The sequence below is a fragment of the Drosophila persimilis genome, unplaced genomic scaffold (assembly GCF_003286085.1).
Source record: "Drosophila persimilis strain 14011-0111.01,24,50 unplaced genomic scaffold, DperRS2 tig00000808-arrow-arrow-pilon, whole genome shotgun sequence".
NCBI classification, from domain to species: domain Eukaryota; kingdom Metazoa; phylum Arthropoda; class Insecta; order Diptera; family Drosophilidae; genus Drosophila; species Drosophila persimilis.
In genome coordinates, this window is record NW_020825357.1 from 543145 (window position 1) to 602500 (window position 59356).

The 59356-nt window shown below is 44.4% G+C and overlaps 2 protein-coding genes across 2 annotated transcripts; both read left to right on the forward strand.

Annotated features, from left to right (window-relative positions):
• Nucleotides 1-36246: 36246 nt before the first annotated feature.
• LOC6599037 (histidine-rich glycoprotein) lies at nucleotides 36247-36678 on the forward strand. Its single transcript, XM_002024118.2, has one exon. It carries the CDS (start codon nucleotides 36247-36249, stop codon nucleotides 36676-36678), a length of 432 nt encoding a protein of 143 aa, XP_002024154.2.
• Nucleotides 36679-42436: 5758 nt separating this feature from the next.
• Nucleotides 42437-55695, forward strand: LOC6604009 (somatostatin receptor type 5). Its single transcript, XM_026993217.1, has 2 exons — nucleotides 42437-42452; nucleotides 54056-55695. The coding sequence occupies exon 2, from the start codon at nucleotides 54143-54145 to the stop codon at nucleotides 55628-55630; it is 1488 nt and encodes a 495-aa protein (XP_026849018.1). The 5' UTR covers nucleotides 42437-42452; nucleotides 54056-54142; the 3' UTR covers nucleotides 55631-55695.
• The last annotated feature ends 3661 nt before the right edge of the window (nucleotides 55696-59356 follow it).

Genomic DNA, 59356 nt, shown 5'->3' on the forward strand with positions numbered 1-59356 from the left:
TGGCGGTGGCGCTGGCGCTGGCGCTGGAGGGGCGTGGCGGGGCAGACGATCGAATATAAATAAATATCCGGAGAGGCCATAACAATCAAAAGCAATTATCGATAATAAATCAGCCGTCGATTTATGAAAGTGTCAATGCAATTTTTTTTCCCCTGAATTCAAATTCTTGTGACGTCAACGCTTTGAAGTGCTCTCTCCCTCTGCATTATATCCATCTCTCTCCCTCTCCGTCTCCGTCTCCCTCTCCCTGCTACAATATGGGTTTGTTTGAATTCCGTTTTCCAAATAAATAATTAACCAAAAGCCGTTTGGAGGAGGCGTCTTTATTTTTGTCTTGGCCTTTGTTTTCCACATTTCTTGTGGGCAAGGGGATAATTATAAGTGGAATTGTATTATTAAAGGCGTAATACGGAAACAAAGGTGCGACACTCGACGAAGATGGCCAGAAAGAGTGGGAGTTACAGCAATATTATCGCAGGGGAAGATCACCCCATGACCGACTTACTACGGGAGACCTTTTCCAATCAACCTTTGGGCGTTGATGACTGCACATGACTAACATGACTGCAATGACTGCACCATCAAGTGGGCCAGCAGAAGGCTGTTGCGCGCGAATCCTAGGCAAAAACGCAGCATTCCTTCCGCCCAACCGACCGTCGAGCGACACGTTCACCGAACCGAACGCCAACATGCAGGAAGGATAGGTGTTTGACTAGTACTCGAGTAAAATTAGATCTAAGCCCACAGAAGTCACACCAAGAATTTTTTCTAAATTTAATATTAATTTGCTAGGGTAAGATGGCAGTCTCATCCTTGCAACCCACTTAAGGCCCCGCAGAGATAAAAGTGAAAAGCGTTTCTGGACTGATTCTATATGGTAAACCAGGAGATTTGCATTGAGGGCACTATACACAAGAGCCGTATTCTAAAGTCGGAGAAACTCGAGGGATATAGAGAATGTTTGTTATACAGGGTTCGATAATAGACTCAAGCATGCCCATGGCCGTATTTACCATGGTAGAAATGGGTATAGAAAACCTTTACTTGGTGTCTAATATAATTTAATTTAGTCTTAATTTGTTTTGTTGTTCGATGTGGTCGTTGTGTCAGGCGATGCCAGGCGATGCGGCGACTTGGACTGAGGCAAAGAAAAGGGCGATGCGATGCAATTTTAGCAGTAAGAAAGTTACAGATCATTTAATGGCATTCGGATAGAAGATATTAGAAGATATTATAGGCAATATCTTAAGAACTATTGGAGCTCAATATGCGATGTCCTTGAATGCATCCTTCTGCCTGCCAATAGAGCTTTCACTGCATTTGATAAAAAAGTGAATATTGTTGATTAGAAAATTGCGCCACAAAACGCCATTATTGGTTTGTGTATTTTCCCTCAATTCATATGCACAATCACGTATTCCGTTAATCTGCTGCCTCCTCCATGCACCTCATAGACTTCTCCTCCACTAACATATATGTATCTGGCAATCAATCGTATCCAGGCATATCCTCTCCCCACATACATATAGTTTGTGCATGCTGTAATCCCGCTAATGTTATTAATTAACAACTGCGGGCATTTTCTTTTTCATTTGGAGCTTATTGCAGCTTTTCACATTTTATTAATGCTGTTAATTTTTAAAGCCACTTTCGCGTAGGACAGTGCTCATAAATTTCCCATTTACGAGTATGCTCGGTTTAAATTTTTTATCTGCAGAACACGGAAACTGCTGCAGAAAGCGGAAGCTGAAGCTGAAGGCATTAAAAAACAGACGCAGAACAAAGTGGACGGAGAAGCGAAGCGAAGGTGGATCTGCAAGTGGAGTGTTCGGCAAAGGACGACTGGAAATGGAGGAGCCGCTGGAGCTGGAGGTGGAAGACGAGCAATGCTGTTGACTGGCTGGGATTGCATTTATGCTGCAGTCTGCAGTCGGTCTTTTGCTATTAGTTCGGCGAAGTGGAAGTGAATGCTGGACGGTTTAATAACCTCTACACAGGTCCCAGATACCAGAAAATGAAAATAATCAGAAAATCCATTAATATTCTTGTGGAAATCATGGAAATGCAGTCCCTACAGAGCTTACAATTTATGGAATAAAGAACTTTCATGGTAAAAAAAAGCATCCCCAAAATATATCAAATTTTATGTCATTATTGGACTGAATAACGGAGTATCCCATCCCACCATATCTACCTTCATTAATTACCTGTTCAAATTCCGCCCTAGGGTATCACCTATTCGGTACACTTTATCAAAGTTTTTTTGTTCTTTTTATTTGCATTTATTTACAGCGTAATAAACCGTAAACTGTAAATGCTGTGCATGCTGTTTGTCAACGGTATGCGAGGACGGACCTCCACAGGATACCGCACGGAACAGGGATCCCTACACACACCCTTACATGCCGCCCAGCTCGGCCAGACGCAGCCCCTCATTTAACGCCTCTGCGAGGGTAGAGGCGTCTGTCTGGGATGGGATGGGATCGGTTGGGATGGGATGGGAAGGGATGTGTTCGGGCACCTCTTAATAAAAAGCAAATTAGCTCAAGCACATTAAATTGATGTGGCAGAGGCAGAAGCAGAAGCATCCACTCGGTGCAGCTTCTGTTTCTCCTCCATCCTTTTCCGCCTCCGCCTCCGCCTCTGCCTCTGCCTCTGTTCGCTGTTCTCTGTTTTCCATGAGAATATTAATATTTCTCTTCCTTTCCGACCCTCTCCATCTCTGTCTCTGTCTCTCCCTCTTGATAAAATTTGGCGTCAATTTTATGCCAAGCCATAAAATTTGAAAGGCTAAAAATTCGCTAGATCTCCCCAGCGGGATTGTTCATATGAGCATGAAAATGCCGTCATAAATGTTGGCTGGCCTACACTCTGCCCCATCATCAGTTTTTATAGCCATTAGAGCTGGACGGTAAAAAGTTTTAATGTTGGTCAGCCGCCAGCCGAAGGAGAGGGGAGTGATCCCCCCGGCTAATGGTATCCAGAGGATGGAGAATCTGAAAAAGTTAGATGTTTTCTATGGGCTTCGGAAGCAACTATCGCATGCTATCGAAATATGAAATCTTATTTGTTATTTGAATCTTAAATAATTCCATTTTGCATTCAACTGAAGACTTTGGCTCACACTTTCATCGTTGGGTGGCCGTTGCCTTGGTCTCAAGTGCAACTTCCTTCCTGTAATTTATGTGTCAAATATAAACGGCCACCATCCGGGCTGCACCACCTCTCCTCCTCTGCTCCTCTGCTCCTCTGCTCCTCTTTCCTCGCCAATTTTCAGGATTCCGGCCGGATTTTTGTTTGTTTCCTTTGTAAATTTGCTCGGTTCATTAATTCATTTTAAATTACATGCACGCTCTGGATGCAAATTACAGTGTGCGATACGATGCGATGCCATCTCCTCTAGCCCACTCTCTCTGTCTCTCTCTCTCGCTCTCATGTGCTACCCCACTGCTCCTTCGTGTGTATCCTGCCCTTTCCCGCTGTTAAATTTTTGCAAAATCAGCCGATTAAATGTGTTTTAAATTACTTCCGTTGCATTAAAAGAGAGATTTCGGAGACAAAAGGATGGGCTGTCCCCTACATTCTGCACTTTGCAGCATTCTCCGTGCCCCGTATTTTTTGTCGTATTTACTATGCAAATTTTGCAACCCTATTCAATGAATTTAAATTCGTTATTACTTCGCCAGAAAGTCAAACAAAAACTCAGGCAACAGGAACATGTTAATTAACATTTAATTGGTAGAGAAATCCGCATTCGAAAGGGTTAAGCAAATGTTTAATGGCACATATGTAATTGTTTAATAAATCATGTACACACGGAGACGGAAACGGAGAGCAAGTGGAGAGCACTTCCTCATGGGAATTACCTTAAAGGAAACATTTCCCAGTTTATTTGCTTCATTTGTCTCTTGAGTACTGAAAAGGAGGTGTCGAATGCTATTCATACATTCAGAGAGAGATCGTATGGGGTAGAAAAAATAGAAGGTCGGCAGACGACACGTTCTCTACTCAAATAAGGAATTTCCATTACACGAATCTTCTCTTCTGTTAGCAGAAAACGGCAAAATAATTTGCCAACAATTTAGCAAACGAAGGGAAACGTGAGAAAAGAGGAAAATATAGAAACAGCTCCAGAAGGGAGGAGACAAAAATAGATTGAAATGATGCAAGTGGCAGAAAATATATGAAATACCAGCCGTTGATGAAGCAACTCCCTCACCAATCCTTCCTGAAACAAAAATACTCCCCAAGCCACCAACAAGTTCCTGTATAATCCTGAACCGTACTGTACATGCAAGTACTAGTGAGTACCCGCGTGTAACTATCAGTTAGTTAGTTAATCAAGTCATTTACCCCCCAATCCAATCCACAATCCTGATTGTGAATTCAGGCATTTAAAGTATTCGACTCGACGCTCGCCCCCAACCGTTTACATGGCATCCTTCCCTTTGCGTGTTGTCGTGGATTCGAGTGGTTTACAATCGAAATCTGTGAAAGAAATCACGTAATAGATTTGCATATTTATGGTACTTTTGGCTGCTGCCCCAAAAAAAACCGCCCCCCCCAGCTTCCACGTGTGGGGACTGCTCTCTGCGGCGAAGACTGAGACTGCTGTCGGGATGTCGGGATGTCTCGATGGAGCCTGCGTGGGGTACGCGGAGTGTGGAGTACTCTCCCCGGTTTTGCTTGAGTGAATTCATTCGTGGAGTGATATCTGCCACGGATACTGTCTGGTAGGTTAAAATTAAAAGCAGAAAAAGGCAAAGAATTTAAATGCTAGATTTTCAAGTATTCCCAACTAAAGCAACTCAAACAGAAGCCCAAGCCAATCCAAACAGAGCCCTCATCCACTCAAACCAAAACCAATTCCCAGCAGCTCGGCCAATGCATTGACCCACATTCAAGAGACTCCTTCTCGAGAGGAACAGGAGGAGGAGTAGGAGAAGGGGGAGGGGGAGGAAGCTCGTAGTCGATGTACAATTAACACAATTGCAAAGTGTTGTCAACATGCCGCAAGTCAACTCGAGCATCCACTGCGTATACGTAATGCGAGAGTGGTGAGGCATGCCTCCGAGTGTGCCTGTGCGTGTGGGTATGCGAGCGCGTGTGCGAGACATATGCGTGTGTGGCATGTGTGTAATCGAGTGTGTGTGTGTGTCTGCGTCTCTGTGCAACATTTCCTGCTATTGTTCAGCAATTTCCGCTGGCATGGGTTTGGCTTTCTTTACTTTCGTTTTTCCCCTCGCTGCTTATTCGCTTTGCGCTGCTTTTTTCCCGCTGAAAGTTCTAAGGGAACGGGACCAGAAGCAGGAAACACTTCCCTTTGGCTTGAGGTTGGGCGACTTGGCCTGGAAGTTCGTGAGACGGGCTTTGGGCTGGATGTTGGTGGCCCTAGTAATGCTGAAATTGGATTGGAACATGTCACTGCACTGCACTGCACACGGGCAACCCTCTGACGTACACTGCTGTTGAAATTTGTCCGCGGTCCCTCTGGATGATGGCTGCTGGCTGTTGGCGGTTGCCATCACAAAGATTGACACAGCACCTGGCACGGAGCGGCGGGGTCCGCACACGGCACATGCATTATTTCCATATCCTTCCGATATTAAGAGGACATCTATGCACACATCGCTGGGGGGGTTGGGTTCCCATGCACGTGCCCTGCTCTCCACACTTTCGGTCGGTCGAGAGGCCATTGCGGGTCAAGGACATAAAGCAGAGCAAGACCCTCATTCCAGATGGTTTGACGAGTACCAGTACGAGTACGAGTATTATCATGATTCAGTTATCACATGTAGCAAAGTAATTGCTAATTAAGTCCTAATGAGTGCTAAGAGAGCATCTAATGGGTCGCAGGGGAGGGGGACAGTTGAAGGAGTCACTCGAAAGAACCCACCAACTTGTTGATGGGAAGCAATTTAAAAGTTGATGTCTGCTGAAATCTCTTCATGGATGAGTTTTCTTCTTTGCGAGCGTGGAAACTTTATGTATTTTCCGAGTTATTTATATCCTTTAAACGCAGACAGACACACTGTTTACATTTGTCTATCGTTCATTATTCAGTTTATGAGTACTTGAATGGATTGTTCCTTTGCCGCATATATGTACATGTATGTACTCGTTCATATAATCATCGTGTTACCCACTCCCAGTCCCACATACGCGGCGATATTTCACTCTACTCGCCCACCGATTCCTTTGTTGGAAGCTCAATTCCATTGAGCATTGACACATGGCCCGTGACTGCCATAAGTCCTGGGTGCCCCGAATGCAGTCCCTTTTAATGGTCCTAACTGCATTTTCCCCAGATGATGAATGGTCCTGGCGATATCTTAGATGGTTCTCCTGCTGTTTTGGGGCTCTGCCGCCCCACAATGTTATTTATGTGCAGGAAAATGTGTGCCAAGTGCCCAATATAACACTCGCCAGAGAATATATATACATCGGGAATGCAGTGACCTGTTTCCACTTCTCCATGCCATTTCCAAATGTAAAAGAAATAAAAAAAGAGAAACGAACACGAATTTAAATTTGATTCGCGAAACTTTTACATCCATCGCTCTGTCGACCGCCTAATTTCAATCGCTCAACGCTTGAACATCATTTAATTTATATGCTTGGCCAACTCCTTTTGACGCGCCAACGTGGCGTGAATAAAAAAAGAAGAGAAAAAACCCCAAAGGAGGGAATTCTTCCATGCGCCCCACCAAGGGGCAAAAAAAAAGCCACAGAACCGCAGGTTTTTTCGCCCCGCCCCGCCCCGCCCCGCCACGCCACGCCCCAACCATCCTCGCACATGGCGGGCATTTTTGTGCCCGGCCTCGTTCGTATTCCCCCACATTCGTTGCTTTTTTGCATACCCTGTAATCGTGGAATGCAAGGCATTTCGATTCCGAGCGATCTTTCTCTGGCATCGTTCAAAAAGGAGGCGAGCTTTATTCGTTTCCCAAACTTAAAATCGAATTGCGAATGAGTATCGCACAGTTGAAAGATAGATTAGATTTGAGCTCCATGGCTCGTCCTCTCTTTTCGGTGGGTGTGGGTACGGGTTAGGGTACTCGAACTCGTCTTTGTTAAATTGAAAAGCGTTGCTATGCGCTGGCGACCGCTGAAAAGGCACAACGGCATTCCAACCTCTCCTTCCACCATCCACCTACTCGTAAAAAACCCTCAAAGTAATTGATGTTACCCCGCTGAAGGGTCTCGTCCGGCGAGCCAGGAAAAATTTTTTCCGCATTGGTTTTTGTTTGTTTTTGGGGGCAGGGGTAGCCTCTCCATCGCCTCTTAGCGGGATCACTCGTGCTGCTGATATATCGTCAAAAAAGTAAACGGAGCGAAAGTGCCACTCGGCTGTATATGGAGAGGGCTCTGCCTAAATACCCAACGGTCAATGGTCACTGGTGAATGGTCACTGGTGAATGGTGAATGGGGGAATGGTGTATCAAAGGCTTTAGCTTCAATCTCATCTCCACCCTCATCTGTCGCCTTTGCAGTCAATCTTTGGCAATTCGCGCGCAAAACCTCAATTTCAATGCATCTCAATCGGTCCTGTATCTGTATCTATGGGTGTCCTTCTGTGTTCATGTGGCGCTCCATTTCAATGATTACAATTCGTTTGACCGGTTCGAAAATGAATCAGAGGTGGATATTGGCTATTGGCTATCCGTGGAAGAGGCGTACACGGGGCAAAGTTCGAAACCTAAAAGCATTCTATGATACATTTTACGGCCATCATAGTAACAATCTCTGCAATATCTTGCAACAATATTTGATTAACACATTTAAATGGCAACGACTTGGCCGCGATAATGTGTTGAACATTTGTATTTATCCCGAAATTCACATCACGAATTCTGCGCACGTGTAAACAAACAGCTCTATCTGCCTAGCTAGCGCCGTCCCTGTCTGCTCTCTGCTCTCTGCTCTCTTTTCTGTCTGTGTTTCTGGTGTGCTGCATATTCGCCCGTCTGTGTGTGTGTCAGCGAGCTTTGCTGCTTGGATGTGTGGGTGGTGCCTGCGCGTGCCATCATTTTAAGTTCAAGTGCAAAGAGTGCAAGAGCCATGGCTTCGGCAAAAGGCGAACGTGAGCGAACAACAAAAATTGCAATTACCCAAAGGAGCAAACAGCTCTACCCTCCTGCCCTGCCCACCCCTCTGCGTGACCCTTTTCCAGGCTGCCTCTCTGTTTCCCACTGCTGCTACTCCTTTCAAATCGCATCGAATTTTTATGGTCTCACTCAAGTGCAAATAATGCGAAGGTAAAACAAGAACGAATGAATAGCCAATGGGTCCGAAGCTCTATATACCCTGGCACCAAATCGTATTCGTACATCCCGTACCCCGTATCCCCAAAGAGTGCCCAAGTTGTATATTTTTTATCTACACAGAGAGGATTCCTTCTCTGCATTTGCAAACTTTTTCTGAAAATCCCAATGCCATCTTCAAGAGTATAACAAAAGGAACGACAAGGAGAGAGATAGATAGGGAGAGAAGCAAAAGCAGAGGTGGTATATAAAGAAGAGAAAGGGGGAGAGCAAAAGCGAGGATTGGCATCATTTGAGTGCATTTATTGGTCACTTGGCCACTTGGCCACTTGGCCACTTGGCCTTGGCCAGCCAGCAGGAAGTTTACGGACAACAATTGGGATCAATTCTCAGTGCGTTTTCCTCTGATGCATATTCATTTCACTTATTAAATTTCCAGAGCATGCTCAATTTGCATCTGCATTGTTCTTTCCACACAGCACTCAAAATTATTCCCATGGATGAAATAAAACTCAAATATACTGATTGACTTGTGCCACCAAAACAAACACCAGATGTCCCACGGCTGGGAAAACTATCTCCCGCAAAACACTTTCAATGGTTGTGTTCAAATACGAATGCAAACACATGTATAGTATTTTTATTTTTATTTTTATTTTTATTTTAGTGTTTTTTTGTTTTTTATGTTTTGTGTCCTCTCCCACGCCAAAATATGTAGTACATTCATCGAAAGTGAATAACGTTTTGTGGGATTAAAATGTTTGCTTAACGCGTGGCTGGCGGCCTCTATTTTTCTCGCATTCAAAATTCGCGGCACGCACACAATAATTCCATTCGTTATTGTTTTATAAATACAAATATTAATTATTCGATTGCCTGGAAGCTTTCGATTGGGTGAGGCGTGACGAGGATTGGGGCCATCAAATCTTGTAAATTGGCAGGATCTTTCCGAAAAGAATAAGAGTGAACAGAGCCGATCTTCTTAGAGTCCTCTAAAATATAAATTTATATCTTACAATATCGTTTCCAATTTTTTCTCATCCCTAGCTCGTATCATTTCCAAATGCTCCTCTCTAAAAGAAAAAAAAAAAAAACACAAACTTCTTCCAATTATAAATGCATAAAAACAGAATTGAAATGCATTTCGGTGTTTGCGTTTCAATTGCTTTGGCAAATATTTATGGCTAGAGCTTTTTATGAAAAAATCATTTAATTAAATTTTCCATAGAAATCGTTTCCGGGGATGCTTTAGCGAAGGCTTTGAAGCTGAATTAAGCGCTGGATTGCTTTGGATTAAGCAACCAATTTCTGTGAATGGGATACACCAGCTATGGGTATCATTCGAAGTGGAGTTTGCTATCCATCAAGCTGTAGCACTTAGCCGGCCCTAACTGCTTTCGATTATTTTCAGATTTCTCCTCTAACATAATTAATTCGTTCTTCTTTTTGGATGCCATGGAGTCAAGTAATTTGTGTCCTTTGCTAAATGCTTTCATCACGGGATGGTAGGGGTGGCGGATGGGGGGTGGGGGGATGGCCAAAGCCTGGCAACACATGTTGGAGCTTGCGTTATGAATTAGTGTAAGCTTCAGCCGAAATAGATCCCCTCTAGATCCCGACCCATGAATATTCATGTATGCGTGCGAAGGGCCTCTTCCCCCCGCTCTGGTGAGCTCTGGCTGTCATCCATCATCATCATTCGGATGGAGGATGGAAAATGGTGCAGGATGGTGTTGCCTACTTTCGGGACTGCCTGACAGACACTTCTTCGGGTTTCAGTCTCCCTTCACACCTGAGCCACCTGTCACTCAGCCTCTTGTCCGGGCGTGTGTGTGTGATGTACGAGTTCGCCTTCCATCATTCCGTACATCATTCACTGGCCCCGCCCGACCTACGGAAGAGAACCTTTTATCATCATTTTAATTTCACTAATTTCCCAGGAAGCCTAAAATATAAGTTTTTCTGGGCGTGACATGTGGATCTGATCCAGTAAACTTCTTGCTCTCTGCCTGAACGAGGCACAAATTAATCGCTCTCCATTAACTTTGATTTATGGCTTTCTCTCTCTTGCTGGCGAGAGGTTAAAGTGGGCGTGGCAGGCATTTACTTTCTGCTCGCCATATTTTGTACATATTATTTATAGTTTCCCCCATCCCCCATCCCCCTCCTGCACTCCGACCAGAGACTGATGGGTTAACAAATGTTTCTTCGGGTTAATAGACGGTCAAAGTATTTTTGTGTGTCTTTCGTTTTGCCTTTCGTTGGGTGCGGTTTTTATGGAAAATGTATGGATACAAGGGAAGGATGGGGGAGGATGAAAAATAAAGTCTTGATTATGGACTCTTGTAGATGGACATTTGTCTGTGAAAGGTTCGGAATAAAGCGGAGGAGAATCCCGGAGGGCCTATTCAGTTCTCCATTCCATAATTTTTGTATAAATAAATCTTTGATTTCAGCTTGAATTAAAAATAACATATATTAATCCCATAGAGTCCCTCATTTATGTAGATTGCAAATTAGCATTTATGATGTTAACGAATGTACATTGTACATGCATAAAAATGTATCTAGGAAACCCTTTTTTCAGAGATTTAATCAACTCTTTTTCAAAGGCCTTTATCCACAATTTCTTTGGCATGTGTCGCAGCTTGTTAGAATTACAGCAATTTATGGGAATTTATGTAAGCCACGCCACGCCACACCACGCCACGCTTCCCTCTGCAACCCTTTTCCGCCATGGCGTCGGTTTTATCCACATTAATTTGCTAAGCGAACCATTTCTTGTTGGCCAAGTGGATGCGGGCCAAATGCTGCTGTGGCGTCACTTTGCTCGTTAAATTTAATTTCATTTGCTGCTGCACCATCGATGTATGCAAAGAGGAGCAAATGGGGGGAGGCAGAAAAGGGGTATTTTATAAACAATAGTCAGCGCCACACAAGCGTCATAAATTGGTGGCTGATATTTCACACATGCTGGCCACCGATGGGCCAGATCGGTGGGTCCAGAGAGGGTACAAGATTCACAGGGGATACATATGTATGTACATATGTATATGCGAGTGTGCAGATACAAATCCGAGCGACTCACCCACCAAGTGGCGTTAATAAAATGCTTAATTTACCAGATTCCAATCCCAAAGCACAGCAACCTTTTTACCAAATATTCAGCACATGTTTTTGGGTGCTTTTACACACGTTTCTCACGTTTTTCGCCCACCGCCCTTCTCTCTTTTTCTGTGAATTTTTATGATATTTCATTGCTCTCAATTTACCCTGCCGATTCCCTTCCCGAATTACTACCTTCTGCATTCAATATTCAGTTGATTTTGTGGCCAATGAATTCTTTGTTTATTCAACAATTTCTCAAGTGATTGACTTTCATGGGATTTACAGCACAACACGCTCAAAATGAACAAACTTTTACAGCGTAATTTCAGTGGAATTGACTAAGTACACAAACGTATACGTTTACATATTGTGGTTGGTCTTTACGTTCGTTAAACAAATAAACAAATTAACGAAGGTGTTTGCGCCAGATAAAAATATTCTCTTGAATCCTTTTAAAATAAAAGTTTATGTATAAATAAATAAATAGCTTGGATATTCAACACTTTAAACTGTGGCAAAGTACAAGCAAATTTTTCTGAAAGCTGTTCATCGGCAAAACCGGAAGGTTTGGTTTCGTTTTGCATTGAAATTTCCCGGGAAGCAGTTCAACGACTAAACCTGAAGCCTTGGTTCAAACCTGAAACCTGAAGGTGTGGTTCGTTTACCATGCATAAGCAACTGATCAAGCAGTTCGCTGCTGAAACCTGAAGTCTTGGTTCAAACCTGAAACCTGAAGGTGCGGTTCGTTTTCCATGCATAAGCAACTGATCAAGCAGTTCGCTGCTGAAACCTGAAGCCTTGGTTCAAGCAGTGATCCATTGAAACCTGAAGCAGGGCGCTGCTAAAACCTAAAGCTTGCTTCATCTACAAAACAGAAAACTTGAACTCCTTTTTCCTTCACAGACAACGGATTAAATAAATAAAAATGCTAAAGATGGCTACTCGCTTGGTCAGATTTCTCGCAATCCATTAATAAAGAACCCAACCCACCTAAATGATGGCCTAACAAAAGTCTCAACTTTTCACATACTCATTCGAGTAAAATGATTTGACAGAAGTTTCGCAAGCCGTTTCCCTTCGCTTTTCAATCGAAAAATAAACCAAACCAAACATATCAATGGCCAAATTCCTATTGGGTTTCCTGTTTCCTTTCCTTCCTTTTCTTTTTTTTTTTTGCCCAGCTTTTCCTGCATTAAAATGCCATTCAAATTACGCAAATGTGGCCGAAAGAAGAGGGCGAAGCGAAGTCGGGGAACCGAGCCAACTCCGCATATCACTTTGCATTACATTTGCCACAGATGCATGAACCCTGAATGGGGGGCCGGGGCCGGGGCCAGGGCCAGGCTAGCCGAGTCTGAGCTCAGCACAATAATCAAACTTACAATTCAGATACAGATACAAAAAAAAATATACACAGATACAACAATATATACGAGTATTTCTTTGGTCATTGGCTTTTGCATAAATTCCAAAGAAGGCAACGCTGCGGATGGCGAAGGAAAATCAAATAAAATAAACTAAAATAAAAATATATTTATTTTTATATGCAATGAACCTGCCACACATGGACAAACTACACACATGGCACATTTAAGCCGCCATTGAGGCCATTGGGCGGGGAGCATTGTGCGGGGCATTCCTTGTCTATTTCCGGTTCCTGCGCCACCATTATTGTGCCCGCCCACCCGCTGCTTCCATCATTTCCCTCCTCCTTCGCTATCATTGTTGCTCTTGCGGTTATCTAAACGTTTTGTTTTGTTTTCGTTTTCGTTTCGTTTCTTTTTGCATTTCAATTTTGGCAATTTTTCCCGCCCCTTTTTTTCTGCCGGAGCAAGAGAATGGGCACATTCTTTGGCTTCCCTCCTTTTTTCTGCCCCGCTGCCTGCAGTTGTGTTGCTGACTCTCCTCTCCATGGCTTTCCCTCCTCCCCGATCCATGGCCATTTTCCATTTTGTTCGTTATGCCCTCTTTTTTATTATGATTTTGTTGATTTTACTTTTCCGGCAACCGGAAATTACCTTTCGGGCAAGACGAGGACTTGATGCTCTTACAGTTGGAGCTGGAAATATCTTAAGAAGAGGTTGAAATATCATATGGTAGCCGCTCAGTGGCAAAATACTCGTATATTCTTTCAAAGGGTGCGCGTTTTGCTCTCCGTTCCATTTCATATCCAAAGCAGCTCCTTTTTCCCATTGTCGGCCTTTTTATGGCCGATCCCACCGGCAATATGCTCTCGCTTTTTCCTTATTTTCCCATTCCGTAGCCCTCTCCTAGCTGTCATACCCCGCCAACTCGTTAGAGTACACCTCAAATAGAAGCCAGAACGAGTGAATGGTCCTTGAAAGCGTGTTATTTTGGCCGTGGTGCGACTTACAGTCAGTGGACGATGATGACGATGATGATGATGGCCAGAGGTGAGAGCGGTGAAAACATCCAAATGATACGCACCATTTGGCCGTTTACTTTGGGCCCAAAATTTAATTTGAATAGTGGACACAGCCAGAGCCCCTCCCCGCCCATCCTTATCTCCATCTGCATCTGCATGGACTTTTACAATAATCAAATAATTTAGTGCCGAGTGCCTGGGGCAGTGCTCGCTCACAGGTTTGTTGATCTGATTTGCAATTCCATTTCTTATTGACTCAAATCAATAGAAATCAACTTACTCGCAAATCAATTTGTGCACAGGCCCAGGACCCTATTAAAGGAGCCAGCAAATAGCATAATAGAACGAGGATGTTGAGCGTCAAACGCTGCCAGGCCGGGGGCAGGGGCAGGGGCAGCGGCAGCGGCAGCCCTTAGCTTTTATAGAAATTCATGATGGTACAACAGAAAAATTAAAACCATAAAAAAAAGAGCCTGCATTTGAAGTAGGAGGAAGAGCAGGCGGTCGAGTCCTTTGGGTTTCTCTTTGGGCTCTGGAGGATTGTGTTGGCAGCAAGCAGGCAAGCAGGCAAGCATACTTAATGAGAAAGGAATGCGGGTGAATGGTATTCATGACGAGGACGAGGAGGAGGAGGAGGAGGAGGAGGACGAGGAGGAGGAGTCAGGACCCACCAAGGGTTGCTTAATATATATATTGTCTTAGCAACAAGCATAACATTAACTTTTGTTTATATATAGAGTCATGTGGCTTGTACATTGTACATCCTTTCACCCACAACCTTTTTAGAGGATGGAGAAAGGCATCTCAAGGAGCTCTTCTCTCTTTGAGTTTTGTGTGTTCCATTTAGCAGCAGCAAATAAAATCTCGCACGAGTACTCGTACTCGTAGTCGTACTCATACCCACAGGCCCTGACAATAATCTATGAAAATATGGCAATGAAATCAGCTCTGGGCTAAGCCAAACAAGAGATGCTGATACGAGGACACCTTCAATCTCTTCGATCCCCAAACAATGGCGGCATCGAGGAGTGCAGGAGCAACAGCCCGGGGAGTATCGTGGTCGTGGCACCCGACTATTATCCCATGCAAATATTTAGTCCCCGTGCCAGACCGTAAGTCCATGGATATGATATGGTATTGTTTTGTTGCTGTCGGAGGACAGCATTGTGCTGGCATTCTGGCAGTCATGCTGTGACATGCATAACGCGATTTTCCTCTGCTCTGGCTCCGACTGCTCCGGCTGCTGCTGCTTTTTGAGCCCCAGCATCAAATAGTACGAGTATGTAAGCAAATCAGTCAAGGGATGTTGGCAAAAAGTGTACAAACATCGAGCAACTTGATGGAGCATCCCCAGCATAAAACAAAAAAAAATAAAATGAAAATCAGTAAAACAACAAAACAAAATAAAGCAAAACAAAAAAATAGGTCAACACACACACAGTTTTTGTAAGCTGTCTCGAGGCGAAGTTTCCTGCAAAAACAAACAGAAACCCAAACAGGATTTAAATCTAATGGAAATTGTCCTACACAAACAGATTTCCAGTTGGGAGGCAGTATTCTCGGAAAAAGTGTAATTTTCTGTACAACTCTTTTTCAGGGCTCTCCGAATTATTCATTAAAGTTCCATCAGGCATTCGAATCGCAGTGGGAATTATATCTGTTTCTGTTTGTGAAAAGTTCGTCTTTATTAGTAGCAGATGTTTTTTTTTCCTTTTATCCAGACATCGCAGTAAACTAGTTTTTCAAAACGCCAACCACCTATATATCCTTCTTGATCTCGTATCCTTGTCGTGGCATTCGTAGGGCAGCATTTTTCTGCCTGTCCGATGCCTCATTGAGTCCTAGACATAAACTTCTGTCAGTTTGGCTGCTTTTTGTTGAGACAAACATATTGGCAGCGACAGAGGGCAGTGGGCAGACATCATAGACAAGCACTTAGCGAGCTTGGCGTTGCGGGGGGGCTGCTGGGCTGGGGGGGGTTTCCAGGGTTACGGGTCTGGGCTTTAGAGAGACAGACATGCTAACTATGGCCATGAATCAAGAGACAAGAACAACTGCACACAGCGAAGGAAAGGCCAGGCCAGAAGAGAGGCTGAGATTGAGACGAAAACGGAGACGGAGACGGAGACCGAAACGAGACTTAGACCAAAGACCAGACCAGACGTAGGACTCGTGTCTCAACGTTGAGCCTGAATAAAACTCAAACTTCGAGTAATTGCCACAAGTCTGAGGGAGAAGTTCATAAAAATGCCATAACTTGACTGGTTTCCTCTCTCTCCCTCCCCCTCCCCCCACTTAACCCCTTTTTCGCCCACAGTTCTTGCCGAGGTTATTCTGGCTGGAAAAAGAAGGGGAGTGGGGGAGAGGTCGGATATAAATTTACCAATTTGCCGTGGCATTTGTTTTTACGGCTCCAGACGCTGACGACGACGACGACGACGACGATGCATGGATGAGGTTTATGCAAATTGCTGCGTTTGATGGCGTGCGATTTTTATATGTCTCATGTCTCCCCCCCGCCGCCCCCTCCTTCAGAAGGGGTGAAGGTGCTCCGCTGCGCTCTGCGCCGACAAAATGGCTAAATGTCATACACAATGGTAATTAACCCAATTTGCGTGGCGGTGTTAATGTTTTGTTGCCTACAATGATGATGGCTTGATGGCTTGATGGCTCCCCCTTACTGGCAGCCAGGAGCGAAAACATTTGCTATGGAAATTAACGAAGGGGGTAAGCAGCACCGAGCCGCCACGCCACGCCACGCCACGCCTCCCTGCTGCTGCTGTGTCGAGCAAATTGCCATCATGTGCTCGGGGGGGGCGGAGTCCAGCTTTCGGAATTGCAGTGGCTACTCCCATGACGGAGCCGTAGATGCCACTTGGCCTCAATTGGCTCTGATGGGTGGCTCTTCTGGTAGGTTTTCCCTAGTCATGCAATTGGCAGATTACGAGATACTTAGGGTAGTACACGTGCTAAGGCGGTTGTGCCGCAAGACGTCTCAAAGGCAACTCGTTTAGCTGTACTTTAACCAACAAGAGTTTCATTGAATCCTTGAGCCGGGATTATGCCAAGGAATGGTGTCCCCTACTGCAGTGCCAAAGCAGAGATACATGGTTGTTCTACCGCTGGTGCCAATAAATAAATAAATAAATAATGGTGTGCATTTAAAAAAAGGAAAACTCCCTCCAAAGAAAACATTTAATTGGCTTGCATCAATAAACCCGAAAACATGCTCAAAGGACGCACCTGAGGTTTCAGTGCAACTGAAACATAAAATATCTATGAATTTCATGTAAAGGTAAAATCAAATCAAAGAAAAAGCACAACAGCAAAATAAATGAAAACAAACTGGAGGCACGCCCAGGCATCGACCGCATCATTGTCACTCAATTTGCCGGGTCTGACTCTGACATTTGAACTGTTTGAACCGCAGAGTGGGGAGGGAGTGGGGGGGGGGGGGGGGGGAGGCAGACATTCAGACCGGCCCAAAAGAAATACTGCAGCCATCGATTTGGCCAGCCCGAGATGAGGAGGGTTGAGGGATGACCAGTGTGGACCTTCGGGCACTGCGAGCCGAGGGTCGGGCATAATTTGTAAATGTCTCAACATGAAATCAAGACACAAGAAAGAACTTCATTCAGGCGAGGCAGCAGCTGACTTGGATCCAAAGATGACTTTGGTTTTTCTCTCCCCGCAGGACACTTGAGCCTTGAGCCATGAGCCATGAAAGACACAATTGGGCCAAACGCTTGAAAGCTGTTGACAATTTGAATTTTGGCCCTACCAGCAGCGATGGCAAGGAGCTGAAAATCAAGGCAAAAACTTGCCCCAAAAACAACAACACAAAGGGTAAAACTACTCGTACAAAGTTGCCACGTGCTGCGTGCTGTCCAAAAACAAAAGATGTTGGCCAAGTTTTTTTTTTACGGGATTCTGCATGTAAAATATTAAGCACACCATGTTTTTGTACACATTTTCATTATATTTTGAACATGAAATGTGCCAAGGGCCAGGCAGCCAGGCAGCCAGCCAGCCAGGACATGGCGCAGGCATCTCCCTAGGATGTGGGAGTTGGCTGAGAAAATAATGAGCGTCATGCGGCGTCGTCTGATAAATAAAGCACACAATAACAACAACAACAACAACAACAACAAGGAAAATATGTATGTAGGCAACAGTTGTCGGTGCCATAAGCGATAAATATTTGCCAACTCATGGCAAATTGTGACCATAGCCGTGGGGGTACGATATGTATTATATTATTTATAAGAAATGAGGCTGCAACTCATGGCTGAAATGGTTCGTTAAGGTGCTTAGCCTGGGGGACAGCTCTCTCACAGCTCTCTCTCTCTCTCTCTAGCTCTCTTCAGCGACTGAATCACTCAAAATATCTGAAGATTTTCTAAAGATCTACCGACTGGTTATGCATTAATTCATAAGCCGCATCCCGTGGAATTCAAATACTTGGTTCCCATTTGAAATGCCCTTCTGGCAGGCTCTACGTCTCAAAAGCCTTTTGTAAGGGCCCCACACTGCAGTGCTCTGAAAGCTAATCGGAAGTCTGCAGGTGGCTCTTGCCTGGCGCCCCCCGCCCTCTCGTCTAGTGCGAGGCAATTTAATCAGGCATCAAGGTGTATGCTTATTATAAATTAATTTACCCTCAGTTCCCTCGGTTCCGAACCACAAAACGCGATTAGAGAGAGGGCCTAGTGTGGGCCCAGCCTCTTGCCTTTGCCTCGGCGCTCCGTATTGTGCATAGCCCGGACCCAGACCGGTCTCAGGGTCTCTGAAATTCCTTTCATGCCCTGTTTGTGCAGCCCACCCACACAACCCAACCCCAGCCACCCAACTGCCTCCCGATGGAAAATGAGTAGGAAGCCAAGACACTGCAGCCTGCTGTCGGGCGGGTCCTTGTCCTTCCGTACTGTTGCCTTCCCCATTAGCTATGCAGCGTCGGAAATTGGCCGAGGACATTACAAAAATGTTATGCAGCAAAGTGCAAATTTAATTTCGCCCGAACTCGTGCTAAAAATCAGCGAGTAAATGGGATCTTTTAAATGCCATTGTCTGCCCGCAAATTGATGCCCCCAATCGATTCGGATAGATGTATGTATGTATGTGTCCGATTCAATGCAATTCAATAGCAGTTGCAGGATTTTGTACCGCTGATACACGAGGGAACATTTAAAATGATACCCCATAAAAAACCCCATGCCTACATAAATAAATGAAAACCCAAATGAAGTTTGACTTTTCCAGGCGTAATCAAATGAACGATGGCCCTGTAAAGTGCCTCGGAAAAAGGCAATATTCCTGTTCCTGTCATACAAATTGGGCATTTTCGCTCGGGTCGGTTTGCCCTTGTGGCTGCGGCCATCATTTTTGTTTGGGCCACAATTAAAATACGTTTCCCTGTGTCCCAGGGACAGAGACAAGCAGAGCTCCTCTTCCATTTGGCATCGCATTTCATTGAAATAATCCTCCACTCCACTCGACTCCACTCTTTGCCCCTCAATGCCTGGCTGATGGTGACAATTGCATCTCGGATACAATTTGTCAGGCTAAAATATTTGCCTCTACCATTCTCCTCCATCACCTGACGGTCCTCTATGTTCCAATTGTTGTCACTCCTGTTTCTGTTCCGATGAAATTAATTATACACTTATTCCAGCACCTGTCTGTGTGCCTGACTGACTGCCAGACTGCCAGACTGCCAGACTGACTGGCTGACTGACAGACAGGGTTACAGATGTCGAGAGCATTGCACAATCCGATTGCCTCTGGTCTGTTGCTACTTGCGGCATCTTTTGCTTACGTAAGGTAAGCCGCCCCCGCCTTCGGCAGGTAAAGAACGTCACTTGGTTCAACCTCAACGTGTTCCTTGGCACCCAGTGCCTCGCCACCCCTGATTATGAGGGGGCGAGAACACCTGACACAGACACGGATCTCAGTACCAGTAGCCATTTACAGTCATAGACGTTGCCTGTCGACGTCAACGTGAGTTTTATATAAACTTTTCGGTTGCGAGAGACGTCAGGCATGGAGTGCAGCTCTATGCGTAATTATAGAGCACAGAGAACGGACACAGACACAGACACAGACACGTGTCCAACTGCCATCGAGGTGGCCATAATGAGTACGTACTAAATCGGATTATGCAGAGGTGTGGAAAACTGGCATAAGTGCCCCGTACCCCATGCCCCCGAGCCATGCTCGTTTCTAATTGTTAGATATCATCTCCAGTGACAAAGGACATGGCCGCTGGACGTTGGACGCTTAGTGTAGGATGAACCTCCTACAACATGGCATGAATCCATTGTATTGCGGATTTTGTCAGAGCTACTGAATAGAGATCCAAAAATAGTATCCGATGTGCAATGAAAGACGGAAATAGCATGGTTATTGATGAAAGACTCAAACGGAAAACCCACAAGCATTTTCATAACAACTTATCAATATTTTATTTGAGCAATTGCCGGACATTCTCCAACCAAAAAAGAAAGGTTTCAGGCCCAAGTAATCGCCTATTATTCTAATTTTTATTATTTCCCCAAAGAGAAATTCAAGCAACATTTAATTTAATTTGTCATCGCTCTACAGAAAACCGTTGACATAAGGCTTTGTCCACAACCAACTAATTAAAAAATGAACATCTCACCCTGCCCCCCTCCCCGCCATCGTGGGTCTATGTATTTACAATCCCATTTGCGTCAAAGCCGAAAACAAAACTGATTTGTCCCAAAAGCAAACCCTTTTCAACGCCCAGACAGACTGTCAAACATTTCAGAAAAGTATTTTTGCCAGTAGATCCATAATTCTATATGAATTTAGAGTGGATTGAGCTCTTCAGATTTGATATTTTCGAGATAGAATGCCCCTGAAATCTGCAGTGCTTGTAGGTCGCAAAGGAGGTGTCCATCTGAAAGCCGCCCATCGTCCATTCCGAGTCTTGTTTAATTCCGAATATTGGTCCTGTTGGAAGGTCTCTGTTGGACTGTTATTGCTCTGTGAACCGATAAAAGCCGCTCTGTTGCTCTCGCACTCCGAAAGATTTTCGCGCGCGCTCTCTTGCTTTCCCGTTCGGATTTCCACTGTCTCTCTGCCTGGAAAAGCCGCCAAAATATCAGCTGTTTGGGGACTTGGTCTTGTTCTTTCACTTGCTAAGACCTCCTGAGAAGGCATGACCAGCCATAACAAATATTGTAACTCGCACTCCCCTCCCCCTCCCCCATACCACACACCGCACACTGCTCTTGACGTTTATCGCGTCGGAGTCGCCTTAACCAATTTAATTGTGTTTAATTTATGTGACAAACGAAGGGCCGTGGAGCGTCCATCCATATGGCGATTGAGCTGGAGAAATGGAGATGTGTCCTCGATATGGGGCCTTCGACCAGACCGGGACCGGGACCGGGACCGCCTCATGCACACTCCGGCAAATGGTGCGTGTCCAAATCGCATATCGAGGGCGAGGCCCGTCGCTGAGTAAATAAAACGCAAAATGAAATGAAATAAAACAAAATGGAAATGGAAATGGAAATGGGAATGAAAATGGCAATGGAAATCGACATAAATAAATTGCTGGGAAAAACGTTTTTATCGCTGGCACAGCCTTTGACACTTTTGCTTAATGGCAGGATCCTCTCCATGCCCTAACCTTATAGAATGATTTAGATACAGGGCCCTTGGTCCAGGACCATCCCACATGGCGTATGCGCAATTAAAATATTTACCCATCTACAAATTTTGTCAAATTTTGTGCGTGCAATCACAAAAACCTTCACAATTTATTTTCCCACAATTTGTTCTCCTTTTTATATATATGTGGAACTTTTATCTTATCGCTGCTTATCAGAGTCCTTTGGGACATAAATCGTGGTTTGGCAGGCCTCTCCTCTCCTCTCTCCTTGCCTCTCCGAACAAGAACACAACTAATTTGACAATTGGTTTGTCTGAGAATTTCAATATGTTTCTGCAGTCGGTGCTGCACGGCGAGAGAGGAGCGGCACATTATCATAATTTGTTTTTGGCATGTATAAATTTTGACTTTCTTCTGGCAGCATGTGGAAAAAGTTGGCCCAGCAAAAAGAACAATCTTTTTCGGCAAATTAAGTTTTTGCCTTCGTGTTTGTCCTACAGAAGTTGATTTATGAAGACTTTTCTTTCGCTCTGCGGCTGTTTGTCCTCCTTTGGTTGGTGAGGCTATAAGTAGTTTTAATTAAGAGTGAGATCAAAATTGAAGAGTTTTTCTTGGCTTATGAAAAGTAATTGTAACTTCTTATATCGCTAACTTTGTTCACGGGAAAACCCAGGTGTTTGGTACCAGCATTTACGAAAGACTCTTTTCTTAACCCAATGCCCCAAAGAGTTTTCCTGCCACAACCAAAACCATTCTTAGAGGAAGCTTAAAAAAAAACACAACACTCGAATGAGAACTTTCAATTAAATCTTCCTTTCTTGCTTTTCTCTCCACCAATTCATAAAGGTTAAAAAGGCAAAAAACGCTTTTCCCCTTAACATTTTCCGTGGCATTTACCAGTCGGTTCTGCCCCAATCTAATTGTTCCCACAGAGGCCCGGCAAACTTTAGTTATTAATTTTTATTGTTTTCTCTCACTTTCCCCGTGATTTTTTGCTGTTGTTGTTTTTAAATTCGTTTTTTGATACCAATTCCCCGAAACGTTTTCATCCCATGTCCATCGCTACATTTTGCATGCAAATGAAAATGCTTGCGGCTTTTCACGACACTTTCCGCCTGCCACTGCCACTCCCACTCCCACTCGTAGTGCCAGAGCCAGTGCCAGTGCCACAGTCCCTGTCCCAATCCGTGTCCCTCCTCTACATACCACACACTCGTATATCGTCGCCGCTTAATGCCCCGCCGTCCGGAGAACATTGTTTTTCCATTTGTGTGTGTCGCGTTTTAATTGCAAAGTGAAAGCAAAAGAGCAAAAAAGCGGAAAAGCATAGCGAAATGGCCGTCGAGTTCACTCCGGACAGCTAGTTGGCCTACTTTCGACCGCCTTTCTGCCAAAAAATGTTGCAGAATGCCCGCAAATTGTCGGCAGACGGTCGTTCCGGTCGGAACAAATCTTTTAGTGCCTGTGTCGAATCCCAATTTCTAATAATGCCACATGTTGTGCCAAAAATTAGCGACCAATTTGCGTATACGGAATTGTTAGACGATTTGTGATCCGGAAAATTGTGACAGCTTTCGGATCAACTCTGACGGAAATCAATAGCTTGGTTATTTGGTGGAAAATATGGATTATTTTCTTCACTTCTTTCTCTTCCCACCAATTCACACAATTTAATGGATAATGGATATTTTCTGGGTATTGGGGGGGAGTCCCCGTGGTGGAACTAGCCGTTGCTCAAGGCTAAAAGTATTCTGAATACTTATAGAATGAAATGTCATATGAGACTTTTTTGATTAATATTTTACTCTTTAGTTTTTAAGTATTTCTACTTCCAGGCAGTGACTCTCAAACTATGGCCGAAACTATGGGAACATAGGGGAAGAGAAAAGGTGCTGAGAAGAGAATCAGAAGGTAGAGAGCCTGCAGGAGGTGTACTTCTCTTCCCTCTCATGTACATCCCTTTCTCAAACACCGATTAGTTTTCCTCAAAATATAAATTATTATTGCAAATGCCTAGAACAGGGAACAAATTCTAAAATATATCTCCGAAATACAGCCATCTCCAACGCTCGCCTCCCCGTGACGGTAAATTCTCGGAATTTTCGTTTAGGATTAACGAATGAATGCAAGCCACACATTTCTCACGGATTAAGCGAATTATGAGGATTAATAATAAGCCAAATCAATATCAATTAGCGTGAGTGTGAGTGTGGGCCACGCATCGAAAGATTAAAGGACTCAAAATGAGGCATTCGAAATGTTTAGTAATTCAATGAAAAGCGGGCGGGTAAGCGGGTCTGTCGAATATCTGAACAATGGGGAGCTTAAAGCAGAAAACTGCCTTCAGAAAAATCTGGCGAAATCAGGCAGGGCGAATCCTTTTGGGGGAGAATAAAAATCAGAAACCAATAGCACGCGCAGGACCCACAAAAAAAATCTCGACAAATATTAAGCGACAGCCTTGAGGGCGTTGAAGGCGGCTTTCAAAACCTCCGAAATGTGAGAAAAACATCAACTTAAATTTCATGGGAAACAGAGATAGAGAGACAGAGAGTAAGGGGGTGGGACGGGGTAGAGTGGGGTAGACTGAAGAAATGGATATAAATGAAAAAGATAAACCCACTTTATGAATGAATTTTTTATGCGACGCCTTGTCCTTTTTTGGATGATTGGCCCGGCCCTTCTCCTTTCTTTGATATTCTATTCTATTTTTTGTTTGTTTTTTTTTTTACAGAACAGGAAGACGGGGGGACAAACAACAGGCGCTAATTCCCGGCAGACACCCAAAGGAGTAGTTAGCCATGGAGATAAACGGCGTTTACGGGGAAGACGCGAGACGCCATCCAGACACTTGGCCAAGGCCTGCTATTGTGGCCAGGTCTGCATCGCGAGACGATGAACGTCCGTGACCGCAGACTGGCAATAGCCTTGGCCAGCAAATGCGCCATAAATCAGCGCCTTTCAGCCTGCAAATTGTAAACCTAATCTGAATCGGTTCATCCCAGCCCAGCACAGCCAAGCCCAACCATTCTGTCTCTATCCCAGCCATTCAAATGATCATCCTCCCCAGTCATTTGAGCCCCGAAGCACAGAGACGTGTTGCGAATATGAAATCTTAGATGGACAAAAGTTCATAAGTTCTTATATCCACCGCCACCGCCACCGCCCCCCCTCTGGATGGAGCAATTAGGAGTAGCGTGTTGTCATTTCAATTTGCTTAAATCAACATTTGGTTAGGTTTTTCTGGTCAAATGGTCATTCCTTGAGGGAGTATCCGTATCCGTATCCGTCCAGCAAATGTGTAAATGAAAATTGGTCAATAAAATAAGCTAACTGCATTTGCGTGACACTCATGCTGATTGGAGACACTAAGGGTTTATTCGAGGTGTCCGAAGTATACGAGAAAGCACTGCTCTCTGACGGGTCGAGGGTCTTGCTAATTGATGAGGACGAATCGTCATTAAGGGCGATAGAAAAAGAGATGTTTTCTTGAGCAGGGGTTTGTATAATTATTTTACATTTTCCGTCTTAAGACAAAGCTTCTAATCGAGCTAGATGGGCTTTCACGTCTTAACCTCTCTAGGGCCTACAGTCAAGGCTGAAACAATACCGAATAGCATCTCGATAGCACTTAATTTCATTTATTCTGTGCACCCCACACTCATTGAATCCCTCGCCAATCATCACTGCCCTCTCTCTGGGCCCCATTTCAATTCAATCTATTGCCTGGCAACCCGACGGCGGCTGTCTTTTGTCAACTAGTCGTCGCACATTCCACTTAAATCCCAAGAACTTAATCAAGTTTTGGTTACAAAAGATTCCCCACAAAACTTTTCGCACTCATTTCATTTGTTTGGATTCTGTTTGCTTCATCTCTTCCTGCCGCCACACGCATAACCCTGGATGAGTGGTGCCCCACGCCCCACGCCACACACCCCACGCCCTCGCGCACGCCCACTTACTGTTTATTTTGCATATCATTTGAGATGAATTTCCAATTTAGAAGGGAATTTCAATTTTGTCAAGGATTTCGCACATACTTGCATATGAATTTTGAAAATTGCTTGTATCACATTGATTGAATTCCATCGTCCCTTCCGCATGGGAGCAGCAGGTGGAGATGGTTGGTCAGGTTATTGTCAAGGCCTTTGATTGATAGCTTAGTTGTGGCCTTAGCGCCGTCGCTATCCACCTTGGATTCCTGGCAGGCGTTTACCTGTCGCCCCTGATTGATGGCCAGCGGTCAGATTTACACTTCAAGATCAATAAACCGTCCGAAACTGGTCGAGCCACTTCGTTAGCTCGTACAATCCGCACTTCTGGCCTCATCTTGATGGATTTTCAAATTCGAGTTCACTGAACTGGCAAAAAACTGGCTGTCTTCGAAGACAGCACGTGGAGTAAATTGGGTTGAAGGTGCCCCACCAGACAGACCAGACGACGACGACGACGACGATGAAGACGAAGGAAAGAACATCGTCCTCTGTCTGCTAATTAACCAAAAGAAAGGTTCTGTTCTGTTCTTCTGCCAACCGTTGTCGTTGTCGTCCCTCTCGGGTATCCTTGTCATGGGTAACAGGTGTGAAATGTCTCCGGTTTTCGGTATGTGTGGTATAGGCGTTCCGAACTTTGATGAATACAATGGCAATTAGAGGGAAAGGGGTTTTTTGCATTTGGTCTGTCATTTGCCGTCCGTCCAGTCCAATCGCTGCTCAAATTCAGTGATTTGGAAATGTGTGATATGGGTTCTGACTCTCCGTCCCCCGTGGGTAAATGGAATGTACTCGTAAATTGGAAAATATATTCGATTCAATTTTATTTGATTTTTTTTGGGTGGGGGGGGACTGAATGATTCAGCAATTTCAGTTCCAGTAAAATCAAAATTCGGAATTGAAGTTTTTAGGAATACTTTTGAATGAATGTATTTTCCGATCACTGTTCCTCCAACAAGCCTTAGCATCTAGTTAAATGTATCTTATTATCTGTAACTCAAGAAGCAGAGTGCTGAGATATTTGAATATTGTCGTTCCATGTTCCATTTTCACAGTTCAATTGCCAGGCATAATGGTGCGACAGGCGCGTGTCCGCCCATGCCTGTCCTCTTCGGAGATCCATTCCGTCATTCCATTCCGTCACTCCGTGTGCAAGGCTCGTATAATAATTCCCCAATTACCCTTGAGTGGGGAAGCTCTTTCGCATTCAGGTTAATTGTACCATCTCATCCTATCCCATCATCTCCATTCATTGCTATAACAAAACAACAAAAAAAATTCTCAAAATTTATTTGAGCGGAAATGAAATCGAGCTGAATCAAACAGACGATAAAGAAAGACACCGAACCTCGTCCCGGCACGGCACGGCGCGGCGCGTGTTGTAAAATCAACGAACGGAGCCGAAAGTCGAGGGAGAGGAATTTTTGTTGCTTTTATTACAAATATTAAAATGTTTACACTTGAATGGGTGCCGGTGCCGGTGCCAGTGCCGGTGCCGGCAAACAGAAAAAGCAACAATAGCAGCAATCACTCGATTATGATAACAAGGTCGTGTTGCCAGGGCATCTGGCACTCGAAGCCCCCTCGAACCCTCCCCCTTGAGCCGTACTCGGACTCGAGAAAAATTTGCCCAAATATTCAAAAGAAAATATAGGCATAGGCTCTAGGACAAACACAGACACGAAAGCATACACACACACACACACACACACACACACCCCCGCACACACGTGTGCCAAATGATTTAAGATTCGTGCCTAATTAGGGTATCGGTGACAGCCCGTATTTCGTATATTCCGTTTCAGTTTTCATTTTGGGTCACGGCTATTTTCAGCCTAATGTTTGGGAAACTCTAAAGCCCTTGATGGGACATCTTTAAGGCCGGCTGGGATAGAAATGCCCAAGGAAAAGCAGGGACCGTAACTGCTGTAAGTTTTCAACAGCAATTTTATCCAAATTTGTATTTAACATTTACGAAATAACAATTGTTTTTTAAACACTCGATTTTGATTCTAAATTATGAATATCTCTTGAAGAAGGAAATCCTTGATTCCTTTTTGTATCTAGTACATTTTGTGGCACTAATAAATAAATAAACAAAAATTAATAGCATTGCCCGAAAGAATTCAATCCAAAAGCAATCTTCAGCCAATATTAAAGCTAGTTCCTTTGATTCCATCGAGTTTATGGCCATTAAATTGAGTGAAAGACAAGCCCCAAAAAGCACAAACAATGCCCGACAATAATCACTCATGAGCCAACCCCCTCTTTCGAGAGGGACTGGAGGACTGGAGGACCGAACTACCGAAATGAAAGGCCTGTTAATCACACTCAAATCAAGCCCGCCCCGAGCCACCCATCTTCGAGGCATACAAAGGACCGCATTGTTTGCTAATTAATCAAAACAAACGCATTATCGTGCCATGTGTGTGTTCCCTGTACAGTGCACATCAGACACCAGTGGGAGGGGGGGGGGGGGGGGGGGGGGGGGGGGGGGTCCCCCGAAACCACTTGAGATGTTTGCTCCTCTTTCGGTTTCCTTCATGCTTTTGCGGGCTCCACAGGCGCCGTGGCAACAGTCACTGTCTACGCCACAGTTCAATGAGCCGGCGGCGGTCAGGCAAATGCCGAGCACATTCATTAGGAGGCTGGCCAAAGATTTGTAGGCGTGGCCGCATTCAAAATCTGACATGTGAAAGAAAGGCCAAGGAATCGTCTTTACCAGTGGATGAATCGGTTGTAGGAGGCGGATGGAGGGGTCGTGCTTTGAACGCCTGAATGGCAGCGAATTGAATTGCGGATTCAATGACACTGGGATTAGAATATGGAAAGTAGGACTGAGGGGAGCACATGTCTTTGAACTTGTCTTTGAAGTTCCCTTTAGCAGAGAGATCTCTGCGGACTGTCATTACTGGTAAAAATCGAAATTTAATTGAAAAACGCTGTAGGAAGTATTAAAGAGTCTAAGAGACGTTACCGTCCCGAACTTTCAGATCGATTTATGCGCCCAAGAGAGAAGGAGGAAAAAACCCTAGAATGAAATCAGTTGCGTGTCAATCAGTGAACTTTAGCCATCAGCCCTTGAAGCCTTCATTGATTCCCATCTGCCCTGAAGGACCCAGAAGACGAAGTGGTAGCACCAGAAGCACCTTCATCTTTTCCCATCAGTTGTTTCTGTTCCACTTTAATTGCTTTGTCGGGTCCTTGTTCCCCCCCTGTAATTGCCTAATGTCCATCAATGTAAGCCCCTTAAACTCAAAAGGAGGCAGCAGCAAAAAAGCGAATACACTCAGGGGCAAATAATTACAAACGAAAGCAGACAGACCGAATTGAGTGTCACTCAAAAGGGAATTACATTTGATTGGATTTGGCTGATCAGAGGGAAAGGCAAGGGCAAAGGGAAAGGTAAAGCTAGGTATTACCGCAACACACATAAGATTGCAATCAACAAATTTTCCAAGACATAAAAAACTGTATTTCACAAATTAATAAACCAAAAATAGCAGCGAGCGCATAGAATTTAATTTAATCTTAGCTTGAGCCATGGAAAAATGTTTCATCCTCTTTTTAGAAAAAAAAAAAACGAAAAGAAAAACCCCAACGTGACTCCTTTGAACAAAAAGTTATACTCAGGTGAGGTTAGTCTTCCTTGTGTTGGCGGCTGGTGGCTGGCGGCTGGGGGCTGCCATGACAGCAGCAGCATCCTCTCATACGAGTACATTACCATCCGCCCCCGACTAAGCCGTGTCCCTAGCAAAAGACGTGCGGGCGTTCCACATAACAAAAGGAAAGCTGCTTATGTAGAACGCTCAAGCCTTCGCTGGGTAGATCTGGGTATCCCAAAGATATTGCCTTTTTTTTGTATGAGTGAAGTCCCAATGTGAGAGACTTTCCACAGCACCCATGACCTTGAGACACAGCAGCAGCAGCAGCAAGGTGTTTATCGAAGCGATTGCCACTCCGTTATATGTGTGTGTGTGTGTGTGGGGAAGGAATCTGAATCTGAGAATCTGAATCTGAATCTGAATCGGAATCGGAATATATTTCCATTTATTGGCACTGATCCTCCTCGCACCATCCTCGTGCTGGGCAAAAATGTAACCCATATCAATTTCTGTTCGCATTGCACAATTCCCTTAATTGGCTTTATATAATTCTTCTATCGTACTGTTTGCAGGCCAACAGCATTTTTGCGGTTGCAGCCAACGTAGAAAAAACACAAACTATTTATTGAATCGATTTCAAATTGCTGCCGATGCAGCTGCAGCTTCCGTTGCAAAAGTAAAAACCAATTAAACGCATTCAAATGTGAAATAGAAGCAAGAAAAACAGGAGGAGAGGGGGAGAGGGGAAAACAGAGTCAACAATTGCCAGTAATTTAGGGACCTTTCTGTTGACTGTTTTTTTGCGCCATACCGAATGTAGTTCCGTGGTTAACCGCAAAACCGTTCCGTGGTTTCGCCTTTTTATGTGTGTGTTTTCCCATAGAGCCCATTGAATGCGTGGTCAGGGAGATGTCATTGTTTGGCAATACATTAAATGGTTTTGGCCAGCGTTGGCATAAATAAACCACAGGCGAGAATTTACAATAGACAGAACATGACCATCGGGGTCACCAAAGAGGGAAAGATACCATCAAAAATATGAGAAGAGCCCCCAAAAGTTTTTACCTTTCTTGGCCTACAAATTCGATATTATTTAGGAGGCCAATGCAGCTGCTTTGCCACAATAAAGTTCACACAATGTATCTATGTATGTGTGTATTTAATTGTATAAAAGCAGTGGTCTCACTTGAAACGAAATGTATTTATACAATTTTTAGAATAAACATTTTTCTATAATTAAAATCAACAGAGAGCAGCCAGAGACAATAGCAGCGCTGGGGGCACGCACGTGTTTGCTTTCAACTTCCTTTTTGACGCTGCCGCAAAGAGGGCCGCCAGCAGCAGCAGGACATGAGTGAGTGGCTGGGGCAGGGGGGGCAACCAGAAGTAGGGGAAACCGCACGCGTAAAAACAATCAAGTCGTTGGTGACCCACGACCTCCACATACTCGTAGTCGTACAACCCAACAAGAGGGCCAGAGGACCAGAGGCCACTCAGCACGCTGAACCGAACTGTTTATCTGTAAATATAAACTGCACATGCACCATGTACAGATACATTTACCAACGCAGATGCGGCATACAAAGGCATTGCTGCGGAGACACGGATGCAGATACGATATGGGGGAGTAAACAGAATACGGAATACCGAATACGGACTACGGACTACGGACTACGGAAAACAAATACAATTGCTCTTATCCTCGAGGCTTATGCAGACGGGGGCAATACGCGTTTCCTTTTCGTTTAATTGCGCTTGCAACATGATGGCAACCCTGGCGGAAGCACACCCACACACATGCACACAAATACAGATACATATGTTAAATTCTCAGTTTAATTTCGTTTTCATTTCCGCGCACAGTCTGCGTGAACTGAAGGGTGGGAATGGGAAGCAACGGCGAAAAAAAAAAAAAAAGATACGAGGCACCGACCGAAAGATTGAAGAATCTGCAAACAGTTTGCCTGCAGCACATGTTAACTTGGGGCACACGGGGCATGGCTTTTTGTACAACGGCAGCAGCCAATCAATTCGACATTAAAAATAAAGAAGACAAATCCTGGCGGAGAGAGCAGAGTCGACTTTTAGATACCCAAAAAAGGACCAAAAAATTATGAAAGATCATTGTAGAACTTACGCTTGCAAGTAGGAAAGAATGAAGGTCCCAGAATATATATACAGTAAATAAAGAAAATAAAGCCCTGAGAAACCAATAGCTATTGAATGGATTTCCATCACTTGTGGACATTGTAAAAAGAAAAATTTCAATTAAATGTGAGTGGAAAAGTTTAGTGAAAGATTCTCTTCCACCAATGCAAAACATCACATCCGAAATGTATCAAGACGAGGCACAAGTACAGGTAACCCCCCAGAGGCCTCCAAATATGAATTTAAGATACTTATGCCCAGGCCTTAGGGCGGCCTTTTCCTTCCTTCCGTACAAGGGCATACATTACGTTCATATATCCTTTTGGCAGTGCTATGGAAGAACTCCACTCCACTCCACTCCACGCATCCGCCATTTATTATGCAACGGAAATGAGCACAAAGTGTATTCCCGTCTGTGTGTCTCTTACTTACCCTCCTTTATCCGCTTTCTGCGGCGGTTTGCCTCCGCCCCTTGGGTTTGTACGTAGTATATTGTTGCCTGCGGACGCGCTTCGCTTATGTTGAGAATTAAAAGAAACCTAACCCTTCCGCCCAGGCTCTTCTCTGGTCGGCATTTTGCGGAAGTTGCAATGAAATTGCCAACATCCGCCAACAACAGAGAAAACCGGCAACAGCAGCAGCAGCAGCAGCAGCAGCAACAATGTGTGTGGCATGCAACAACAGCACGTGTGCGTATGCCATCCGCATCGAGCCCAGACGAAAGGGTAAGGCGTAACGAGAGCATGCGATGAGTGGGGTGTGCGGAGTGAGAAGTGAGAGAAATGCCTGCATTTGTCAGTCTAGGCAGCCAATATGGCTGCCTGCTCATTTCCTGTGCGCACAGCGGAAGTGATTTGAGGCAGCTTGCAGGCTCGAAATGAATACTTCTTACCTTCCTTAAGCCCAGACCCAGTCTGAGATGATAGACTGCTGCTTCATGAATATTTAGGGGAGCTTGGGCACCAGCTTTTACGGTTACGCCTTAGTGTCAAGGTCAATGTCAGGCTTTTCCACCTGAAAACCATATTTCCAGTTCAACTTGTCATGTGTTTCGGCTTTCCGTCTTTCCGCTCCATCATCTCTAACGAGACTTTACACTTATGGCCCGTTTGTTTCAGCTTTACTTCGTGGAGCTGGTCCATTCGTATTCACCTTCTAATTCCTACCCATCCTATCTCCCCCTCTGCCGCTCTACAACAATGTACAATAGTCAACCCTTTGCATCGACACACAAGTACCTCGATCCGCATTAAACTCTTGCGAGGTCGGTTTGCTGCTGGCAAAGCCAGTCCCAGGGCAACGCTTATTAAAAACCCAGCCCAAGTCGCGAGCAATCATCCATTCAGTCAGCCAGCCAGTCAGCAGCGGATATCAGAGATATTTTGCTCCAACTGCAGCGGAAAGCGGAACATATGCACTGGAGATGGCAGAGATGGAAAAGTGGAAATAAATATATGGGGAAATGCCAAGTGAAATGCAAATTTGACTTTGATTCTTTTTCGCTGACGCACAGGAGCAACTTTGTGACTGGAACTCATATTTGGAATGGCGTTTTGCTTGCTGCTCAAAGTGTAGGATCCGCAGGACGAAGGCTGAAGGCTGAAAGATGAAGAGGTAGGTGCTTCCTTTAACCCTGGCATTTACCTGCTGCTTGCCAATGCAAATATTAGACAATTTTTCATTTGCATAATGTCCTCTTTGCTCCGCTCTGCTCTGCTCTGCTGGTGAGATTTGAAAGTCTGGCAACTTTGTCACTTGCAGACAAGTCGGATTATGCCCGGCACTCCTCAGTGCCAAGGAAACGAAAAGTTCCAGCCAAAAAAAAAAAAGAGAAAAGGGAAGGAACGAAGAAAGTTTCCTTGACAAATTAGCGCGGGACAGAAGAAGTACAAGTTAAAGTTAAAAAACTCCTCAGATAAACTTATTTCCCACATGTGTAATGGTCCTCAACGGAGTTGTTGCTCTTTGGATTAGGTTAACTCATCCGCCGCCAAGCAACCAAGCAGCCAGTTATCGGCAGATTGCCACATATTTAGAGCTCTACTTGTTGTTACTTTCCGTACTTTCTTTTCTTTTATACTCAGTACTCGAAGAGTTGAGGGATATGGATCCAGAAGGAAGTGTTTCCGACCATATGAAGAATATGTGTATTCTTATTCATCATCAATAGGCCGTCCATCTGTCTCCCGTCAAATGAGGTAAATCTGTGGCACGATCCTCACCATATCTACAAGATCGGAACATTATTTAAGGCAGAATGAAGAAAAGGCATTGCAGTGTGCATTCACTCATTCCCTCTTTCTCTCTCTCTCTCTCTTCCTCGTCTAGTGGGCGCCCCCTGGCGGGTACCGCGTATAGCGGTAGAGCCTCAGCCCTTGCCGCGGCTCAACACGTTCTCGCTGGTTTTCCTTTCACAAACGATTCTTGTACACTTTTATTGCAAATTGAATCGCCTGTGGCACGTCTTTGGCCACTTTGTCAATATAAAACTGCCGCCATAGAAAAAGTTTCTATATGTGGAGTATGGGTGCATTGAATGTGCATGAATACAGGGTGATCTTATGGAAAAGAAGCTACCAATCAAAGCTTGGAAAGCTTCCTGAAACTTCTCAGGCAACCCTGTTTCTAAGACGAAAGTTTACCCAGCTCTGAGCAGTTTTCTTGGACATAAAATGCAGCTGCAACTGTGGCAAGGCTGGACTGCAACAAAGAACTTTCTGTTGCCATTGTTATTCTTGCCCTGGTCAGACCTGGTCGTTGCCCTTTCCAGTGCCATTCTCAAAGCGATTTGAGCGATGTGGTGACCCAGTGAGTTCACAAATATTCGCACCATCCGGCCCCTGCACACCGCATCAGCACATGGTTCCGGTCGGGGTCGAGGGTAGGGGTAGGGGTCGCGGTCGGAGTCGGAGTCGGGAGACTGGTGCGGATTTGCCGGGCATCATTTGTCAATGTCGTCCGCGCCCTGGGCGCTGAGCACACGCAACCTCCATATGCTCCATCTCCATATCCATAGCCGTATACTCCTGTGGCATGTTTGGTTCGCGTAAGTCCTGCGAATTGCTGGATTTCCATGGCATTGCATGAAATTTATACACATCTGCCACCTGTCCGACTGTCTGCCGTGCTACCAACTGCTTTTGTGGGCCAGCACAGGAGTATACTGCTCCTAGTGAACTTCTGGGCATCGTCGCATCGCTTTTATTATGCAGCACATTGGGAGTTGGCCCCTCCCTCCGGCTCTGGCTCTGGCTCTGGCTCTGCCCCTCCTCTATGTTCATGCCGCTCCTGGTGGCATAACTAACCGCAGTGCCAGCCCAGCCGCTGCCTTGCTGCCTTGCTGCCCTCTAATTAAACGCCTTTGAAATTTGCTCCTCTCATTGAGGGTCGACTTTGAATGCATTCAACCATTTAATTGATGCTGTTCTTTGCCATCTAATTGCCTTGATGATTGCCTAGCAGATGATTGTCGACGGAGATGCAATTCCCAATGCAATGTGCGGTTTCACATCCCCTCCCCTCCCCCCCATTTGTAGCGTAAGCGAAATTAGCTTTCGATATTTTCTTTTTGTGTAAGCATTTCCCACAAATGTTTACTGGTTCAATATTTAAAAAAAATTCAAGCTTTAATCACATATTTTGTACTGGGGGATGTTTTTCCTAAGGATCACAATCTGTCATAGAAGTGTCTGATGCCAAGGCTAGCCGAAACACTCAACGAAGGGCACAAATAGGTTTAAAGGCTGAAAGCCGCAAAAGAGCACAAAACCCAGAGACCCGAGAGCCGAGACCCGAGAGCCAGCAGCAGGCAAATGAACTGGCTCGCGAATAGCGTAAAGACTGGGCCAAAACCGCTCAAATGTTATGGCTAGAAGGGAGCCGCAAAAAGTCATTATCTTAAATATTTGACATGCCATCCAGACCCGCACGATGGCGGCCCACAAAAGCAATTAACAATAAGGTAAGGGCCAAGTCCAGGCCAAACAGTTCAAGGGTTCAAAGATCTGTTCGTGGCGTATCCCGAAAAGTATGCAGCACGCAAAAAGTGTGAGCGTTGGGGGAAAGCGAAGGAAAAGTGAAAAGCTAAAACGCTGAAAAGCTTTCTCCCGGCGTGCGTGCATAATCAATGACATATGAGGCACCAAAATGCTATTCAACAACAGACAAAAGCAATCTGCCACCTCCGAGTGGCAGTGGAAATGCAGATCTGAAAATTATGAAATGAAAACTTTCCCTACCATCCTACCATCCCACCATCCCACCATCCTGCCATCCTCCACGCGCTGTGCATATCTCGAGGACAACTTTTGGAAATGAATTTTTTATGGGCGCTCCACTGGCGGCGCCTGAGGGGAGTAGTGCCCGTCATATCTGCATTTGCTTGGTGTGCATTTTTTGGGATTTTATCAGAGAGGGTAAAGAGAGAGAGAGAGAGAGAGAGAGTGCTGCAACTTGCAACTTATGCCACACACTGCCCCAGATGGGAGGCCCCCGAGGTCTCTGCTGCACGGGAATGTGAGTTGGACAAGTTGGTAAGTGGCAGCAGCATCTTGAGAACTGTTTGGGGGGGGGTGGGATGTTCTGTTCTGCACACAAAAGTGAAACTATCTGGGATGGAAAGCGCCTTCTTACGGAAGATTAAAGGGCATTCAGGTATGAAGCCCAACGGGACATTCTTCCTGCAAGCTGGAGATCTCATTAAACCGGCAACACAGGAAATAAAGTGTACCCAAGACTTCTCCAGAAGCAGACTCTTTCAAAGTTCTAAAGTCCCCCCCCCCACAAAGAAAACAAATAAAACGCTTGTCGAATTGATTTTGGAACTGAAACAAGCTTCAGGCGAAAACAAAACCCGACCCGAAACAGTTGACATTTGAAGTTCATCTCCGAATATCATGGGTTTTTCATCGCTGGTGCAAGCCTTGATGCCAATCACCGCCTTTTTTGGTGGGAGTAAGTCCAAGAACCAAACACAATGACCCAATATTCCTAATATTCGATGAGAAGAGTGTGGTAAATTTCAGAAGAAAGTGAAAGGCAGTAACCGCCTTTTGCTCGCCTACAAGTGCGTCTGCAAGGACGGCTACGTGCAGAGCGGTAACGATGGATGCGTTGCCATTCATATTCCGCCGTACACCAAGCCGAAACGGAAAAAGTCAACCACAACAATGAACACGGCCGGAACAACCACAAGCACCAGCACCACAAAAAGCGACAGCACCACAAAAAGCCACAGCACCACAAAAAGCGACAGCACCACAAAAAGCGACAGCACCACAAAAAGCCACAGCACCACAAAAGGCCACAGCATTACGATAAGCCACAGCACCACGAAAAGCAACAACACCACCACAGGGACCACCACAGGGACCACCACAGGGACCACCACAGGGACCACCACAGGGACCACCACAGGGACCACCACAGAGACCACCACAGGGACCACCACAGGGAACACCACAGGGACCACCACAGGGACCCCCACAGGGACCACCACAGGGACCACCACAGGCACCACCACAGGGACCACCACGAATAGTAGGACATCATCGAGCAGCACATCTTGGTGGCCATCCTGGCTAACGACAACCAAGCCGATGCCAAACAAAAACGACGACGTAGAGCCAAGAACCAAGAAATACGAGAATGAGATCTGGAGCACGTCGGAAGGACCTTATTATTTGGATGGGACCGATTTCACTATTCCCGAGGCCACCACTGTGTCAATGCCAATCCGTAAGCGAAACGATTCCACAAAAATGCCCACGGCCAGGGACTAAATAAACTTTTCATTCAGATGTGATGAGCATCGATGCAGCCAGCCCCAAGACTACGCCACTTAGTTGGCAATGGCATTATCTTGTGGCAGGAGATCAATAATTAAGAGAGAGACTATAGGACATATTTTAGACACATTTCCGTACATTTTCCGGTTATTAAACCCATCATAAAGTCCGTAGAGTGTATAAAGTGTATACTCTGTCTGTTTGACCGACAGCACAGCTCCAGTTGAGGGACTTAATTGAAACCCAAGCAAATAAAACATGTTACCTCACACGACTAATCCCCAAAAAGGTTGAGTGCGCAATTAACAGACAGTCAGACAGTCCCGTTGCCGGACTGCCAGAAGCCTCAACCATTTCTGGCGAAAAATGTGAAATAAAATAAATATTGACAGGCGAGAGTCGGCTGTCGGTTGATTTATGTGGCATGACTCATGAGCGTGAAAGTGTAACTGGAACTGGAACTGGAACTGGGACTGGGACTGGAGCTGAGACTGAGACCGGTCTAGATTTATATGGTATATGGTGCCGGTGCTGACCAATCTGTCTGTCCCCCGACAATTCCCAGACACGGGGGCAAACAGGCCAAAAGGAAAAATTGGAAACTTCAAGCACTTGGCCCATTCATGGAATATAATATGGGGAAGGCACCGCACCCGAGAGCACACCGAGTACGTTGAACCCTCGAAAAGAGACAAAATAATATACAAGTACATGTACATATGTTTGTAGTAATACCCTCCTTCCCATAAAGCGAATGCAAATGAGTGGGTGGGTGGGCCACAGATTTGCTACGCTTTGCGTTCACTTCTTTTTTTGCCAGATATGAGTACGCATATGAGTGCGGGTTGGTGTACTCGTATTTCGGTCACACAGAGACACAGTGGGTGGGGTGGGGAGGGGGACCGGGACCGGGACCGGGACCCCATTCACTTGTGCCTGTCAATCACTCTCCGACTCTCTGACAGGAAAAACGGCAGACCAGAGGCATTCAACAGCACACGTAGTACGACCATCCATCCATCCATCTATCCATCCATCCATCCTCATTCCCATCCTCATCCTCATCCTCATCCTCATCTGGCTGCCAACGATGCGACGATGAGACAAACATTCCCACATTTGATTGACAGACTAAAACGCTCCGTCCAACGTCTGGTACAAGCGCAATGAAAGACCGAAATACTAGACCACTTTTTATATTCATACGTGTGTGAATTTCTTTATAATTAAATTTAGCAGAATTCTCAATTATTTATGCCCAATTAAATTGTATTCAGAGACGAACAAATAAAAAAAACGTAAAGCACCAAATTAATGACTCAATTATTAATTGGCTTCATTAAATTCTAGAAATACCCGGACTAAACACCTACTAAATATGCCAAATGCATATTTCATGTCTGTGCCACCACTCCAGACCCCCCAGGCCCCAGGCCCCAGGCCCGAGACCCCCAGACATACATAAATGTGCAGAAATATGTGTCCAAACTATTAATTAATGTTCTCTGTGCATGATTATAATTTTTTTATTTTTAATGCCATGCATTTATTTTACTCTCTACGCTCAGATTATTTGCATTTGCCATAATCCATGCTGGCAAGAATGGGGCACAAATTTAATGTATCATTAATTTCAAGTGTCCAAGTGTGTCTATCTTTTTGGCTGGCCGAAAGAGTGGAAGAACGCAAAGACATTTTGCATTTCTGTGACTAGAGCCGCAAATATTTATGTATTCGAATGTTTTTATGGAAATTTACACACCATAATGATCGTCGGGGATAAGTAAAAACCTGTGGGTTTCGGACTTCCGCAGAAGGCGGCCTAAAGAGATATTCTACTCTATCGAATTACCCCTTATTATCCTCACTTCGTTCATGGAAAATGCTTTCAAAATTCCAAAATAGCTTTATGTTGAAACTAATCTATTAGAAAATAGTTTTAAAATTCGTATACATATATTTTCGGTGTGTTAATTATCTTTAAAAATAATTATATATTCCTGCCAGTATTTAATGGAAAATACCTGTGGATAATTCACACGCAAAATTGTATACAAAATACTCCCCAAAGGCAATCAATTTATCTGCATTGATATTTTGTGCGCAATTATGTTTTGCCAGTTGATAATCAACTAATTCATTATAGAATACATAATATCCAACAGCATTTCCCTGTGTAATCATTTCTCACTCTCTGCAATCGTTTGGAAGTCATTTAATTTGCATAATGCTGCCCCTGTTTTTCGATATTGCTGAATGAGTAAATTACAAAAAATTACCATTTGGTACATTTATTCCCTTCGCTATTAATTAGCTGGTGGGGTTGGCTTTTATAATTCCTTAATTGCATCAAATTATTAGCAGTTGGATAGGGATCTCTCCACATACATATACATTACATACATATGTATGCATATTAATGTGTGTCCGAATACGTATACGACTAAGTGTCCCACGCACAAGAAGTTCATTAAAAATTCATTCGGGCTCCCGACTTTTCCAACTCTGATTATTTTTCACCGAGTTTATTGAGTTGCTGAAAGTCAATTTTCGGGAAAATTGAATTTATTTCTATGGAAAATGGATACAAAAAATATGTGAAAACTATTCGGATCACACTTAACGTGGATGTACTCTTTCGGAGAAAGAAAAGAAAAAAGGACTAAGTTTCTCTGAATTTTATTTATGGGTCGTGGCATTGTTCGCTTTTATATTCCTTCAATCTGGTTGATTCCTATATCCTATTACATGCTACAACCGCAGCACACGCATACAGGTGGTTATCCTGCCTAAGAATATTTACATTATTTATACAAAAATAATACAAATAAATACATAAAATTATAAAAATCAAATGATAAAATTATGTTAAATTCAAACTTTTAGAAGAATTAGAATTATAATGGAGGAATAGGTGTTCATTCTGACCGAGAATAGATTTCTATTATTTATATAGAAATTAAATGCACAGAAATAACTTTCAACATAAAAATAAAACTTAAAAAAAAAAAATATATAAACTGTTTTTAATTAATTAATAAACTTGTATTAAAATTGTCATAAGAATATGAATGTCTAAGTCCTGGATTTTGTTAGTAAATAATTTTCTCTACGAATTCTTTTAACGCTGAAATATGCATATGTAGATATATGGCTTATGTCCTGCACTAATACCCTCTGAAAGGGTATAGAAATTAATAGAATTTATAAGTAAAGTTTGTGCCCACCGAAAAACTTTCGCACAACAGAGACAACCACAAAAAGGACCAAGACAATCCGTGGTCTGGGCTGGATGGTTCGAAAATGATAGACTGACCTTGATATACGATGGTGTGTCCTTATGTGTCTGCATTCCCAGACGCCTTGGCTGGGAAAACCACGGGCCACGGAAAACTTTGCCCGTCTGTGACTAAATTCCTTCTTAATTCAATCAGCCGAGACACGTTTTAAAGTCGATGCTGATTTAATATTCTGTGGGAGCGAGATATTTAAAAGTAAACTTTAATAATCTGCTGACGGCACTAATTGCTCTCGACATGCTCGGGAAATGCCTTGGCCGTAATTCAATTACGGACATTAGTTTTGGCTGCAAAAATTCCCTTTGGCTTCTGGCTGCTGGCTGCTGGCCGCATAAATAAAGACTCGAAACCAGAGGGAACTTTGTGTTCTTGTGGTTGATCATTTAATTTAAAGTTTTTTTTTCGGAGGACAACTTTCGGGATTTGAGAAATGGTAAACAATAAACAGCTTCCCTTTACGGACGGCACTTTAAGCACTTTTCAGTGTCAGCGGAAACGGAAAGACGGCGCATTGAGGCAACAACTAGACAAGTGACGGAAGTTCAGACCGGGACGGGATTAAAAGTTTTGCTCAAACGGCGAAACTAAAGCCCGGCTCAAAGGGAGACGACAGTTGACGTATTTTTGCAGCTCTCCTCTTCTCTTTCGCTCTCTATTTTGGCCTATGATTGGATATGTTTTCCCTTGGCTTTTTGTCCAGCCAACTTTATTTGCTTGCAACTGAGAAACTTAAACCCGCTCCACATGGAAATTATTTCAGCAGTTTTTCCCAGAAGTTTCGGTGCTAACAAAAACTGATAGTTTGATATTCTCCTAATGACTCGGACAGAGAATATTCGCCCAAGTTTGTGCGCCAGGTGAAATGCTTACCCTGCCACTGCCAAAGTCCAGAGCAATTAGATTTCAGTGCTGGAGGCGGGAAAAGCTCCAGACTCCGAGAGAAGACAAATGGTTCAAGTTCTGGGCAATGATTTATTTAGTCTATAAACGTAGGGGGGATGTTAAGTTCAAAGAGATTCAAATCGGAAGCATAATTATGTTATGGAATTTTCATTTTGGTATTCAAGATTAAGCCAAGGTATCTTCAATCATCAAATGTGATTAGACCGCATAGAACACATACGATATTTTGCAATTTCCAATTATTTTCCATTTTCCTACCTGCAATTAGGCACAATATAATCAATCAGTAATCGAAGACCATCCCCACCGAACGGCCTGTCCAACTCGCATTCAAATCTAATCATTTCTTCCCCAGTCCCCAGTCCCAGTCCCCAGTCCCAGCTCTAGTCAAAGTTCAATCAGGCCGCCCCCCAAAAGCTAACAGAGCTTTAACAGTGCACTGTTAGGCGCTAACAGCCAACGAAAGTGAGAGTTCGTGCTCGTATAAGAGAGAGAGAAAGTGCCCGCGCGACAGTGGAAGAGAGAGAGAGAGGAACGAGCGAAAGCTGTTAATTGAAGGAAATTGCAATGCGAGCCATGCCATGCCATGCCATGCAGCCAGCAACAACAGCAACAGCGACGGCGACGGCGACGGCGACAAAAGCATCGCCGAACCGCAACACGCATCAGGCCAATCGGGCGACGAACCTGAACCCGAAGGAGGCGGCGAGCTTGTAACTGTATAGCCGACCGAGCGGCGACTCTGCACTCGTCTCTCGCATTGCACCGCAACGAAATTCGCCGGCAAGTGCGGCACCACAGTATGCAAAACAAAGCCGAAACGTGCAGCAGTGGCAACGGCAGAAGACTACAGCACTAGCGAGGCAACGGTAAATCAGACAAAAACAACCGTTTGCGAAATACGCGCGCGAAAACCACACACAGAAGAGCCACCGCATCTGCGGGCGGGCGGATGCGTGTCTTCGACACGCTGGATGCGTCTTGAGGCAAATGCAAATTAGCAGCCAGAACGGCAAAAGAAAATACACAAAATAAGTGGCAGAATAGCAGCACCAGGAGCAGCATCCGAGCAGCATCGCATCACCAGCTAGTATTCTGCAACAGAATCCGCATCCGAAGAACATCAGAAATAAATCCGGCAAGAGGGAAGGCCAAAAGTGAAAAATAACATTAGAGAAATCGCGAGAAATTGCAGAAACGTTTGCCAAATATTTTGAGAACCTCAAAAAGTGCATCGTCGTGTGCCATTTTGTGGGGAATTTTCTCTGGGATAGATCTACCACCTACCCACCTACCCAGAGTATGATGGGATGATATCCAAGCGGGTAAGCCAACGGGTACCCCGAAAAATGTGTCCCTTCCAAAAAGGTTTCACCCTCTCGGAATTTATTTTTGTGTGTGTGGCGGAATTTGTCAGATAAACCCAAAATTTTGTGTGAATGGCCATTTGTAACTGTTGAATGTTGCGTTGTGTTTTTTTTTTGGGGGGGGTGGGGGGGTGGGGGGGGGGGGGGGGTTTCCCTGTCGGAATGAGGAATTGGTTTGCCTGATGATGTGGAAATTGAGAAACTGGAGGCCCGAAAAGATTTTTGGCAAATGAAATGAGATTTGAAAAATTACGGTAAGAGTAATGGGCTGAAAGGGAAACGAATCTAGTGATTGTTTGGACTCGAAATGGCCTCATATTTAAAGTAGAACTACAGAATGATTATTCGTAAGTATATTTGAGATCTTTTAAAAGCTAAAACCACAACGATATCAATGGAAAAGTTGTTCTAAAGAGTTTCCCAAAAATAATAAATAACGCAAAAAGCCACCAGCTACTACTACTACATATAAAAAACCCAAGCCCAGAAGAGATGAAATGAGCTCATCTACCAAAACCAAACCCGAACCCGAACCCGAACCAAACGCAACCCCAAACCAAACCCCACCCAAAGCAAAACCCAAGCAAAGCAAAGCCACCTAGCGCCCAATCAAAAGGCCGTTGCACTCTGCGACTAACTGAATGACGTGCGTCCGTTCATTCGCTTGATAGCTTGATGGGTTGAGTCCAAATGTGGGGCAAGCAGCCAGAGACAACAATGGGCATGGGTGAACGAAGGGCCAGTCATGGAGGCGGAAGAACTGGCGGAGCAGCTGCTGCTGGTGCTGCTGCTGGTGCGACTTCGCAGGGCATGTAATTTGTCAGACAGATTTCTTTCTAGCGCCAGGACCACCCAAAAAAAGACCCCCAACCCGGGACCGGCCCACATCATTGCAACAAAACTGCTTCCTTCCTGGCATTCGGCAAATGCTGTCCGGAGTCCGGACTCCGGAGATGGAAGAGGGAATGTGTGGGCAGTCAGAGAGGGCGAGGGAGTAAGTGAGAAGAGATGAAAAAGCAACAGACATTGACATTTCAGTGCAAATGAAGTGATAAAAAGTAAAGGCAAAGCGGCGTCAGCTCGAATATTGCCACAGCAAAAGCAAAAAAAAAAGCCAATGGAGAAAGGGCTAGAAGAGGTGGTGAGCTAACAGAGAGAGAGATAGACGAAATAGCCAAAGGCAATAGGACACTAACAGGGAAAGAGAGAGAGAGAAAGAGAGAGAGATAGAGAGAGAGAGGAGGGAGGAAAGGAAACACAGACAAAGCGCGTTGAAAATGCGTCTAATTTGATGGAAGCGATGCATGCCTTAACCTTTCGCCTCGGCGTCAGGCAAACAGACAACAACAAGAATGATGGCGTTTCCTTCCATCTCAAAGGCAGCTTTGGATAAGAAAGAGCAAGTGTTGGCGGTGGGAGGCGGGTAGGTCTAGAGACCCCATGATTCAAATGGTAGAGCAAGTGCCAGAGATGCTCCACCAACTCTTGAGATGCCGCTGATGCTTTCTTGGTAATTGATGGCTAAAGAAGCATAAAATTGCTGCTTGATACTTCAAGAGGGACTGTGGGAGAGAGAGATCTGATTCTAATATATATTTGAGAACCGCCGGCTCACTCGCTATATATTTACCTTTATTTATATAATAAAGAATAATAATAATAATAAAGAAACTTTTAGCTACCCAAAGACCTCCTTTATGTGGTATAAAACTTTCCTTTTGTTCGGGGAAACAATTACGTCGTAACTTTCGATGACTAGTGGGTAAAAGTGATCCCAAACATTTCACGAATAATTGATTGAATTTTAGAGACCATGTCACGCTCGTCATCGATGAAGTTTTCTCCTGCTGCTAATTAGAGAATTTTGTATAATTATTCATCATAATTGACAACTCTCTGGTTTTAGCCACTCATCACTTGTGGATGGTATCCCCGACCCACCATTTCCCAGCGTCCACAAAAACTTTGAACTTTTGTGCAGCATCAGACGAGAGAGAACAGAACATGAAGGGAACTTTTGCAATTAATTACGGACAAGAACCTTAAACAGGCGGAGGGCGGGGGTTTGGGGCTAGGGGTGGGGGCACAGACGTTAAACTTAACCTATAAAAAAAAAATTAAAATAATAAAAAAGAACGAAATCTAAGCGCAGGAGATAAGATTAGCTGCGTGTAGAAGAGGAAGATAGAGATAGGGATAGGGATAGGGAGAACAGCTGTAGATATCATATCCAACTGTGTCACGCCCCCCTCTGAATTGGCCTACATAAAGAGAATTAATGAGTGCGTCGAGGGAAATGGAGATGATGGAAGGGAGACCAAACGCATCCACATCCACCACATAATGATAGATGAGTTAATGAGGACTTAGCCATGGCTCCATCTGGGCCAAACGACGGCAAACTGTCAATTAATGTGAGCCAACAGTTGGCTGTGATGATTAGCCATGGCACAAAAGAGAGGAAGCGAAAGGAGGGATGAGAAAAGATGATGCGGGAATGCGGGCAAGTAAACTATGTGTTAAGGTGCTCCATAAAAGTCCAGCAAGTTCAGCAACTCCAAAAGAAAAATATCTCAAAAAAAGCTTAAAAAAGAATTGTGGGTAGAAAGAGGCCAAGACCAAGACCAAGACCAAGACCAAACTTTGCCAAACCATCCAGAATGTTGGGGGGAAAGTTGCCGCAGAATTTCAGAATGCTTTTTGCCTCAAGAAATACTTGATGCGCATGTGCAACATGAATGTTGGGGCACATAGAAAACTAATAATAAGACCTGCCTGTCTTCTTTAGAGAACCTGCCGCAACTTTTCCTCTGCTGCAATATTGGTTGCAACTTCCTTTGTCTGTTTTTGTGCCACAGTTTCAGCCTTCACCCCACCAGCAGGCATAGACAGGCATGATTAATGTTCAAATTAAACGAGGACGCAATGACGTTAATGACGACAAAAGAGTAGCAGCAGATAACAGGAAAATCGCACAAAAACAGCAACAAAAAGATAATGTGATGTGTGGGATATACACAAAAAATAGTAAACAAATGATTAGACTGGAGGGTGGGGAGGGGGGGTGGCTCTCACTCAATGTCGCATCTGGGGGGGTAAACAGAGATATCAAAATACGTGAAATATTGGCAAAAGATGAGTATCTGCAAATCTATAATTGACTACGAATGCAAATCAACTAATCAATCAGGGCCCCCTAAGGATTTGAGCCAAAAAGATATTTAACTCCATTTGACGTGTCGATCGATTTCGTTATGCGGACGGATACCGTTTCGTAATTCAATTAGCGTCCGATTTTCTGGCAATGACACAACTCCGTCACGGCTGCCCTGCAATATTGATTGAATTTCCATAGAAAACTGATACAAAAGAGAGCACAAAGCACACAGGCAAACAGCACACTATTCAGGGACCTGGTGTTGCAAAATGTATTTAATAAAGAGCATGATTTAGTGTTAATTGGAGAGTGTCCAGTCCCAACAATAGAGCCGGTGTGTGTTGGTATTTTTAGGTGGATTATTGAGGGCAGTTTCTAGGCCGCACAGCTGTTAAGTATTCCAGAGACCGAGACCCCGCACCGAATCTGTTATAAAGCAATCAATTTAAATGCGAGGATAAAAAGTTCATCATTTTTATGATTTTCATGGCTTCTGGTTAATTGAACCCATAAAATGGGGAAAAACAACAGCAACGGCAACAACAATTCCGTTATATTCCGTGGCCATGGCTGCTGCAAAACACACATTGAGAACACACTCCGATCCAATGAGCGAAAGGAAGGCCAGAAGGGGAATGCGATGAACAGATGAGAGCAGAAAAACCGAAACCGAAACCAAAACCAAAAAGTAAAAGCATCATCGGGCTACCAAACACAACAATAATTACATTGAAAGACGCACTAAAATGCAGAATTGGCAAATTTTGTAAACAAAACGTAAATGGCAATTGTTTGGGGAGAATACGGCCAGCAGATACTCTACGCAAAGATATCTGGAAGATACCTCAAAGCTCTGACAACTCCTCTGTCTGTGGGGTTTACCCTCGGCCATTATCGAATAATAAAACAACAAGAATGAGAACTGTTGATGACAGAATGGCAGCTGGGAAAAACAAAAACAGTCAGCAAATCAATTGGCCATTCATGTTGCCTAATTGCATTGCGGAACCGAGCCACAAACAGTTCTAATAGTATCTGAGAATCGGTCGGTCGATTGAGCGCTTGCCCTTTTTTTGCAATCAACTTGATTTCTTTTCTGTTTTCTTTTTTCTGCTTCCCCAGATTTATCCCATTTATCTGCGCACTTCTTGAGCATTTTATTTATTTATTTTTGCTGAATGGTCAGCAGCAACACGTCGGGCACATCAAAAGTGGCGAAGAGAAAGCCTTTGCTGTTTCCCGGCTACCATATTATTTACCTAGGTAATGGCATTTGCTGATGACGATGACGATGACGATGACGATGATGGCAGCAGTAGCAGTTTGTGTGATTAACTCCGGCAAAAAAGGAACTCCCATTGAAGTCAGAGGCCTCGACTGACTGACTGACTGGCTGGCTGGCTCTTGTCAAGTGTTTAGCAAATAGCCAAGGCAAGAAGGAGTGCTCCTTCTCGTTGCCGTTCCCGTTCTGGGGAACATTCAATTGAAGTGCAAACAGGGCGTATGAATGATGTTGATTGGCTGGAAATAATTCAATTCAATTAAATTGCTGCTTTTGTAACTTTAAAGTTACAGTGAAAACTCTTTGGCCACAATTTTCGGACAGCATCCATAATGCACGTAAAAGCCAAACCGCTCGGCCAACAAAGGATTTTCGATTTGCCACGCAATTAGTGACAATCCTTGGGCGCAGCATGGCCGGCATTTACATGGGCAGGGATTCGTTGACCCGAAACGACATATGCAACATAATCCTCTATCTATGGGGGGGGTGGAGGAGGAAGAGCAGTTCAATTATTGTCAATGGGTGCTCGGAAAATTATGTTAAATTTGCCGGCGGAACTATCGAAGCATCCAACACACACACACACACACACACACGCGAGCGCTTCCACACAGGCGAACAATAATAAACACATCGCTTTGGAAGAGAAGGAGCAGGGAGCAGGGAGCAGGGAGCAGGACGAGGGGAGCAGGGAGCTGGTAACAGAGAGAGTAATATATATTTTGGTGCTAATTTATGCAAATTGTCGAGAGCGCAGGGCTTGGGGAATGCTCCCCATAAATTGCACTAGTGGATGGCGCGAGGCGTGACGCTGGCAAGTGTTAAGCGCCCGTAAGCCGATGGCAATGATATTTGAACTCCAACTAAATTGTTTGTAAGGGACTCCTCGATCTAATTGGACTACAGCGGGGATTAGCCCGGAAATGCCATATAATAAAACGATTTTCCACCTCCCCCTCCCCTCTAAATTCTTTACATTTTTGTATTTTTCTATCATCTACTTATGAATGTGCCCCACATTTGAGGAAAATTAAAAAAGCTTAAGCCTAAGCCGCTTAAGGGAAAAGTGTTTCCATGGAAACAACATTCGAGTGGGAAATTTGATACAATTTCCAGAAAGGGGTCTGGGAAAATGTGTGAAGCTTACAGCCAATCGGATTGGGCAAAGACTTTACGTGCTCCCTTTAAGTCCTTAAAGAGCTACCAGACCGTGACACATCCTGCAAATATTATCTACAGATCTACATTCAGTTCACTCTTTTTTTGCTTTTGTTTTCCCCTTTTTTCCCGGGCACTTCCTGCCACCAATCACTAAAACCGTTTAGCATGCAATTGACAAACATTTTTCAGAAAGCGCCACCGAATTGAGCGGTGGAAAAACAACAACGACAAAGAACCAAATCGGAAACAGCTATGGAGCCGATGAGGGTGTGGCTGAACAATGAACAAAGCTTCAAAGACAGATGTGATGTGGTGGAAGGGGCCGTGAAAATGTGAAAACAGAGTGGAAAACCGATGGCAGATTTCAGTTTTTGGCAAACGGCCTGCCCCGCCGTTGAGACCGCAAACCAACGGCAATGGCACCGGCATCGGCACCGGCAACAGGAGCTGCCACATAAAACAACACACAACGGACCACATCAAAGGATCCACAAACACGGAAGGACTTGGCCTCACCCTCACCCACCACCTCCCTCCTTCTGCTGGGCCCTATATAAGGTGCAGCCCCAGAGCTTGCTGCTGCCATAAATAAAAACGAACCAAATGGCAGGAAGAGAAAAGAACAATCTCTCCAGGACTCCAGCTTATGTCGCAGACATTATGGTCTCCCAGGGTCCCAGGGTCCCAGACTCCTAGACGAGCTAACAATGAACACCCCAGCCATAATTGAGCCAACAGTGTGCCCACCCATTGGCTACCATTTGGATGCTAAATAGGGACTGGCCGCAAAAAGTTCCAAGGGGGAGGCCCGGAGACACCAGCCAGACAATGAGCAAAACTCTCTCAAAGTGGTGGGGCGGGTACTCTCTAGTACTCTCTACGAGTACCATGGAGTACGTGTGTATGCATGTGGCTTGGTCGCGTAGCAGGGGATTTCTTTCACTCATGCAGCGGCATAATCTGCCTGCCAATTCGAATGCTTAATTGGGCGAAATAAATGCATAAATCGGTAGAATAGCCCTTCAAAGGATTATACGCAAATGCACACAAAGGACGATAATCCCAAACATTTTTATCAGGCCGATGTATGGACACAACTTTTTTTGCCACACTCCCAAACTCAATTCTGAAATGAAACAAAAGGCTTGAAGCACAAAGCCCTTTGGGATTATAATTGCACTTGTTGTAGAGGTCGTCGTCGTGGTCGTCGTTGTTGTTTTTATGTGTTGTGCAACACATGTTTTGAGTGTTTTTATCAAAGGTCAGGGAGTCAGGGCAAGTGTAAGGATAAGGGTAAGGGTAAGGCCACACGGTGAGTGGCAACCTGTGGCCGAAATACCCAAAAATGTGTCCCAAAGATTAAGTGCGTTTGCCACCAAACAAAAAACACCATCCACATCCACAAAGGGGGTTGAGTGGGAGGGAGGAAGACGACCGATGTAGCAGCACTCTCTCGGGGGGCGCGGTGTGGTGTAGGTGACTGAGTTTTGTTTATGTTGCACTTTATGCTCGGGTAGGGGCTCTATAAACAAGAGTACCGTATCCCGAACCCAAGTGCACTCTAGCCTCGAGGCTGGGCGACACATTTCTGTGTTTCTGTGTTTCTGTGTTTCTGTGTTTGGGTGTGTGTGTGTGTGTTTGTGTTGTGTATACATGCAAATTTTCTAGTCATATTTGCATGCCACTGCCACTGCTCCTAAGGCACACACACACACACACAAATACGCAGAAACATAGGAGCATAGGCTTACATGTGTGTGCCTCCTCCTCCCTGTGTGTACAGTGGGCGGGTGTTGTGTGTTGTGTGCTGTGTGCTATGTGTTTATCCATAAAATTATGCTCTTTGCATATGCCTGCCTCTCCCTCACTCTGATTTACTTTCATGCCCTCCCTTCCGAAGGGAAGAATGATTCCTTCGAGCAGCAGTTTGCATCAGCAGCAGCGACAATATCCTTCTGCTTCCCGAAAGGGCATCAAATGCTTCGGCCTTCGGCTTCCGACAGCTGTGCTGCTGCTTGCCAAAACCAAAGCAAGCGGATAATCATTTGCCAAGGGGCCAAGGTATACTTATGCAAGGTTAGGCCCTACCACTCTTCGCTTCGCATTTCCAGGAATGCATCGTCCCCTGGTCTCCATTGCCCTTTGGTCCCAAGCCGTTGCCTTGCCTTGTTGCCTTGTTGCCTTGTTTGTCCTTCCCTGTGTGCGCCTAGCTGTATTTTTTGGTAACATAATCCACATATACCCCCACATAACGCAGCCACACACACATGCATGCCATATTCAAGGGTCCTTTGATAAAGTTTTAATTAATTAAGCGCACATCAGCAAAGCTTAAAGTTCTGGGGGCTTATGAATAATCCAAAATTTTTCAATTTAACGGGCAAGAATTGGCCAAGAGATGGACGAAGTTATCAAATTACTGGGCTAAGCCAAACAGGCCGTTCTGTAGAATTTGCTTTCAAAATTAATTATCTTTATTTTGTTGAAGAGAATTAATGAGGAGATATTAAGATGAGAAAAAGATTTGAGAAAAAAAACATTACAACGTTGAAACCTGAAGGTTTGGCTTCATTTCGTGTTCAAGTGCTGCTGCAAGCAGTTCATCGACTAAACCTGAAGGTTTCGTGCAAGCAGTACGCCGCTGAAACCTGAAGGTTTCGTTCAAGCAGTACGACGCGGAAACCTGAAGGTTTGGTTTGTTTTCTTCTTCACTGGCCAGTGATCAAGCAGTGCTCTGATGAAACCCGAAGCTTTGGTTCAAGTCGACAAACTAACCAACTTTTTAGTTAGAATATTCTGAATTTTAATATCAAATATAATTATTTGGTAAATATAAATATTTGTAGATGCACTCTCAGCTCCTCCGAACTCAGTAATTAATGAAACATTAAAATTTCATATATTTCAAGTGAGCCAAAACTTTGGCAATCTATATTCGTTATACCTTTTTTTCATACCTTTTTGTCCCCACTCCACACCAAAAACGTTCGCTTTATTAAAGCTTCCAAAAACATTATGAAAATCCCCGAAAAACATTATATGCAACTCTGTATTGACTGGCATGTGTCCTTTGTCCTTTTTGCCTTCGGATACTCTTCATTTTTATAGAACTCCTAAGCTTTATGGTCGAACCCAGAGACCAAATAAGCTCCCTCTAAGCTGAAAATTCTGATTTTTATAGCCTTTCGTCACATCATCAAGAGCCAGAGAGCAAAGGGGAGAGGGACAGACGGGGAGACGGGGCGTCGGGGCGTCGGGGAGAGAGAGTAGGATGAAGAGGTTCAATGGAGCAGAGACATCAACAAAAGCTGTGAGGGAAATGCATTTGAGGAGCCACTCTTGAGGGTCTCATAAAATGCATAAATTTTTAATAAATGCTGCAGAACAGAACACACACAAAGACACGAACATACGTGCAAACTGAGCGAATGAGCAGGGAGAGAGAGAGAAACAGAGGAAGAAGAAAAAAAAATGTGGTCAAGGGTGCGATGAGCAGATGATGATGGCTCCGGCACCTTCCTATGGTGTTGCTGCTCGGTCCCTTGTCAGAGATGAGACGACAGCTGCCCCTGCTTCTCCTCCTGTCTCCATCTATCTCCTTCCCCCTGCAGAAGGGAGCTTCGTCAGTAGCTTTCTTGGCAATAGTCTCCGCCGTCTGTTGCCTGTCGTCGTCAGTGGAGGAACTGCAGACAATAGAAGCGCGCCGCGTGCTGTCTTTGCCCCCTTCGAGGCAATCAGCTGCCTGGCTGCCGATTTGTGCCTCCATTGCGGTTTGCCGATAACAGTTACACTTGCAACAACAATAAACGCAGCAGCCCCGAGAGCCGAAAGGAAAAATAAATGTCGAACAACAATTGTGCAGAGTCAAAGATAGGTGGGGGGGGAATCGATGCGTTTTACACCTGTCGACGGGTTGCAAGTTAAGTCTCCAAGCAAACAAACGACAGCACACGGGTGGGGGGCGATGGATACGGATTGTGGCTACTGATGGAATAGTGACTACCGCACACACACACAATTCAATTCAAGCCAATAAGGAATACAAAAGGAATTGGAATGCGAAAAAGGGAATAAAGTTGGGCTCTACAATATTTGCCGATAGAAAGCACCATCTTTGACTGATTTCCACATAGAAAACTATCAAATTCAATCTCAACAAACAATTTGGATCGGATTCAGTGAAGGCTTAGGCGTTAAGGGAAGTGGTTTAAGATCTACCCGAAGCAATGTGATCCAAAAAGATACGGATTCATTTTGAATTATGTTCATTCATTATGTTAAATTTTTGTATAAAAACCACAAATTGAAATACGAAATAACCTGCAACTGAAATTGCAGCTTAAATGGGATTTCATCCCCAACAAAACCCTTCAGTAGTTCAACTGCCAATATCATTGCATATCCCTGCCCTTCCCTGCCCTGCCCTGCCCTACTTCTCGCACCTGATTACATGTTAATTACACACATAACAACGTCAAATACAGCTCTAATTGATTGCACCGCTGTAATCCAATACGCAGAACATGGCTGCCATGCCATGCCATGCCATGCCTGCCTTGATCCCAGCTTGATTGCTTTGCTCGTTGCAGCTCAAATGTGGAGGCAATCTATGGGATTCAATGGGCTAGCCAGGCAATCAGCTTGGTATTAAAGGTAGCGTTCAGCTAAAGGAACCTGAGAGATTTGTGGCATGCAAGTTCCATTCGAATGAAATTCAAATGTAGAAGGACTGTTGAATATTTAAGCAAGTTAAAGTACAATAAAGCACCAACAATATTCCCCTCGATAGACAAATAAACTGAATGCATTTCATAGACTAACCACAGGGGTCTTTAAGGTCTAAAGAATAATTGTTAGCATTTTACTACATCCCCGACTTATCCCCCAATTAAAATTATGATCTATGGCTAACAAATTTGGATAGAAGTTGTAATCCAACATGCATCGGGGAAGCGCCTCAGACTTAGTCATAGACATAGTCATAGGCATAGACTAAGAGGATTAACTCTTCCTCTGGCCTTTCAAAACGGCCTTATGCATGCACAGTCCCTCCTTCCTTCCCTTCTTGCCTCCTTGCGTGGTGCAACCGAATTTTGATGAAGCAAATATGTATAAATTTTCGCCAGATATGTACACACATATTTGCGTAAATTGAGCACCGGATTCCACTTCATTTGCTTTATTTATTTATTGTACAATACAAAGTTCTTGCTTGGCGACCTGCCCTGTTTGTTGTTGACAAATTGTGTGTAATTTGAATTCAATTTAAATGTTAATTTATCACCTCCATCCTCCCACCTACCACCTACCACCTACCACCTGCCACACCCTGAAAATCAACTGAGTTTTCATAAATCAAGAACTTTTCCATTTGCACATGGAATTGGCCGCTCTTCCGTTTAAATAAATTGGCCAAAAACATATGATTTATGTACATACATATATATTTGTCTACCTTCAGAACTCCTTGTTCTACAACTTGTCAGAAAAAAATAATAAAAAACGTTGAAAGTTGAAGATTTTGGGGTAATTTTTCAGAAAAGTCGGCGCAAAACTTTTGCCCCCAAAAAGTTCTCCTCCAAGTGTCTGGTCTGGGCGGGGTTGTGATTTGTTTTCTTATTGTACGTGTAATTTGTCAGTGTTAACTTTTAACTTGGGATTCAATAATTTGTTAACAAGTGCCAGTTGAAGATGTTTGTTCACAGAAACAGAAAGGGAAAGCATTGATGCAGTAATTGGGGGATAATTAAGATGGATGGATAGACATCCGGGGAAATCAGCTTTCATCTAGTTTCTATAAATCCTATATAGATTAAAACTATTTTAATTAGTAGCCAATCGAGCCAGAAAAAATGTTCATATTTTGCATAATTATACACAAACACCCAAAGCACGCACGCACGCACGCACGCACGCATAAAATATGTATTTAATGGGATAATGAAATTTGTTTTACAGGTAAACCGAATGATGGACATCCCCCGAACAATATAATTAGATTTAGAGCGCACAAAAAACACAAAGGAGACAGAGACCGGCCAGACCATGTTGACCTGGCTAATAATGATGAGGCTGCTGCATTCGGCCCGGGGGGGAGGAGAGGGGCCGTCAACCGATTCGTATCCAAACACCACGGCCTGGAACGAGAGCCTCTTCACCACGGAACTAAGCCAACGGTGGGACAGCGGCAGGAGCTCTACGATCCAGCCAGAGGAACCACCGCTCTACAGCACGGACCTGCCCACGTACGAGCATTGCATAGCCACCAGGAACTCGCTGGCGGACCTGTTCACGGTGGTGCTGTACGGAATCGTGTGCATCGTGGGCCTGTTTGGGAACACGCTCGTGATCTATGTGGTGCTGAGGTTCTCCAAGATGCAGACGGTGACCAACATCTACATCCTGAATCTGGCCATAGCGGATGAGTGCTTCCTGATCGGCATACCCTTTCTGCTCTACACGATGCGCATCTGCAGCTGGCGCTTCGGGGAGTTCATGTGCAAGGCTTATATGGTGAGCACCTCCATCACATCGTTCACCTCGTCGATCTTCCTGCTGATCATGTCGGCGGACAGGTATATAGCCGTCTGTCATCCGATATCCTCGCCCCGATATCGCACCCTGCACATAGCCAAGATCGTGTCGGCCGTGGCCTGGTCCACGTCCGCCGTACTGATGCTTCCGGTGATCCTTTACGCGAGCACCGTCGAGCAGGAGGATGGCATCAACTACTCGTGCAACATTATGTGGCCGGATGCGTATAAGAAACATTCGGGCACAACATTCATTCTGTACACCTTTTTCCTGGGCTTCGCCACGCCGCTCTGCTTCATTCTCAGCTTCTACTATCTGGTCATACGGAAACTGAAGTCCGTGGGGCCCAAGCAGGCGACCAAGTCCAAGGAGAAGCGGCGGGCCCATCGCAAGGTCACACGACTGGTGCTGACCGTCATTACGGTGTACATCTGCTGCTGGCTGCCGCACTGGATATCCCAGCTGGCGTTGATCAACTCGAACCCGGCTCAGCGCGACCTGTCGCGCCTGGAGATACTCATCTTCCTGCTGCTGGGCGCCCTCGTCTACTCGAATTCGGCCGTCAACCCCATTCTGTACGCCTTTCTGAGCGAGAACTTCCGCAAGAGCTTCTTCAAGGCCTTCACCTGCATGACCCAGCAGGACATCAATGCCCAGCTGCACCTGGAGCCGAGCGTGTTCACCAAGCAGGGCAGTCGTCGTCGTGGTGGCTCCAAGCGGCTCCTCACCGCCAATGCCCAGGTGCCGCAGCTGCAGCCCAACAATGCTGGCAACAATAATTCCTCGACGGCCACCTCCTCCACAACGACGGCGGAGAAGACCGCATCGACAGGGGCCCAGGGGAAATCCAGCAGCTCCAATGGCAAATTAGCCACAGCTCCCAAAGCACACCCCAGGGACCCGGAGAATCTGATCATCTGCCTGGGGGAGCAGCAGGGGGAGGCCTTCTGCACCATGGCCAGGCGGGGTTCCGGTGCGATGCAGCAAACGGATTTGTAACTAATTTTAAGATATATCTGACGAATCCATCATCGGATGGACGTAAGGAAAGGCATGTTTTTTTTTTTGTGGTGTTTTATACATAAAAATCTTGTGAATCTTGTCCTCGATCGAATACGTATTTCGAGTAGAGACTTTGGCAGTATTAATAACGAACTACAATCTATAACTAATCTATACAGATTTTTTTAAGAGCGAATCTTAGCGACAACGATTAATGGCAAGAAAATGGAACTGAAATATTTTAATGGGTGAAAGAGAGAGAGAGAGAGAGGGAGAACATACATACGAGAACATCTAATCAATTTAATCTCACATTTTTCTCTTCCCAGATTTAATAATTACTTAGATTAAAATGAAATGTAGGTATATTTAAACACCCTATGATATTATCATGGAACTACTATAATATAAAAATATAAAACAATACGTAAACTTGCAGTGAAAAAAGTATTCCAAATGTAAACTTGTATCTTCTTGAATTAGTTTCATAAAAATATTTGCTAAAAATATATATTTATAAAATTTTTTTTTTTTTTTTTATAAGGAAATAAAATATTTCTCATACTTTGTCGTTAGATAGATAGATATAGGACATATATTAGAATGTAAATCATATTATTTATTTTAAAGATTACTTTCAGTTACAGATTTAGGCGCTCCAACCCATTGGGGCATTTTATCGCCTCCATTTCCCAATTAGCCGTTTTGGGTAATTATGGAAAATGGTTTATGCAATTAAAAAAGTATAAGACGGATTTGCATGGAATAAGAAGCTTAGCAACGGCAAAGTCATCCAAAGAGTCAACCAAGACTCTCTCTCTCTAATTTTTTTTTGGTTTTTTTTATGTCTCTCATAAAATAAGAAATGAAAAACTTTTTAAGAGCCCAAGCCAAGCCAGACCCACTCATAGTCCTAGTCAATATGGAACTATATAGATACTGGGGACCCTTTTTTTTGGATTTCGCTAAAGTTTTAATTGAAAACTTAAGAGAAAGTTAAGGAAATATATACAAAAAAAAAAAAAAAAAAAAAAAAATGAATTGCCTTCGATAAATCAGCGCTCGTACGGGTATGTTTCTCTCGGACAAGTTTGCCAGAAGGAAATTCAACACTTAATAAATTATTCAACTGCTAGTTGGTTGAATGCTGATGTGAGTGGGTGAAGGGTGCCCCCCTTCCTGTTTCCGGCCTGGCCTGGCAAAGTGCATATAAATTAATTCAATTAGTTTACCCAACATCGTCGGACAGGGACGGAGCTATAGTTTAGGCTAAACGTATTTAATTTATGTATTTAAATGTGCTTGAAAGTGCGTTAATAAAATGGAATTTTATAAAATATTTATGAGTGTATTATTACATAAATATATTCTGTACGCTCTTGAGATGCCATTCCCCCAATTTAAAATTTTAAAGATTGACATCAGCTTTCGGCCAGCATCAATTTGTCAAGGAACAAATCTCAAATTCTTTGCGAGTATTTCTCTGTTGCCGATTGCTGATTTATATCGATGCGATTCAAGTCAGGTTAAGAGCTTTTAAGCCAGCAACACTTTGGAGAACAACCTGCCAATATATTGTATTCTCGTTGCCGTTGCCTTTGCCTTTGCCTTTGCCGCTACTGCACCGGCATTAAATCAAGTTTAGGAACTTGGCTTGCTGCCATCTTCCCCCTCCTCCTCCTCCTCCTCCGTCCCGTCCCAGCCCGGTCTGTTGCTTACCTGGTGGCTTGCTTACTTGATTTTTCCCCCATTGATTTATGCGTTTCAGCGCCCCAGAATAAAGAGCTGGGCGAAATACTTTTACCTGCAGGCGACGGCAGCGGCTGAACGGCACGCCGGAAGGTGAAAAGTGAAAATTTTAACTCAAATATGGGTGAAAGGAACAAAAATAAAATAAAATAAAATAAAATAAAAACAAATGGCAAAAACTCAAAGCTGCAGAGAGCTGCTCGTTGGCCCCTTGTATAGCTGTATGCCCTGAACGGGGAATTTGCGTAAGCCGGAGAGGAGCTTGGCAACTTTTTCGAGTGCAAATTTGTGAGATTTTTCCCGTGCTTTCTTCCCTTGGCCACAGCTTCAGCTTCAGCATCAGTATCATTATTACTTTTGACTTTTGAATGCTGCCCTGGCACTTCTGGCTTTTGATAGCCTCCGCTGGGGGTTTCCTTCTCCCACAAGGATTTATGTATGCAGCTTGAATCTGATTTATGGTTAGAGTTGTGCCGATGGCCTTCTCGGCCGAAGCTTCGAGCCTTATTAGTTGATTAGTTTGTGGAATTTGAGTGGCCTGTCCACAGGCCTGGGAGGATGTCGGTGTGGCCTGACCTGTCACACACCTTTCTCTGTGGTCAGAGAGCTGTGTGTGGGTGTGTGTGTGGTCATTGAAAAATCAAATTTGCGGTCGGACCAGAACTCATATATGAGTGAAATGAATCGATTTTCTCCTGCTACCAGTCGAGAAAAGATAAACTGAAACAATCTTTCGGCTCGTTCGAAGATGTCAGTGTCAGGTCCCGAAAAAGCCATCTCCAAGACAATGCTGTAGGTCCATTCAGGCCAACATCGTTGTCATCAGCCGTTAACAACACCCGATTGCTGGTCAAAACGATTGAGCACAAGTATGGCTTGAATGCAATCTGGAACGTGGGTTATTAAAAATCCTGCAGCAGCAGCAGCAGCAGCAGACATACACACATTCGGAGCCACAAAGAACGAAGCGTGAAATACAAAACGTGACCCAAGACACGGCCAGAGGCAGAGGCAGAGCCAGAGCCAGATGCAGAGCCAGATGCAGAGCCAGAGGCGACTTCCTCCAGGGTCTGTTGCATTTTCGGGGGGTGTCAACCGGAGTGCCCTGTATGCCCTACTCGGCTGCTTCCGGCCTCCTCTGAGTGCAACTCCAATTGGAAATCCCTGTGTGTCTGTGTCCTGGCCATTAGCATTTCATTATGGCGGAGATTGGATTACGCTGTAAATGCATTTCGCTGCTGGGATCCTTCTCTTAAGTGCAAATGGTCCTTTCTCGGCTTAAAGTCAATGTCCCCGAATGTACTGGCAGCACAAGAAACTGGGTCTGGTCTTAATGGAGTGTTTACCCATCGAACATCGGATATCCAGCACATTTTAAATCATTCTCTAATTAATGAGGGCTCTCCTTGGCGAAACCCGATTTAATTTAATAATAGTTTGTAAATTGTTAGAAAGATGTCTCCACATCCTCTGAAATAAGGGAATCAAATAATACACCTCAGTAGTCACACAAATTAATAAGCAAAAGGTTTATGAAGCCCTCAAATTCCATGAAGATTCAAAAAAGGCAAACATGAAAAATAAAAAAAATGTGTAAGTAATAATTAAATAATTTTTAAATAAATTTTAGCAACATTGGACCATAGTTTAAGCGATTATAATATTAAATAAATTATCTGTCTGTTATATAAGAAAGGGTTGGGATTGAGCCAAGCGAGTGAGCCGAGGGTTGGCCCACGCGAGAGGCGAGTGGGCAGGGGGCTGGCCGCCTAGTCTGCGAGTAATCAAAAATACATGCCAGTAAAATCAGAGACTCCCCCAGAGAGGCGTGTACAAAAAACACTTTACAATCAATTTATTAGCAAGTATTTCTTTGATTTATGTCAAAAATATCCAAGATGCTTTCAAACTGCCATAAAACAAGAAAAAGACCAGAAAAAATACCTGTGTGCGTAGCCAGCGAGCTGCAACCTG

Excerpts from the sequence above, each read along its gene's own strand:
- LOC6604009 (XM_026993217.1), top strand. The coding sequence starts at position 54,143 with ATGTTGACCTGGCTAATAATGATGAGGCTGCTGCATTCGGCCCGGGGG.
- LOC6599037 (XM_002024118.2), top strand. The coding sequence starts at position 36,247 with ATGCGTTGCCATTCATATTCCGCCGTACACCAAGCCGAAACGGAAAAA.